Source organism: Benincasa hispida, chromosome 6 (genome assembly GCF_009727055.1).
Source record: "Benincasa hispida cultivar B227 chromosome 6, ASM972705v1, whole genome shotgun sequence".
Taxonomy (NCBI): Eukaryota; Viridiplantae; Streptophyta; class Magnoliopsida; order Cucurbitales; family Cucurbitaceae; genus Benincasa; species Benincasa hispida.
This window is the reverse complement of record NC_052354.1, coordinates 46,898,697-46,970,785: the sequence shown is the minus strand read 5'-3', so window position 1 is coordinate 46,970,785 and position 72,089 is coordinate 46,898,697. Positions and strand designations below refer to the sequence as shown.

Here is a 72,089-nt window from a genome sequence, read left to right as displayed (position 1 = left end):
AACGTGATCCACATTAGAAGTTATCATGGTAGGGATTCGTCATGAATTCTCTGCTTCAATCACCCCCAACAAAACGGGGTTATAGAAAGGAAAAACTAGATACTTCAGGAGATGGCTCGAGCGATACTACATGTCAAACATTTGCCATTTCATTTTTGGACAGAGGCTCTACATACAATATGTCATATACATAAAAGAGTTGTTTTACGATCAGGTTCCTCGAGCACTATTTATGAAATATGAAGAGGGAGAAAACCAAATGTTAAATACTTTCATATCTTCAGCGGTAAAGGTTACATCCTGGTTGAGAGAAAAGGCAGGCAAAATGGGATTCAAAGTCAGATGAAGGAATATTTCGTGGATATTCCACAAAAAGTCAAGAATATCATATCTACAATAAACGAACTCGTTCTTTGATAAATCAATCAATGTTGTGATTGATGATGTTGTTGATATATCAGTATCTACCAATAAAGAACAAGAAGATACCAATGTGCTTCCATTTATCAATACAGATGTTCCTATCATCACCCTTGACATATCATCTAACATGAATTCTGAAACACTTGTTGTGATTAACCATCAGTTTCAGAGCAGGCTGGAACTAGTAACAAGCACCCATCCAACCGAGTTTGTAAGAATCGTCGCTCTAGTAACGTCATTAGTAATCTTGAAGAATGGGTGACTACTAGAAAGAAAGATAAATTTGATTACTTGGAGATGATAAGTAAGATTTGTTTTACACTCTCCTGTTGAGCCAAGAAACATCAAAGAAGCTCTTGAGGATGAATGTTGGGCCGACGATATGCAAGAAAAGCTTAGACAATTTGTGAGGAATAATGTCTAGACTCTTGTTCCTAGGCCAGACTCAGTTAATGTGATCAACACAAAATGAGTATTCAAGAATAAGTTTGATGAAAACAGAAATGTCACCATAAATAAAGCCATATTAGTGGCTCGAGGTATACTTAAATAGAAGGTGTGAGTTTTATAGATCCATCACATCCTGACTATGTGTACAAACTTAACAAAGCCCTCGATGGAATGAAATAGGCCTCTAGAGCTTGGTATGAATGTCTGACTCAATTTCTAATAAATAATGGTCACAATATAGGAGGTGTTGATAAGACATTATTTGTGAAAAAAATCTCAAGAGAAGTTCGTGATTGTTCAAATTTATGTTGATGACATATTGTTTGGGGGAACGTCACAAGAGATGGTTGAGCTCTTTGTGAAATAAATGCAGAAAGAATTCGAGATGAGCATGGTAAGAGAACTGTCCTATTTTCTAGGATTTTAGATTATACAACTGAATGGGAGAATTTTTATCTCTCACAGCAAATATGTCAAGAACATTGTGGAGAAGTTTGGCTTTGAGAAGGCCAATGTTAAAAAAAACCCCTGCTCCCACTCATGCAAAAATGTCAAAACACTCAGGTGGAACTCAAGATGATAAGAATCTGTACAAAAGTATCATTGAAAGTTTACGTTATTTAATAGCCATGAGACCTGACATCGCATTTGTTGTTGGTGCTTGTGCCAGATATCAATCTTGTCCCAAGATCAATCACTTGCTTAGTACTAAATGAATAATCAAATCTGTCAATGGCACGAGTGGTTATTGTTTATTGTACACTTTTGATACTAGTAGCTCTCTAGTAGGCTACTATGATGTTGATTAGGCTGGAAGTTATGAAGACAGGAAAAGTAAATTTGGAGGTTGTTTCTTTCTTGGGAACAACATGATTTCATGGTTTAGCAAAAAAAAGAATTGTGTTTCTTTATCGATAGCTGAAGCTGAATATATTGCTGCAGGGAGTAGCTGCACCCAGTTGATAAGGATGAAATAAATGTTACAAGAGTATGATGTCACACAATATGTTATTAACTCTTTATTGTGACAACATGAGTGCAATTAATATACCTAAAAATTTTGTTCAGCACAGTTTTACTAAACACATTCACATTAGACATCAGTTTATTTGTGACCTTGTGGAGAGTAAACATATCATATTGGAGCATATCAACAAAAAAATCAAACAGAAGACATTTGTACGAAGGCTTTAGATGCAGCTGTTTTGAGGTCCTGAGGGTAGTGTTGGGCCTATGTGTTCTGAAGGCATATCAATTAATTCGTAGGCCAGTCTGAGATGTCACTTGGCCCATCAAGATTGAAAGCCCAAACAGTTAAATAATGTTAAAATCGTATTAATTATGGTTGGTGAATGAGTGGGGATATTTTATTGGTGTTTAATTTTAAATTTTCTTTTGAATGTAATTATTTTCAATTGAAGTGTGAGAGGTTTTTGCTCAAAATCGTCGGTGCCCTTTGTTGTCAATTTTTTCGAAGTGGTTCATTGCTTATGATTTCTATGATTTTTCCCTAAAGCACTAAATGAGGAATACACACTTCTGATAGCAAAATGGTGAGGTACAAAGAAAAGGCTAAAAGGAAGAAGCGTGTTGAAGAGAATGTTCCTTCGACAATAACAAACAAATATGGAGTTCGTTTGCATAGGTTCCTTACCGCAAAGAAAGAAATTGAAGTTCCCCATTCTTCGAGAAAAAAAAAAAAAAAAAAAAAGGAAAGCGATTGGGAGCCAGTCAGTTTGTTCAAATGAAAGGAAAACAAAATGAGTACTTCATCTCTCACAATGACTGATTTTATAGGATCAAGAGTCGAAATTTGTCCGAACAAGGAGAAATCCACCTCTAATGATTCATCTAGCCACATGAATGAGTTTATTGCCTTGCTTAGGAACTCTAGAGTTACTATTGATTCGTCTGCTGATGTTTAAGAAGTTGTTAGGGTTCTTGAGTGTAGAATTGTTGTTAATGATAATCATGACTTGGTTTGTAAATCTAATTTGTCTTAATTCGTTGTATCTGTGAATGAAAATGTTTTTGTTCCTGGTTCTACTTAGATGGGAAAAGAAAAGGTGCTCGTGCCTGATGAGAATGTTGTGCATGAATTTATTGATAAAGTAATTGCTAAAACAATTGCCTCTATATCTGCGATCTTTGTAAGTAGTGCTTCTGAGAATCTAGCTAAGAATGTTGAAATTAATGTTTCTTCTAAATCAATACAACTTGCTGAAAAGGGTGTTAATGCTCCTTTTGAGACAGATGTCTTGACAGATGAAGGAAATATGAAGGATGGTACGGTAGATGAGCTAATAACTATTGAAAATGTCGAGTTTTTTAAGGATGCTATGTTGTATGATGTTTTCCCTAAATCTAATTAACCGAATGCTTAGAAAGCCCCAATTATGTCTAAGAGTATGATTCTGATGAGGATATTCTTTTGTCTAAATTGGTTCCAAGAAAATCGTGAATGTTAAAAGTGTTAAAGGTGAATCTTCTGAGACATCAAAGTCTAAGTTTGATCAATATGACTCTGAGGATAACTCTGCTTCTCCAGAAGATTGGGAATTGAAAAGTTCTTATGATTATGGCAATTATGTTCCAGTTCGAGTTACTCAAGCTTCAGTTCAGTCAAGACGGAAGAAACATGGTTCTTCTAGATCTGCTACGCATCGAATGTGTCATATATTCCATTAGATGGTGTTTCTTTTCATACTGAGGTTGGGGCTAGTTCATGAAAATTTTTTATTAAAAGAAAAATTGTGGATGAGAAAAAAAAATTGTTTGATAGAACTCAAGACTTCTTCGATCTTGTGAATCTTATTCACAAGCTCAATTTGACAGAACTGTGTTAAACTTAGGATCATTCTATCCTCAAATTGTGAGAAATTTCATTGTCAGTCTGTCTTTAGAGTTTAACAATTCGAATAATTCTGACTTTCAAAAAGTTCATGTGGGAAAACATCCAGTTATTTTCTCTACTAATCTCATTAATAAATATCTCAACTGAGCGGTTGTTGTTGATGTATCTGAATAGTGTCCTTCGATGAGGGAGTTGGTGTTTGAATTGACAAGTGGAAGGAGGTCATCTTGGCATAAGAAGGGTCAGTTGTTAATTGTTATTCCAAGTACCAAAAATGTTGTCTTACATAAAATTGGGATCTTCAATTGGTGTCCTTCCTCACAACAACTAGCCTAATTTTTTTAAGTCGGAAATGGGGAGACTTGGAGTTGGAGATCATTGGATCGATCTTTGGATCTTTGTCTGTTCTTGGTTCTTGGTTTTGATGCCTTTGGTATTGGTGTTTGTTTTTGTTGCACTAGATAAATGACTTTGTTTGATTACTTTCTGTTGTAAAGACTTTTGATTTTTTTGTTGTTACTAATGATGTTTCGACTCTATTTCTGACATCCTTTATTTTGTTGGTTGGTTGCTAAATATTCTGCTTTTAAAAAAATATCTACCAGAGGGGGAGATTGTTGGATATTTTTTTATTGTCTTTATATTTTTCTAAGGTAGCTTCTGGCAATTTTGCAGTTATCATAAATGAAGTCTTAATATCTACCTCAGACATTACTATTTTCTACATAATATTTTTCTTTCTTAATTTGGAATTTTTAGGTAGAATAATTTTTATTTCCTAATCTGGAAAATCTCAACAGAAGTATTTTGATCATATTATCTTTATTTACGGTGCATCTTATTTTGACAAAAAGAAAATTATTTTTTAGCGGATTATTTTCTTATTTGGCCTCGGCTTTTGAAAAGGGAATTTTGTTCTTCTTTTAGGGTTGTCGCATTTGTTCATCTCAAGAAGAGTGTTTTTATTCTTTGAGGCCGAATTGTGATTTATCCTTGGCAGCCAATTTTTTCTTGATGACCAACTGATACATCTTAGGGGTTTTTAATCTCTGCCCGTTTTGTTCCGCTATGCATATCCTTGGTTAATTCGTTAACAAAAATTAAAGATAACTTTTGTCATGGGGGAAGCCTAAGGCATCACTAAAGAGAAGAGATTCCTGATCTTAAGGGGAGCCTAAGACTTCATTCATTGAGAAGGATTTCTCAAGCCTTAGGGGGAGCCTAAGGTATTATTCATCGAGAAGGGAGTTCTCAAGACTTAGGGGATCTAAGTTCTCTTGTGAAGGGAGTTAATTGAGTTACAAGGAATATAATCAAGCTAAGGGGAGTCTCACACACTATCAGAAGCCAAAGTGTTCAACACTAATATTATCACACTTAGGGGGAGCCTAAGTACAACTGAGAGGGAGTCTCACATGTGACTTGTAAGTTGGGTTTTACGTAAATCATTGTAACTATTGGTGTATTACAGATAAGTATTGCTTTGTAACCCAAACCAACTCATCCCCTAAAATTTTCATTTATTTGAACCTAACCCAACCCAACTCAAATGAGTTTATAACCCAACCCAAACCGCACGAGTTGGATTGGGTTGATCGGTTTTTTCGGGCCATCGGATTTTTTGAACACCCCTAACAACATGTAAACTAAAGTGCCATACGTGAGGGGTACGTGTCCCTCTTGTCCATTAATAGATCTATCATTGCTCCTTTCTATAAAATTAAAGGATTGATCCTCCATCTTTATCATTATTGTATACAATTTTTTTTTAATTGTGGAGCATTTTTATGGAAAAAAAAAATTGACCGCTAAATATAAGGTCATTCCTAAACTATGTTTGGAAAATCAATTTCATATTTAAGGAATTTACCAAAATTAGACAATTCATGACAAATTTCAAAAGTAAAAAAAAAAAAAAAATCAACGAATAGAAACTCGACTTTTAGCTTTAAAAAGTGTTACATACATCAATTGATCTTTTTTTTTGTGGAAAAAAGGCAATTTCATTAACGTCTCAAGGGTCAAAATGAAACATTAAAGTATGTGGACATTGATTTTTCACCATTGTATTTAATATATAGGATAGATGAGAGTACTATATTCAACAAAAAAAAAAAAAAAAATGAAAAATTCACAAACTAATTATTACTATTAAAATTTGTTCAAACTTAAAAAAAGAAGACCATTGACTATTAGATATAATTTTAGAAATGGAAAATGAAGAAACTTGGGAGGGAGAGAGTATAGAGGGGACAAAGTCATGACATAGATAGACGAAAATGAGTACGTATAGTACTTGAAGTTGATGGCAAAAAATCATGCAGTGATTCCCTCTGTTTTCCTGCCTCTCTATTTGTAAGTGGGACCAACCCTTTTATTAATACAATATCCATTTTTCCATTTTTCAACATTTTTCTTCCTTCATCAATTTCTTATATACTTAAGGTCACGTTTACTCGACCGTGATCAAAATTAGTGTAATTGAAATAGAATTTCATTGATAAATCAATTGTAATAAGCTTAAATCACAAATATAATTAGATTACTTTTGATCTCATTTACTTATAATTATCAATGTTGTCACATTTACTGTTACCATTATAATTATTGTTATTATTACCGTTTTTGTTATCATTACTGTTACATTGATTAGAAGCGAGTAAGAATTATTGTTTTTACAATAAAACCAACATCTTTATTGATGAATCATATAGTTTCAAAATAGACAACATCATATCATTACGAAGATCAATCGTAAAGAAATGATTGTCCAAGTCCAACAACCTATTATTCATACTTTGTATATTGTGTAAACAAAAGTCACTTGACCTGAATTTTACGTATCAATAATTCAGTAATTTTTTCATGAATCAAACAGTTTTATCGATATCTTTTGAGTTCAATATGAGTGAATATTAGAACCTATAAAATTTTGATAATCGATCATTGAATGATTATTATATATATATATATAAATAAAGCTGAAGCATTAGTCTACCGAAAAAGATTTTTGGCCCGTTGGCATTGCCCTCTGTCCAAGGCTCGTCTTTCCTTCTATGTTCCTCGTTGGAATCCAATTGCTTTCAATTTTTTTTTCCTTTTATTTTTTTATATACCATACTTGAAGGTTAAATTTGATAATAAAAACTTAAATTTTGTGATAGAAAGATTTAAATTTAAATAATAAAAATACTTTTTGAAATTAAAAAGAAAAAAGAGTAATTTAGACCTTAATGAGATATTAGCATAAATTATATGTTAACGAACCATTTTACTGAATCCCTCATTCTTCTTATATAATAATATATTTATAAATGATTTACACTCCTTATAGTAAAAACTAGATTCTTATATTTATGCTTAAACTTTTTAATCCCATCGTCTTACTTAATAAATAAGATTTATATTCATTTAATAAATTTAAGTTTATCAATGAAATAAAAACTAAACAAAATATTATTTTGATTTTTGTATTATCAGGACTATTCTATTTTAATTTATATACTTTCAAAAATTCCAATTTAAATAATTTTTTAACTACTTTCTCATTATAATTTGAAGATAACCTTTTTTAAAAGAACTAGATAGACGATAATAATCCTTTTTATCTTTATTAAAGAAAATCGTCCCATTAATTTGAAAATATGTAGACTAATATAGAATAAGTCAAAAAAAATATAAATGAAAAAAAGAATGAAAAGTATGAAACAAGTTTTTAGTACGAAATAAAAATAGTTATATACAATACAAAATAAAAAAATTAGGATGGTGAAATCCTTTTTCTTTTGGAAAGGAAATGTTACGGGAAAGAAGAAAATCATTTACGTAAAGATTGAGAGTTTTTCTTCTCTAAAGATTGTATATTAATTGTATCTTATTCAATTAGTCCATGTTTCTCTCGTATAATTTGAACAATTCAAATTATTCCAAATTGTTGATTCTTGTTTTAACTTATTAATAAGTTAATAGGGGACATAATGAACCTATAGATTAAAGTTATTTTTTAGCACAATATTACTAACTTGAGTTTTTTAAAAAAAATTTAGTATTATAGTTTAATCTATACTATATTAAAAAGCAAGGATTTAAAAATAAACATTTTTAGACTAATATACCCTTCTGATTTTCTATTTATTACATTTATACCATTTCTTTTGGAAAAAGTGATTTTAATACATTCAAAAAGACATGGGTGCAGTTGGACACTTGTAGTGCGATCATAAAAAGATTTACTGCAATGAGTGTTTCAATTGGTTCATACGATACAGAAGCAACTCAAGATTACATCCATTCCTATAATAATAGGCTAAATTATAACATTTACCCATAAACTTTTGTTTTTAATTCAAAAATATCCTATACTTTCAAAAGTTGCAATATTACGACAATCAGCTTGAGATCGACGATGTCTATCTTGTGGGACACGTTAATTTTTTTGTTATTATTTTTAAATGAATGCAAAACATTAAATTATTGGATTGATATAGACATTTTAATTTACATTTTATTATTTTTCCATTATGAATAATAGTTTAAATTTGGAAGAAAAGATATTGAGAATTTGTTATTTTCTACCATGTCTCTAAGTTAGAACGGTTAATAATGAAAAAACCAATAACCAAATCAATAAAAACAAAAAATAAAAATAAAAATCAATCCATTGATTTTGTTATTTATTGGACATTGGTTTTAATCCCTCTTTTACAAAATCATTGGTTTGGTTCGATTTTAGGTTGACATCAAACCAATAAATCGACGGAATATCTCTCTTATTTTATTATTAATAAAATACATTTTTTTTATTATTAAAAAATGAAACGGTAAATTTTAATAAACTCTGCTATATATTTAGTCTGCTTTATGGAAAGAGAAAAAAAATAAAAACAAACTATTAAACTCAATTAAATTTTGCCTATTGACTACATACAGAAACTCTGCTATATATTTAGTCTGCTTTCTTTATGAAAGTATATCAAAACAAATTATTAACAAAAAAAAGTCTAAACAAAATTGAGAAGTCCATCAATACACTCGACAACATTAAAATAATAAAAAAAAATAAAAATGGAAAAAATAAACTTAAACACTGAACCATTATAAAAAAAATAAAAAACCAAACGGGTCGAGTGAATATATATATATATATTAAAAAAAAAAAAACAAATTCGAATGTTACTATAATATTTTTATAAATGCTTTCAAAATTACAATAGTTGGATAAATATTTTTAAACCTACTATATACCAATCCAATTTTTCCGAGAAAAAAGTTTATTTTTCTCACTCTACATCTTGTCTGGTGAAGTAAGGTATGGCTGTAACGCACCCCACAGTACAGGCAGCACCCAGCCAAGCAGGCAACTTGCCCAAGTGGACCCCCCTTGTCTTTCATTCTTCCTCTTCCAATTTTCTCCTCCATTCATAATTATAACATTTACCTCTTTCATTTTCCACGTAAATTGAGATTTTTTTTATATATATATTTAAATCACATTTTGATAACCATCTTATTTATTATTTATAATTAAATTCTTAATATTTATTTTTATTTATTAAAAAAAGTAATAAATTTTATGGGTGTTCATGCATGTGTGTGCATGTATGAGATTTTTTAAAAAAAATTATAAAAACCCACTTGAATGCAAAAGAAACAACAAGTCACCAATAATTACATCCAAACTTCAATTCCAACAAACCGAAAGATTAACAACGTTATTTAATATCTTCCAAATTGGAAGAATAAAAAGCCAACAAAATTTTCGAACCCAACAACATGTCGAGCATTTATTTAATTAATTTTGTATTCTACAAGTTTTATTCATTATAGTTCTTTACTTTCAAGACATTCTCGATTTCTAACTTTAACATTATAGTTATTTTTCCTTGTTTTATAGATCTTCTCTTATCACGTTACAAATTTAATACTACTACCACATGAAAGGTTTATATGCACTTTTTTTCCTCAATTTTTGCATTAACAATTTTGGTCCATTTTTATTTTCTTCTCCATTTTCATATGTCCAAAACATTAATGTGTTGTCCAACACAATCTTAGTAAATATATATATATATAATGAGATTTTTTATATATTCAAGTTCTAATGAATACACATTTTATCTTGTTATTTGGTTCTATTAATAATTACACAAATTAGACACGTAGAGTCTATATCGTACGAAGATAAACTAAACCATATTATTATTGTTGTTATTATATTTTAAATATAAATTTATAGTATTAAAAAAGTTAATAAAATAATTTGGAAATGATAATGTGTAATCTTTGAAATAATTATAATAAAACAAATTAATTTAAAAAAGTAAAAAGAAATGACAAAAGATTGACGGTGGATTATTGGACCACGTGATGTTGTTGTAGGCTGGCTGGCAGTGGCTTTGCCTCTGGCCTTCTCTTTGTCGTCCCCATAAAGATTTCGGTATCTCTCCAAAAAAGAAGAAGGAAAAAAAAACTATTCTCTCTCCAATCAAATAATGCAATACAAGATTCTCAACAATAATATTAATTTCTTCGTTTTTTTTCCCCTTGACCAACCCAGTCCCTGCCCTACGAACAAACTAAATCCCCTATGTTTTAGTTAAATTATGGAGCTAAACATATATTTTAGTTTTGAAAATTATTTTAATTTAATTTTTTGGTTAGTACACTTAATTAATATTATGTCATATCAATCATTTTTAATATAGTTACAAAATAGCCGAGGACTAAATTGTTAATCTAAGTTTACGTTGGTTCCTTTGTTTTTTTTTTTTTTTTTTTTTTCCTTCTCTTGGTGGTTGAAAATATCCCCATTCATATTTAATAATTTCTTAAAGAAGGTGTAGTATTTAGTTGTGTGTTCTTCATCAGTTAGGGTTGTTACTTTCGAATATACCTTTTGGTTTAGTGTCATTTCTCTTGGGAACTAAGTAAAGAGTGAAGATTGTTGTCTATGAACTAATAGAAGCGGTGTGGATATCTCATTCTATGAGATTTTGCTATGATCATTGAGACTAAGTTGTAATCTAAATATATTGTAGAATCGTTTGAGTCTTTGAGAGGCTTTTTGTCCATTAGTCTTGAGATGTTCTCTAGACTATTTTGGTGTGAAATAAAGTATTTAATGAAAGCGATTTTCACATTTTTGGGGACCTAATCTATTCATTTGAAGGGTTATTCTTACAAAATAAGGAAACATTATGACTACAGTTGAGAGAGAGTTTCACACTTAGGAGAAATCTAAATTATTGTTCACGAAAAGCTATATTGTTTGTTAGACTATGTATAGATTCTTTTCAACATATAAGTAATACGTTGTATTGTTTAACTTCATATCAATAGGTTTTTTTTCTTAGGGTACACTACCTCCAGATATAGGTAATACTACATAATTATCTCAATACAATATAGTCTGTGACTTGTGACGGTATGTAATAGATATACGTAAATTTCAAAACTGAACACCAATTTGTTTCTATATTATAAAAAGTTTTATTATTGTCCGTATGGTTAGGTTGAAAGTTTTTAAAATTTTTAATATTACCTATTAATAATTTGAAAAGTCTAGTTCGATATTTACAGTCTAGAGTGAATTAATGTTCTAATTTGATTCCTACCTTTTTTAAAAATATAGATATATATATTATAATCTATACGATTTAATCTAAAATGTCACGTCATTTGAGTATAATGTAGGTGCCAATGAGTTGATACTTTCTAATTTATTTGAATATAATGAAGGGATAAGTAAAATATAGGAGAAGAAATGGATGTGTAGAAAATGATCTATAAATTATTTTTAGGATCAAACCAAACCTTTTAAAATCATAAAATCAAACTAAAATTAAGCTTAGACTAATGTAGGTTAATCTATCAATCATATTATTTCCAATAATGTTGTTTTCAAATATAAAAAAATAGCAATTTATTTATAAATATAACAAAATTTCATTGTCTCCCATTGATAATCAGTGAAATTTTGTTTTATTTATAAATGTTTTAAGTAATTTTGTCATTTTAAGATAATAATAATTATTTTTCCTTTATGATAAATTGTAGTATTTTAAAAAATTGGTAAATACGATACAAGAGAGAGTACTATTAAAGTCTAATATGCTTTAAGACTAAATTAATTCAGTCCAAGTTCTATTATGGTAGGCCAAAAGTGGAAAAGGTCAACTTCGAATTTTGCTATTGAAACAAGAAGGAATTTCTTTTAATTAAATATAATAATAATATAATTCAGCTGGAAAGCTAGTAATTGTGATAGAAAGCAAACTACACGAGGTTAGATAGAATTTTTGCCTTTTTGTTCAAAGGTAAGTAAAAGAAGTTTTTCAATAAAGAGAATATGTACCATCTTTGTAATAAACTCTCAACTCATTTTTATCGAGAACAAAACTATCCATGCTATTATAGTTTTGACATATTTTAAGGACTTTTCGTTTTTCTAAAAGGATGACTTTTTTTATTGTATTCTTCCTCTCATCTTTGATGAGTAGGTGAAGGGTACTTTTTTTATTGGTTGTTTTCCCGATTGTTTTTGTGAGTATAATTAGAGGTTTCAACATAAAAGACCTTAAAATAGGGGTTATATTACATTAATGTCTTAAACATTCTATACACACAATTGTGATTCTCTCTCCTCCATGCAAAGGCTTAGGGTCTCACGCCCATTAATGTTTCTTTTTTAAAAAGAAAAATCATTGACTCATCCACTTCCCCTTTCTTCCTCCTTCCTCCTCCCTCTCTTATCTCCTTCTGGTGATTTCACACCCCTCCGCTGCCGCGATTCGCTCGTCAGACTCGGTCGACTGCCGCCACCGCCGTTCACCAGTTCGACGTTAAGGAGAACTTTTCTTTTCTTTTCTTTTCTTTTTTTTTTAACCCTACATATATATATGTTATAAACCTCTAAGAGAATATGCATTCTTTTACTTGATATATGTGAATTATATATTGTTGTATATACCATTGTTTATTTGATATATTCTGTGATTTATTTTGAACATTAAGTTAATATGAGATTTATATATTGTTTGATAACTGATGAAGAAATTCAATTAAACAATATATACTCTTAATTTTATATATTGTAATATCTACTAATCATAATTTTGTATATGTTGCAAGGTATATTGATAATGTTTCAAGGTATATGTTAGAATATAAAAATTAAGTGAGAATACTGTAAATGAAATTTATGTTATATACTGTGATTTATGTCTAACATTAAGCCAATATTATTTATATATCGTAGTACATTTTATATATTAGTTTATACAGTGATTTATGTCAAGTATTGAATCAATCTCTAATTTATATACTCTAGTATATTTTATATATTAATTAGAATATTTTCAAATATCTAACCAAATGTTCTGAGGTATATTTTTAATAGTCATGAATTCGTAAAAAAAATACGTGAAACCAACAAAAAATAAAAATAAAACTTCATTAAATGCATTTTCTCTCTCCAATTAAATTAAATAAAGAGGAAAATCTCAAGAAATAAATGGATTTTCTCTTTCCATTTGAAAATATGAAAAAAAAATCATATTAAATACATTTTCTCTCTCCATAACAAATGCAGTTTCCCTCTCCAACACTAAGAAAGTTCCGAAAATAAGGAAATATATATAAAAATTGAGAATAAAAATAATAAAAAAGGGTAAATTTGTCAAAAAAAAAAAAACTAAAAACTAAAAACCTTTATTAAAAAAAAAAAATCAAATTTAAAGATATTTTTGAAATATGTGACGTAAAGAGGATGTTTTAAGTAAAAATCTCTTATAATTATTATACCTTTGTTTGGTTCTTTTAATAAAACCAATATTTTTAGAGCAACTAACCATCTTCTTTTATATCATTTTTAAGGTTGAAAACCAAACAAGTCACTATTTGGGCATGTGGGGAAGGCATTGCTTAGTTGTTTTCATGAAGATATTGCCAGCAATTTATATTATTTGATGGTCTTTTTTATATATTTGTGTGTGTATATATATGTATATGATTTTATGATTTTATTTTTACTTGATATGAATCAATTTATATTTTAGTGGTAATTTTGAATTTAGTTCATAGTTTTCGACCAAATAAAGGTACGTATTCATCAGTTAAAAACAATCCTTTTATGTCTAGTCTCAAAATAAAATTATGCATATTTAAAGTGGTGGCTTGGCTACACGTGTTTTTTTAAATAATAAATTTTAGCACAAATATTTTTATTATAAATATCACGATGGAAAATATTTAATAATAATAACATAATTTGGTGTTTGGTTATACACGGAGAAAATTAATTCTAAATTAGTTTTTTTAATTACTTTTAAAAAGGTGATTTTAACTTTATTGAAAATTATTGCCTCAAATTATTTTATAAAAAAAATTGTCTAAGAGTATGATATCAAATGTTCAAGTACAATGGAAATTATGAAGATAAAACGCACCGTCTTTTTATCTTTATCACATGTCTTTTTAACTAAACATAATTTTACCATTAAAATAATAAAATTATGTTATTTAAATATATAGAGATTGTTATCTCGCCCCGTACTATTAAACGAAATTATGACTGAAGGAAGACAAGTCTCCAAACTTATTGATGAGAAACTTGAAAAGTGTACAAAAAATAATCATATTTCTGATTTTTTTTTTCTTATTTATAATGGAAGACCTGAGGTTTGAACCGTGCGTTTTGTGGCGTAAATTTTATTATTATTATTATTATTATTATTTTCTTTAACTTTATAGCACAAAAAATATATATTATAGTGGTTGCTACGATACCGAACTATATAATATATTAAAAGATTTTGAAAAGACAGGACCATTATTAACATGCGTTGTGCACATGCATCTCAAAGATTACATTTTTAATATCACAAAAACAACTATTAAATAGAACTTTGAGATTTTGATATTATCAGCAGCTCAATTTCAAATTTTTTTAATCCAATCAAACCTTGAAAAAAAATATTAAAAAAAATATTAAAATTTATATTATAGGGTTTGAGGGATTGAGAGACCCAGCTAATAGTTTAAAAAATGTAGGATATAAAATATGAGAGAGAAGGAGGCGATGGCTATTTGTTTACAAAATTTTGAATAAATTGGCAACTTACTCATTATTCAACAAATAATCTTTGACCTAAAGATCTCGTTTATGCATATTATCTATCTTGCCCCAAAATTATTGAAAGAGAAAGTTCGAGCATCCATGGAGTGTCTTCCATGGCCAATTTTTTATATATGAAAACTCAATATCTCATTTTTTATAACGATTTTTTTTTTTTAATTTTTATTTGTAGAAGTTATGTTTTTTTTTTTCTCTTACCATTTAAAGATTAAAGATAAAAGAGATAGACACATAAAGTATATGACATTGAAGACGATCAACAATATTGACAATATTCAGACGATCAATATAATATGTCTATCTCTTTATCTCGATGTTTATGTGTCATAGCCATTATGAGTCCCCAACTTATCTATTTACGTATTGTTCCTTTGCCTCTTGATTTTGGCATGTTATTCTCGATATTTTTTTTATTGGTCTTTAGCCTATTCTGACAATATTTTTGACATCTTGGCTTCTCTTTTGGTGGGCCATTCTTTTTATGGTAATAAGAAAGCTGTTTGACCGGCTATTTTGCATACTTTCTTCTAGACATTATGGGGTGATCGTGATAAGCGTTTCTGTAATGATTCCCCTTCTTCTTCTGATAGTTTTATGGATTTGGTTTTGTCTATTGAGTTGTATTGGCGCAAAACTAGGGAATCATTGTAATAAAAGTTATAACTTCACCCAATCAATGTTGGGATCATGACTATAAAACATTGATACGAGGCTCGTTGGATATCTAAAAACAAGTTACGATGTGTTTATATTACAAAGTGAATAATATCATATCACATTTGCCAAAGTGAGCTTAGCTCAGTGATATTGACAGACATTCTGATAAAAAAGTCAGAAGTTCAATTATTCATCCTACAATTGCATTTTAGAAATCCAGATAGGTAAATAATAATTCAGTTTGCATCATGGTCCAATATGTTTTTTTAGTTCAACAAGTAGGGGTAGAAAAAATCAGAATCTCCACCATACAGGTAAATTACTACTAAACTATGTTTATTTTGGTCATCATCAGGTCTAATATATATAAATATGAAATGAATTAATCAATGCACAATAAAATTATTAAAAAAAGAAAAAAGAAAAACAATGGTATCTTTTCCAGATTGGTAATGTACAAAATCTTAGGTATGTGAAAAACAAGTTAGGATTTATAAGGACAACATATAGTCGTCCTAAGGTTCAAAGTTTGTCCCAATTTGAGCAGACGTGTCACATAACCAGGGGAGAAGAAATGGAAAAATAAATAATTAATAATCGATAATCGATAAATAAATTAAAAATAAAATAGGAAAAACTATTGATTGATGTGTCTGAAGCATGTCTAAAACTCGATGAATAAGTACATTGGAGTATGTCCATTCTAGTTGCTATGCAGCTTTCGTACATACCATAGTACTCGACATTACAACCTTAATTTACGTTTGCTACCCCAAACATTATATTTTCAATTATTCTCTATACTATTCAATTTATGAAACTATTTTCATTTTCCTTTTATAAAGAATTGTTCTATGCTCCCGTCGCCTCATATTTAATTTGCCGACCCATATTTAAAATGTGTGTTGTTATTATTATTTTTTCAAATTCAAAATATTACCTTATAGTAGTTGCAATTATATCCTTCAACTTTCAATTATAAAAATCGAACCCTCAAATTTAGATAAGTATTAAAATTGGAATCTCAAAGTTATATACTTGTAAAAATTGTAACAATTATATATGTTTGAGGGTTTAATTTTTCTAATTTGAAAGTTTAATTTCTATTACTATGGTAAATTTGAGAGTCAAATTTTAATATTTGTAAAAATTCAAAGGCCTAATTTTTACCCTTAAAAATATAAGGGTTTAATTATAACTATCACCCCAATTCAAAATTAGTTATTATAATTTATCTTAATTAATAAGCTAGATTTGATTCGCAAAATTTTACCGTTGAAATAGGAAGTCTTTGAAACCCAATTTTGTGTGTAATATGGCGGTGATAAAATTGAAAAATTTAAAAATGAATTGTCCTATCATCAAATAAAAATTTAAAATATATATTTAACGATACACTAAGACTCAATTAATAATCATTTGATTTTTTATTTTTACTATTTGAAATCAAGCTTATAAATACTACTTTCGTGTATTGGTTTCTAAGTTTTTGTTGTTTACATAATTATTTTTTTTATAACTATTTGATTTTTAGTTTTTGTTTTTGAAAAGTAAGTCTATATACAAATTTTCTACCTCCAAATTTCTTTTTTAGTTATCTACTTTTTACTAATGGTTTAAAAAATAAAGACAAAATTTGAAAACTAAAAAAAATTATATTCTAAAATATTGTTTTTGTTTTTGGAATTTGACTAAAATTCAACGATTGTACTTGATAAATATGCAAATCATTAAGTACAGAGGAAATAAACTTAATTTTCAAAAACCAAAATTGAAAAATAAAAATGGTTACTAAACAAGACATTGGTTCTTTATTTTTTGTTTTTGAAGTTCTTATTGGTTTTTAAGTTTTTGTTGTTTACATTTTATAATTGCTTTCAATATCAAAATGAATTTTAAATGTCAAACTATTTACAGAAATAGAAAGAAAAAATACTGATAGATATTGATAGATTTTTATCATCTTCTATCAGTGATAGACTTCTATCAGTTTTTATTACTGATAAACACTAATAGACTTTTATCAGTCTCTATAAAAAAAGATTAAAATTTTACTATTTTATGTATATAATTTTTCTTATTTTTCTAGTTTTGAACATCTACCATTTTGAAAACTAAAAAGAAATAATAAAAACTTATTTTTGGAATTTGAAATTTGACTAAAAATTTAAATATTTACTCACTAATATAAAAACCATGAATAAAAAATTGTGAAAAAACCTAGAATGGAAAAAAATGGTTATCAAAGATAATGGTTAAGTGCAAAATCGTATGGATACGATCCTCATTCTGCATCTTGATCAATTGGATCGTTTCTTTGTAGATTCCGATACGAAGCTTTTGTAGATGTGTTTCTGGGTATTCCTTTAGCATTTCGTCCGAGAGAAAGAGTTCCTCTAATTCTATAACTTTTTTTATAATACTCTTTTCTTGAATAGCATTCACAAAAATTTCGGATTGACCAGTATTCCACCAATTAGTAACCCAAGATTCTAGGCTTTTATTAAATGAAAGAGAGATCCACCTGGGCAAAAATACTATAGATGCAAGATATAGAAGGGGAATGAATGCTTTCTTTTTTGCCATTTTTTCGTCTTTGATTTTTTAACTTTTAAGAAAAAAAAAATAGAAACTTTTTTTTAATAAAAATGTTAGTTGACCTAACTTGACTGATCTTGACCGTGGAAATGGATCGAACGGTCGAAAATGATCGAATGCTTCGGTTCATTTTGGTGGGCCCCACGAAATGGAATGCCATATGTGAATCTTCACTGTGTTCCTCTTCTTCCTTAAAATAATAATAATAATAATAATAATAATAAATGTTAAATTTTTGTAGCGCGTGTATTTCATGACTCTTATTTCTAGAAAGTAAATAAATAAAAGTATCCGAACTCGAAGTCAGTCCTTCCGAGTAGCGAATCTTCGAAAAAGGAAGACAAACTCAACGCAACGACGTCGTCAAGTTCGACCTCACCAAACCAAACTTAAGATAACTCTTTTCCATTTTTATATTTCTAAAACAAACCAATTCATTCTAATCTATTCGTACCTACCCAATTTTAGATCATCTATACAAATTACAGGTTTAATATCTTAATTTTATTTTTATCTTAATACTTTTAAGAAAGTGTTTAAGTAATTAAGTCCTTGTAATTTCAATAAAATTTCTAATATATTGTAGAGAGTATAATAAAACAACTATAAGGATGAGATTGAACCTTCAACATCTAAGCTAAAAAACCATATCAATTACTGTTGAACTACTTACTATACAGTAAATAGTCTAATATCAAAAATAGCTCTCTACCTTATTATATATATTTTAGATTTTACTAATCTATATACAAAAGAAAGCCAAAGCTTCATTAAATAAAGGAGAAGAAATTAATATCAAATATCAATTTTGAAAGTGAATGAACGCATGGGTTATTGAACTTTGAGGTTTGTGACTATTTGACTACTAATCTTTTAAAATTATAAACTTAATCTTTAAATATTTTATATTATTTTAAAATTTTCATATTTATTTAGGCACGAAAGTGAAAGTTTAGAGTTTTATTTCTAACCTGAAAACTAAATATATCCAATTAATTAATAATTTTATTTTTTAGATTTTGAAATAATAGATACTTAAAATTAAAAGTTGATTGACGCTTTTAACCCAAACATTTTTAAAGGTAAAAGATCCCTTAAATACAAAATTACAAATGGCAAGATTTATTTGATCGACGACTCAAAAGACGACTTGGACAAGGAAAATTACGGCGGGGTTTTTTTTTGGGTTAAATGACTACAATATCTCTAAAATGATTAAATTAAAGTTAAAAATCACAAATTGATTAGGTGGGAAGTTGAATGAAACTTTGTAGGATTTGATTTTATATTTACATAACGTATTGAAAAGTGGGAATTCTTAGAATGTTAGTAGTTTAATAGCTTGAAATAAATAAAGAAATAAATAAAGTGTAGGGTTGAATTTAAAAAGTGTTTTTGTCGTTATGTTGACTGTAAATCCCTATAAATATTCCCTTAGCAACTCACCAATTTCTTACCAACAAACAAACACATTAAAACCCATTTTCTTTTTGTTCATCTTCATCTTCATCTTCATCTTTCGAATTTTTCTCTACAGATCCGAAAATGAATGAGAATCTTCCAATTCCAGCTTATTTCATAATCACTTTTTTCATAAGCCGTTTAAAATCAAGCATAAACAAATCCAAGGCATGGACAGCCTTAAACCACCAACCAAACACCCTCCGACACGATCCCGAAGCTTTAACCTTAGCCTCCTCGGATTACGGCAACATGGTTAAAGAAATCCCTGCTGCAGTTCTCGAACCATCCTCAATAAACGGCGTCGTTCACCTAATCTCTTATGCTTACAACAATTCCGCTCCGTTTCAAATAGCCGCAAGAGGACAAGGACATTCCGTACGAGGTCAAGCAATGGCCAAAAACGGCGTCGTTATCGACATGTCGGCGCTTCGCCGGAATCGGAAAACCCCCGGAATCGTTGTCTCCCGCCGTTGGACTACGGGGGAATTTTACGCTGATGTTGGCGGGGAACAGCTGTGGATTGACGTGTTGAATGCCACGTTGGCGTATGGGGTCACGCCAGTTTCGTGGACGGATTATTTGTATATCACGGTCGGGGGGACGTTATCAAATGGAGGGATCAGCGGGCAGAGTTTCCGGTACGGTCCGCAGGTCAGCAATGTGGTGGAGATGGATGTCGTTACTGGTACGGAAACAATTAATTTAGTAAACTTAGTATATATTATTAAAAAAAAAAAATGAAATCTATTTTTCTTTTTGTTCACATTATATTATATTATGAAAGGCGACAAGTTTGAGTACAGACATTTTTCTACCTATCATTAAATGATGTGAGAAATTGAAGATGTTCGTTACTGGGTGGTCCCTTAGTTTGAAACCTAAATTTAATTATGTAAATAAAAAAAATATTATGTGTGTGTATTCTTCAAATTAAACCAGGTGTTTCTAGTGGACTTTTTTTTTTTTTTTTTTTCTCTTAAGTTATTGGGTTGCATTGCGTGCATGCAATTGATTTTATGGGGTTTTAATTTAATTTTAATTAATTTTATTGGAATTATATTTTATTTTTATTTTTTTTGTAGGGAAAGGGAATATGGTGACTTGCTCTCCCAAAAGGAATTCTGAGCTTTTCCATGCGGTTCTTGGAGGGTTGGGTCAATTTGGAATTATTGCTCGGGCAAGAATCGCTTTGGAACCGGCTCCAACTAGGGTATTTTTTTTTCCTTTTTAATTTAATATTTTTCAAAATTTTCCAAAAACAAAACAAATGTTTGTTTATTTAATTTCATTGTGAGACCATGTAAAAAAAAAAAAATAGAAGAAAGAAATTATTCAATGAAGTCATCACAGTTGACTGCTTCATAAAATCTTTGGAGGTAGATTCAAAAGTCTGCATATCCTCTAATTAATAATCACTAAAAGATATAAATTTGAGGTGAAAATTACCAACTATAAACACACTTTTTATCGTCTTAATTTATTGTTTTATTATCTATTTTTTTTCCAATATTTTAAAAAAATAATCTAAATTTCGATAACTTAAAAAAAAAAATTCTTAAAAGGAAATTCTAAATTTAGTTGCAAATTTAACACTTTTACTTAAAAAATATGAAAATCATGGTAAGAAATTGGAAAGAGATAGACTTGATAAAAAAAAAAAAAAAAATCAAATCGTTATTAAATGAGGTGTAAAAGTAAATCATCATCAAATGAGGTATAAATTTATCATTGTAAAAAATTGAGAAGAAATAAACTTTATTTTCAAAAACTAAAAACTAAGGCCCATAACTATTTGATATTTTGTTATTTAAAAATTAAACCTACAAACATTATTTCCACCTCTAAATTTCTTGTTATATTTTCTATTTTTTTTTTACCAAAATTCAAGTTAAAAATTGAAAATTAAAAAAAGAAGTTTTTAAAACCTTGTTTTTATTTTTAGAATTTGATTAAGAATTGAGTTTAAAACATAAAGGAATATATTTAATTTTTTTAAAAAAAAAAAAACTAAAAATGAAATAGTTATGGAAGGTACGGAAATTTAAATATTTTTGGAGATAAAAGGGTGTTTCAAAGTTTGAAATAAGAAACTCATTTGTTGTTGGAATGACTATTGAAGTAGAGAATTTTAAGACCATATGACATATGGCATATGTTATATTTGGGTGTTTTCTCTTCTGTGGTTTGGAAGTTTTTGTAGTGTTTCTTATTTTGAATTTTATAATATATATAAAATTATATATAGTTTGACTTTGATTAGAAGTATGGAAGTATCTGTAGATTGTCCAATGAAAGCTTCCAAACAACCCTACATATCCTTGTCTTTGTTTGTGAGTGTTTCTGTCATTTCCAACCACCAAAAACGGTGTCGTATATGTAATACAGACAAATCCCGAATTAATTCTCGATTCGCATGTTTAACCCTTTCTTAACTGCATGCTTTGACCATTAATTTATCATTATCATTATTATTATTATTATAAATGCATACAATATTCATATTTTGTGGAATTAATTTAATTGCTTGTATAGGTTAAATGGGTACGAATGCTGTATAGTAACTTTTCCGCATTCACAAAAGACCAAGAGCGATTGATCTCATTGAATGGAAGGAAACAAACGAATGCACTTAATTATTTGGAGGGTTTGGTTCTGCTGCATCATGGCTCACCGGATAGTTGGCGCTCCTCATTCTTTCCACCGTCCGATCATCCCAGAATAATCTCCCTGGCCAATCAAAACTCTGTCATTTATTGCCTTGAAGTTGTTAAATATTATGATGATCATACTCAATCTACGATAGATAAGGTACTACTATACTATTTATATTACCATTTTGGTTCATATATTTTAAATTTTGTTCATCATGGTTCTCCGTGCTATCAATTGTCTAATTTTAGTCTTTATAGTTTCAATAAATCTTAAATTTAGTCGATCAAAGTTAACTTTACAAAAAAAAATGATTAAATGATAATAAATAATTTTTATGTAAAGAAATATAATACGTGAATATATTTCAAAATATACATAGCATATAACAAAAGATTTTAAAAAAATCAACAATAAACTAGCATTAGAGACTAAATTTAAGAATTATTGAAAGTATATGGACTGAAGGTATTCAGATTAAAATTAAACAAAACTTGAAGTATAGAGATCAAAATGGTATTATAACCTAATTAATTTTGATAATATATATATATATAATAATAATAATAATCTACATTTTCCCTATGATTTGTTAGAACAACAAATTAAAGATTCTACTTAATAATGCTTATTTTGTTTTGATGTTGTATTGTAGGAGCTTGAAGTATTACTAGAAGGCTTAGATTATGAGAGCGGGTTCAAGTTTGAGAAAGATGTGACATATGTTGAATTTCTAAATAGGGTTAGGAATGGAGAATTGAAGCTTAAATCTAAGGGGTTATGGGATGTTCCTCATCCATGGTTGAATCTATTTGTACCAAGATCTCGTATCTTGGATTTCGAATCGGGTGTTTTCAAGGACATAGTATTAAGACGAAACGTAACAAGAGGACCTATCTTGATATATCCAATGAATCGATCCAAGTAAGTTGTTCTTAAATCATCAGTTGATTTTGAAGATTAAATTGACTGATGAAGACAAATTTAATATGATATCATCTAATCGTTGTTATCAAATGTAGATGGGACGATAGAAACTCAACAGTAATACCAGATGAAGAAGTGTTCTACACGATAGGGTTTTTGCATTCAAGTGGGTTTGATGATTGGAAAAAGTTTGAAGAACAAAACCAAGAGATATTGGAATATTGCGGGAAATCAGGCATTGAAATCAAACAATATCTTCCACATTACAAAACACAGACACAATGGATCCAACATTTTGGTTCCAAATGGACAACTTTCCGAGATAACAAATTCAAGTTTGACCCTAAACATATTCTCTCTCCAGGACAAAACATTTTCAATTCCTGAATTTTATTTTTTATTTTTCATTTTTCATTTTTCCTCGCAGTGTAAGCAAATATATATATATATAGCTACGCAAAAAAGAAAAAAAATATTGTTGGGGTTAAATTATATAATATATTTTCAGCATTATTGTATCTAATTCAACCCTAAATTATAAAAGGAGTCATGGCAAATATAGCAATCTAAGACTTTTTTTTTTTTTTTTTTTTCTTTTTTGGAATTCATTTGTCTCAAAAAGTAGCTATAATTGTTTATGTCAAGTATTAACAATTATAAAATAATACAAAATAATTTACATATATAGCAAAATTTAGATTCAACTTTCAGAGTGTATCGGTGATATAGTGTATCAGTGATGACTATATCACCGATAGGAGTCCATCAGCAATGGTGTATATTATTGATAAGATTATCAGTAATAGAGTCTATCATTTATTAACTTTGCTATATTTGCAACTATTTAAAGTTGTTATACATTTAATTATTATTTCTAAATGTGCTATCCATTGCAATTATCCAATTATCTAAATATATTTAGATAAAGTTGGTATTGCATAGTATGGTGGTATAATTGAAATGTATTGAAAGTTCAAATTTACATAATAAATATATATTATTATTGCGCTAAAAAAAAAATATAATTAACTACAATTTTCCTTTATGGTTTGTAAGGATTGATTGTTGAGATACTCAGATTCAATTTTTGGAATTAGAACGAATGCAAATACAGTATTCTAAAAATTGAGAATTGTTCAAAATTTATACGTAATGTTTTGATAATTGACCTTTTGAAGTAATTTTATAGTTGAAAAACACCTTTAAAGCTAGCTCAACGCTATGCATACTTTACACCAATCTATGCTGATAAATTAGTTTAAATGTGTAAATCAAACTTTAAAGAATTCAAAATTATTATGCACAAAATTGAAATGTGTCTAATAATATAGGACATTCAACTTTTCCATTTTGTGTTCATTATAGTTTGCAAGTTTAAGAAAATATCAAAATTTAGTTAAAATTATAACTTAAATATTTTGAAAATTCAAAATTTTATTTGACATGGATTTCACCTAACATTTTTATGATCACTATTATGGTTAAATGATTTTGAAATTAGGCCAATTTACAATATTAACGTCATTCATTGATCGTGATTTAAAAAGTGAGTCTCAATTTATTATGTTTTGTTGATGTTTACCATGATTTTGTAATTGTAATAAAATGTGGGTCCTACCATGAAATCTATAATCAAATATTGTAATATGATTCAAAAGGTAATCAATAAAATTAATTTTGAAAATTATGTGGCTAAATTTTATCGGTAAGACCATGTTATTGATGTTATTATTCATAAAAAAAACATGAAACAAATCCAAGATTTTAGAATATGGTCGATATTGGTAAGACCAATTAATTTTGAAATTGTGTTGCTGCTTTTTTTTTTTTTTTCCCTTATTTCTTTTTGGGTAAAGAAAAGCAAAACAAACAAATGGAGGATTTTTTTTTTCTTTCTAATTTGTTGAATGAGAGAATCTGAGCCAAATTGGAGGAAAATTTTTTGTTAAGCAGATAATAAAAACCTTAGCTTATCGATGTCATTTGCTCAATAATAATATTGATAAATAAAATTTAAAAAATCCAAAATTTTGGTATAATATTTATCAGTATCTATAAAAAAAAAATCAAAATTTTAGGATGTTATAAAAAAAATGGGATGTTATTTGCTATTAAAAAAAATCCGGGATAAAAATACACACCAATGATAACAGTCAAATAAACAACATTAATAGTAATTAAATAACATTTATAAAATAGTTAAGTAAAATGTTAAAAAACAATCTAATTATTTTTGTCATTGAAATCAATAAAAGTCCATTACGTTTACACCATTTTTCATTCGATGCCATAAACATGGCTTTAATTTTCTTCAAAAAGCTGGTAGTTTCTTGTCATATCAGTAAAGATCTTTAAAAGATTTGAAATGGAAATAAACGTTTTGAATGTGAGAGTAAATATGTCGAATTAGCTGGGCTTTTATTATTTATTTATTTATTTATTTCTTTTCTTAAACACTTTTCACAAGAGCAATAAAAATTGGGTTATAGGTTGTAACCTGTAAGACAGACTATATTATTTATACCATTTTCAAAGCAAAAATGTGAAACAATATTAATGAACTTTTTGAATAAATGTCATAAATGATTGATCCCCAAGGGAGAGGGAAACAAAAACCACTGTAAGGGGACGTTTGACACGCAGAGTTGAATTGTGTTGAATTGGTAATTATTATAAATAAGAGAAGAATAATTGAGAGAATGCAAATAACGAGGTGAGAAATGTGAGTTAACACGAATAACGAGGTAATAAACATTTTTAATAATTGTGAATCAAATGGTGGGTGAGTTTTTTTTACTCACCCAATCCAACCCAACTTGAAGGGTCAAACACCCCTTGAAAGTATACCATTTATACCATAGAATTCCCTTAAAAAAACTTAAGATTCAGGTTAGCCATGAGCATAGTACCCAAATGTGGCAAGGTTAAAATAACACAAGACGATAAAAACACCCTAGGTCGATTCCTCTTAAAAGAAAAGGGAGGGTACCATACTCAAACTATGTCACACAAATCTAGTTGCCATCAAACATATTTGTAGGACATTTGAGGAGTACTAAATTGGTGAATTGTCTTTCAGGACACGATCACACGACTTCTCTGTAATCAGATCATGCAAATTAGAATAACAATAAATGGCATGACATTCATTTCTCAAATTGGAGCATTAATAGTTTTATTAGCTCGATTTGATGTAAAGTATTTTATAAATTTTAATTGGAGAAATTACATTGTAGGACAAATACATTTTAAGATACCAAAGTTATGACTTCAACTTTTTTGTAATTATAGGCGTGACAATCACATACAAATCAAATAACAATTACGTAACAATCATATAAAAAATCAAATAGCAATTAAATTTTTAAGAAAAGATTTTTTGCCATGTTTTTTCTATAAAAAAAGTAAAACTTAAAGACACGCGTCCAATTTTTAATGTATTTTTTTTTATTAAAATTGCAATGACTCCTTTTTAATTATTACACAATATAAGTAAATAAAACTAAACTTTGCCGACACATCCAAGACTCGATCGGGAACCCCCTAGCTGAGTAAGACAAAACGTGCGATCAGATGTTGAGAGAAGAAAAGTTTGAAAAATAAAACTTTTGTCCCTAAAATTTTGTAGTCTTATTAACTTTCTCTCTCAAATTTAAATTTTTATACATGAAATCTTTTTTAGTTCAATCTTCAAATTAAAAGTATTTTTATTAATTTTGAAAGTTCTTAAAATATTTTTTTAAAATAAATAAATATATATATATAAATATAAATGTTTAAAATATAAGAGTGCTTTTAAGCAATATTAGTTAAAGATACGTGCAATGCACGTGGTTTAAAATGTTTATAATGTTTATGACATAAAATATTTGTAATTTTTTTTTTTTTACATAATTTTTATGATAAAATTTAAATTTTGATTGAGAATTTATTTTTCTTTGAGTTCAATAAATAACTTATCATCAATGTAAAAAAGAAAATACCTAAAACTATATATTTATTGTAAATGTAAAACTATCTATTTATTGTTTACTGTACGATATATTTATTAAAAATTATATCATGTAATTATGAATTTTAAAGAATTTTATTTCTTACTTAGAAAAAAACAAATTTGAATCAATGGTTCAATTGAAAAGTGAAAACAACCGAAACAATCTAATTTGTATAACCATGATTTGATAATGGTTTTACATTTAAAAAAAAAATTAAAATTGTGAAAATTAAATATATATATTTCTTCTTCATTCAAATCAAAATATAAGTAACAAGATTGTATTAAAAAAAAATTGAGACATAATTGTTAATGCAGAAATATGATTTTTGAATGGATACACTTGTAATTGAGTTTAAATTTTAAAATTTTGACATGAATAAAAGTAAAAAAAGAGAAAAAGATTATAAATTAGATGAGATGACTAAAATTTAAATACATGTGATGTAATTAAAGTGAAATTGTAAAATAAAATTGGTAAGAAAAATAGACAAAATAAGATAACTTTTTATTTGATCTTATTTGTTTACATTAGTCACATTTATTTCTATGTTCTCTATATTTTGTCCTCATAGAGTGATTTCTAAGGATAGAAAAAAAGAATATATTTTACAAAAGTGATTAAAAAAATATGCATGAATTAACAATTAAATTTATTAATCTGGAAGAAAAAATATAAAAGTTTACTATATTTACCGAAAAGGTCTGAAATTGAAAAAAGAAAAAAGAGAAACAAACAAACAACTACAATAAATAATAAAATGAAAAGATATACACTCTTCAACAAAACAAAAAAAAGTTTGTATACAAACTCGCTATTTTAAGTTTTCATAAGCCATAAAAATTTAAATGTACTTTTATAAATAATGTCTTTTTAAGCATTTAGAATTTATCATGGTCATATTAGATACAAATTTACGAATTTAAATAGTTCAAATACTTTTAAGAGTATTGGGATCCGAGGAGTTGCCTCTTCCCATAATTTGTTTTATTTGGAAGAGTACGAACCTAAGCCCAAGCCCATATAGACAAGGACTAAATAATGCGTTCGGGCCCAAGCCCACTTTCTTGAATAGAAGCCTGGTCATTGTCCAGCCTCTCAACCAAATGGGCTTTAGTATCAGCGCCATGGCCCATTCATATCCAATAGAAATCCTTTCCTACGTGTCGCTATGTAATAATTTCAGAACCGTTTGGAAATATAATTATTAAAAAAATGAGAAAACATTAATTTCGTTCTCCCAAGACAACTGCAGGATAGGAGATTGAATTTTCGATTTCTTGGATTGAAGCGTCAAATTCATTTTGATCGTTCTCATCATAGTAATGATAATGAAAAAGAGACGTGTACCTCTAGAAAAATGTAGCCTATTAACTTTATAATAGAATTATATACTTAATATAAACATGTGATGAAAGAGTCAAGTTGGAAAATTATTCGATGCAACTTTTAGATCCATATGAAACTATAAATTATTTTTCTCTTTCTTCGTTATAAAAAAGTAGAAATATTTTGCGGTTGGGTTCAACTTGAGATGAGAGATAAAATCAAAATGAAACTTAATCGAAGCAACGTACAAATTGCAAGCAGTTATGTAATTCTGTAATATTAATTACATGTAAATCATATGATTATATTGTATATTAATAATAAAAGTAAGACATACAATATCAACAGACGTTGCAATATTACCACTATCACTGAATCGTGATGGTGACGATATCTATTCACACTGTAAAGTTGCAAATTGAAATTTTAATTTTGTTTAGATCAGTTTTGTTTGTTTCTATGTGCAACACTCATTTGAATTTGAGGAGTACAACGAAAATACGAATATGGAAAAAATAGTAATATATAATAAAATAAATAAATATTAAAATAAATTAAATATAATATATAAATTAACAAAATATAAATAAGAAATTTCTCTAAATTCTCCGTTTTTCCAATTTTCATGGACTTTATCCAATGTATATCTTCTAAGACCCACAAAATGTCATTATTTATAGATATTTTGGCAAGTAGAAGGTGGATTACATGAATAGTGTGTAATCTTGAGATACATGGACAACACATGAGGTAATAGATAAGTGACACGTGACTAATGAACACAAATAATGGGCATCTATATTACACATAATTTAACATATTTATATTACCCCTTAAATACCCATTATACATGAAATATGCCTCGTTAAAACTTTACTAGGAAAAAATCCACTAGGAAAAAAATCATAGTGAAGGAAAAAGAGTACATATTTCATATAGTCTGATACTCTTAAAAAGAATACAATACATTTACTCCCCCTCATAGAAACATCACATCACTTGAGGTCTATGAGTCGCTGCATTTCAATGTTGTGCACCAATTTTTCAAAGGTTGCGATTAATAATGATTTTGTAAATAAGTCTGCCAGGTTATCCTTCGAACAAATTTGTTGTACAGTGATGTCACTGTTTTCTTTAAGATCATAAGTATAGGAAAGTTTTGGTGAAACACATTTTGTTCTATCTTCTATCATCCTGTGATTTGGGATATGCATGTTGTGTTGTCTTCGTATAATATCGTTAGAAGATTTTTACTAAAAGACAAACCACATGTTCCAAGAATTTGCCGAGTCATTAATCTTACTCATACAAATTCTCAACTAGTCTCGTGAATTGTAGGAATTTCAGCATGATTTGAGGAAGTGGTTGTTATAGTCTATTTCACCGATCACCATGATATAGTAGTTCTTCCATATGTTAATAGATAACCTGTTTGAGATCTAACTTTGTGTGGATTAGATAACTATCCAGAATATGCATAGTCAACTAGATTAAAATTTGATTTATTTGAATAAAATAAATCCATGTTGATCGTTCATCAGAGATAACGGAGTATATACTTAATTTTGTTCCAATGTCTTTTTGTTGGAGAAAAACTATATCTTGCTAATAAATTTACTGAAAATGCATGATCTGTCTTGTATTATTAACAAGATACATAAGTGCACCAATTATACTAAGATATGGTATTTCAGGACCAAGAAGTTCTTCATTATCATCTCGAGGTCGAAAAATATCTTTCTTCACATCTAGTGGACGAACTTTCATTGAAATATTCAATGGATATGTTTTGTCCACATAAGATCTTTTCAAAAATTTTCCTGTATAAGTTGACTAATGAACAAATATCTTATCTGTTAAATGCTCAATTTGCAAGCTAAGGCAAAATTTTGTTTTTCCGAGATCTTTCATCTCAAATTCTTTTTTAAGATATTCTATTGCCTTTGAAAACTCTTCAGAAGTTCTAATTATATTTAAATCATCAACATATACAATTATAATAGCAAATCTTGACTGTCATTTCTTTATAAAAACGCATGGACATATTGGATTATTTTGATATATTTCTTTCAAAAAATATCCACTCAGGCAATTGTACCATATTCGTCCTGATTGTTTTAATCCATATAATGATCTCTGTAACTTTATTGAATACAATTTTCGGGAATTTGATTGATATGTTTTAGGTACCTTAAATCTTTCTGAGATTCTCATATAAATTTCATTATCAAGAGAACCATAGAAATATGCTTTGACTACATCAATAAGATGCATGTCCAGACATTCATATGCAGTCAGACCAATTACATAGATTAGAGTAATTGCATCCACCATAGGAAAATATTGAAGGAAATCGGATCTAAGATTTCCATGAGCAACGAAAATAAGATTATTCCAAATCACAATCATGAATGAACATAACATTTACGGTCGACTTCAAACAAATGGTTATACAATTCATACAGAAATTACAGTATGAAAAACTCAAATGAACAAAGAGACAAACTCTACGAACATTTGAAGATGTGTCTCCACGCTCCGTTGCACACGACCGCTCGAACAACAGCAACCTTGAATGCTCGATCTAACGCAACACAACACGAACTCTTCGCACTTGTCCTAAACGATCGCCTTGGCCACGAACTCCTCAGCAACACGAACGGCCTCAAGAAAACCTCGACGGTGTTGAGTTAAGTCTGACACCACCAACAAGGTGACCTTGGTATTCTCGGTGTGAGAATCCAGAGGGTGGGCTCCGTTCGGACTTGGTATGGGGTAGACAAAGGAGGAAACACCGATCGTATACACGACTGGACAAGTAGGAGATGGCGGAGACCTATCATATAGGTCGATGCCCAATCGTTTAGATAAAGCTAAGCGACCATCTAGCAAAAGCTATGCGATCGTTTAGCTCATCGTTTAGCTCGGTCTGTCACCTATAGACACTACACGATCGTTTACTTTGGGCAAGGCGACGTCTAGCAAAACCTTATGTGATCGTTTAGTAAATACGTGCACGATCGTTTAGCTCACCACTGCACAATCGTTTAGCTCGCCCAGCCGTTGTTTTAGTAAAATCCGTATTTACTTGACGACTACTATGAGTTTTCTTTTGCGCGAGCAGAGAAAACTCAAAAAAAACTTTTCAAAACTTCAAACGTCTTGTAAATCATTCTAAAATAGGGAAAAACAATTTCCTTTAAACTCACGGATTACCATGAATTCAATAACCACCCACTCACTTGGTTATTAAAGAAAAAGAATTAATTACCAATAATTAATATTATTATAAATATAAAATGATAACCAACTTATCATACTATATTTGTAACCTATACTTTTAAAAGTTCCAATCTCATGAAACATATAAACTATAGTTCTTTTCTATATTCCATGGTACTTAATGTTAAATCTCATTTAGCATTCAATCTCCACTAGGTGTACCTCATACATCAAACTGATTATATCATATATAATCAAAAATCCTCTTGTCAATTTGAATATTTTCAAATCACAGCAAGAATTGATCCTCAACTGAATCCATTGGAGCTACCAAGCGGACGCTTATGGACCTGTTAGCTCGAAGCTCCAACGGTACGTGAATAACTGATTAAACTCTTTAGTCATAGGATCCACCATGCCCGTAACTATACCAGGCAACTCCATTAAATACGCGACAGAAAGCTTAACTCTTCTTACCACAGATATAATTATGTGTCCATTTTAAAAACCATCTCGTGTCCAGACTTCTATGCACGACGTATATACAAAATCTAGTCATCATTGTGGGTCCAATCTTATACAAAAACTCTTGTAAGGACACCCCCGCTCGCAGTCTCCACAATTGAATGTCAGGATCTACCATCTGTAGTTAGTTTACAAAACTATGCAAACCTCTACAAAACGGGTCGTATCCGTAGTGTCACCAGGATCAGGTATCCCACCTTAATCCTTATACTACAGACCTATTTAGGTTATCATTTAAGGCATGATCCACTTGTATATTACATATACATGCTTAAGTTCACATAAGATAACCAAGGAGCTTTGTTTATTGGATATGAGTAAATACCAAAATTAAATAACACTTATTTTATTCATTAAACAATGTGTATCTTTACAAAACAACGAGACTCCAGGAGAATTAGGACACCAATCCCAACAAATATGTCTCCTCATAATCAATACCAAGTATTTTTGAAAAACCTTGTGCGACTAATCTTGCTTTATATCTTATGACGTCATTATTTCTTTTCCTCACAAATACTCATTTGTATCCCATAGGTTTAACACTTCGAACTATAGGTCCAAAAACCTAACATTTTGAAAGTGAGTTTAATTATACCTCGATTGCTTTTTTTCACTAAAGTTAATCTTTTCTATGTCGATATTCTTTAACAGATTTTGGTTCAGGATCCTCATTTTCAGATATAATATCAAGCCTGCTGTAAGCAAGGTATCCTATTCACGTAGGACACAAGCCAGGTTCTAGAGTAAGGAAGAGACTAAGGTAGTATAGTCGTTGATGTGGTAACTGTTGCTAGCCCCGCTGGGTAAATGGAGACTTACTTACTTCATTGCTTTTATGATTCCCTATAGGAAAATAAAATGAAGTTGAAGATATAGATAAGGTATTTCATTCTGTCACTTACTAGTGGGTCTTTTTTATATACGTCGTGGGTTGACACCGACCTAAGAAATAGATCTTGTTTACGTTTAGCTGCTCGACAGTTCCTCCCATGCAATGTGGCATGGCTCGCTCCTGACTCATTGAGGAAGAGGCACGGTAAGAGATTATGTGAAGGACCCTAAAGCAAGCGGATATGTTTTCATATTGGGTTTCGGACCTTATTCACTCGCCTTATAAGAGCTCCCTCGGTCTTATGCTCACCATGTCCCTTGTAGTAGGTGCCTTTTCTTTTTGGGCACTGGTACCCCAAGCCATTCTCGAAGTGGACCCGACCGCTGTCCAACATCCCAACAAAGCAACAATGCGGAAAGAAACCCAACTCGATAGCCCTAATATGCTTCGTTGCCTGGAGGATATATATCACTCTGACCAAGAACATACTGAAAGAATATCATGAGTTGATAGGGATCAACATGTCGAGGATCCTCGGACTAAGAATCCTGAAAGTATGGATTTCCCTAGGATGAGGAATAAAGAAAGTAACATTAACCAGAATATACGTTGCTTACGGCACGGTAGAGCCAGCTCAAGAGCTAACTCGGATAAGCTACCTTTTAAAAAAAACACTAGTGAAAGGCAACTCACTAGCTTCGCTACTCCTTTAGAGGATTTCTATATAACAAGTAGCATCTATACACCCCTCAGTAGACTAGGTGACAAAGGCTTTTTATTCCACACCAACGGTGCATCCTCAAGTAGGGTCTATATGGAGCGGATTGATGAAAATAAAGTACTTTTCCATCTAATGTGGGAGTGCTTATACTTTGTACGGACTCTCGGTTTGGATTACAGACCTGGCATTTGAATGTCTGTAGGTGAACCCCTTCTTTTAGGTGGTTATCTGTGTGGAGGTAGTGATGGTACTGATTACTTGGACTCTGCTTGGGGTCTGGAACAACCCTGTGCAGGGAGTGCGGTGGTTTCTTTTAATGACCCTTCACATAAGACTTTAGAAGTCTCTGAGCATTCTTCTGGGTTCTACTGTCTCCGCTAGGGAAGTTTTGTTGTAGAACGAATATGCCAATCATTTCCCTACCAAATTCATCGAGTTGTTTCAAAGAATCAAAACGGCCAGTTATTAATGGAATTCCTTGTCGGCTCTCTTCGATGCTAGCAACCGCGTTTGACCCTTTTCCGCGCTTCTTTCAATTTCCTTACATTCTAGCTGAAAGAGAGACTTGACCTTTACTCATAAGCTAAAAAAGCGATAAGCAAAGTACCAAAGTGGTTGTGGGAACGATACGCTTTGGTTACTGGCGAACGCTTCCAAAGGCGACCATCTTTCAATACGTTTTGTTACATTATGATAAACTGACGGATCTCATCTGGTTGACACCCCTTTTGAGATATACAACAATAAGAAGAAGGAAAAGGATTGAATAGAAGAACTCCCGAACATTTGGCGATCTCAGATGTGTCGTATCGGACTTGTGAGTATTCTGACTATAACAATTCCGATGAACAGTCACTCACTTTTGACAGTTATAGGATTCCAGAAGATGATCTAGAATTGGGTCAATCACGTTTATTAGAAGTGGACAATAGAGTGGTTCTACCAGCCAAAACTCATCTACGTATTATTATAACACCTGTTGATGTACCTCATAGTTGGGCTATACCTTCCTTAGGTGTCAAATGTGATGTTGTACCTGGTCGTTTAAATCAGATCTCCATTTTGGAGAAGCGCCCTCGATCAAACAAACTGTGAATTTCATAAGAGAAGAAAGATCGTAGCGTAGAAAAGAAAGGTAGCTTGCTTACTTAGTGCTTGTGCTAAGGAGAAAGAGTTTTGATTCGAGGCGGCAGATCCCTTTTTTGTTTGCCTTTACGAGTTGAGTAAACAAATCAAAAAGCTTGATCGTTAGTTTATTTTGGGGACTTCTTACTCCAACTGTTCCAAGAGTCTTCGCTAGTTGAACCCCGTCCAGTAGACTCCCTGTTTGGCTCATCCCCTTCGTCAGCTCTTTGATCGGGATACTATTACCTAGGTTCCTAAAGTTTGAATGGATGGCGGAGCGTAGGTGGNTGGTTGATCTGATTAATGCACTTCAAAGAGAGGGAAGCTAGGTTTCCCATGTTGGTATGGTCGGGCATGAAGTTGTTTGAAACATCGAAAAGATCCTTTTTGTCATTTATATGAATAAATTAGTTTAATTCTAATTAGTAAGTTTTATCAATAGGCCCGAAAAGGTGTGCATTTTGTATTTGAATATGAATTCGTTTTTAACATCACAGAAACCAGTGATACGACGTCATTAGAATGTTGAGGCAATTCTGACTTGTTTATCGGGAACTGATCTTGCTCCTGAAATATATGACATTCTTGATCCTTCCTTTTACTAGTCTTCTCGGTTGGAATCATAAATGAGTTGTCTCTTCTCTGATGATCTTTTCTATAGGTCGAACTAGTGTAAGGAGCAACGAGACTGATCTCATTCGATCCGGAACTCAGACTCTTTCTCTTCTCCTGAACCCTTGAATTTGACAGATAGGTTGTTCAATTAGTCATTCCCTGCAACTTATCGTACTGATTCTCATTTCTTCTTTCACAAGGAATTCCCTGCCAAAACTGGCACCTTTCATTGGTTTTACGGTTGCTAGCACTAATAATAGATTCAATCAAAGATTGAATTCACCATTCTATGAGTCTCTTCCTTTTTACGTATGGCATCGCCACTCCCTTTGGCAACATCCACTAATTTGGAATAGAATTTGAAAGCCACATGTGGCGGATTCAGCATTCCTTTGAAGGCAATGAGAAGATCTAGGTAGAAAGTAGCTCCCCAGTAGCTCAAAGAAAGTCTCGTCCCGACCTAGGTTTGGCTTGAGAAGGAGAGTTTGAATTTCTTCTTCAATTTCTCAAGCCGCAAGAGTGAAGGATCGAAAGAGTCTCGCATTTTACCGGGGAAAACGATAGGAACTTAGTTTTAGGGCAGAATGATCAAGTAAACCTAAATGGGGTTCTTTCAATGTAGATTGTTCTATCTTACTAAACAGCGATGTGTATAAGAGACAGGGGTTCTTTCAATGTAGATTGTTCTATCTTACTAAACAGCCGATTCAACAATAAAACCGTCTCGCTTTGTCCGCAGTCAGTTGTGAATGATCTCATATTATAAGTGGACACAGTAATGGATCTTTTGACCATTATTATGAAATTTCAGTATTCTCATTCTGAAATTATACGCAAAAATGTTATCAATAACTACATGAGTTCGGTTTCATCTTTTTCCTATCACGACATAGTTTATTGAAATCTCATTATTATCTTTATGTATTCCACCTTCCTCGTTAATCATGTCATGAATTTCTTCATGGGTATTTACATCCTCAACCAAATCTTCTTGACTATTAATTATTTTTCGTTTTCGAGGATTTTTATCTTTGGAACCCACTATTCTACCATGCTTCTGACGTGTTCCATACTCATTAGTGACAACTTGCTGTGTTGGAATATCAATTTTCGATGGAACATTTGCAGCTGGTATGTATGACTTAATTACTTTCTTTGCATCTATAAATGCATCTGGTAACTGATTGCTATATTTTACAAATGAATTATCTTATGAACTTTAAGTTTAAATAAAACAATAACGGTGCATACCATATAATTTCTTTTTCCAACTTCTTAATTCCTCCCCCTAATGTTGGAAAATGTGTCTCATTAAAATGATAATCAGCAAATCGTGCAGTGAATACATCACCCGTCAGAGGTTCAAGATATTTAATAATTGATGGGAAACCATATTCAACATATATTTCTGACCTTAGACTCCTTTTAGTACGTTATGGTAGAGCAATTGGAACATATACTGCACATCTAAAAATTCTCAGATGGAAAATATTTGGCTCATGGCCATAAGCTAATTGTAATGGTAAGTACTTATGATAAGTTACTGGCCTAATGTGTACAAGTAACATTGCATCAAAGTAGCATGTCCCTATATAGATGTAGAAAACTTAGCTCTTATAAACAATGGTCTAGCAATTAACTGAAAACGTTTTATGAATGATTCTGCTAAACCATTTTGTGTATGAACATGAGCTATAAGATGTTCAACACTTATCCTAATTGACATACAATAATTATCAAAAGTTTAAGATGTAAATTTACCAAAATTATCAAAACGAATTGTCCTAGTTGTATAATTAGAAAATTGTGCTCTTAACTTAATTATTTGAGCAAGTAATCTTGCATATGCAAGATTTCGACTTAATAATAAGTACAAGTGTGACCATTTACTGGATGCGTGTATTAATACCATAAAATATCTAAATAGTCCACGTGGTGGGTTAATAAGTCTACATATATCACGATGCTCTAGGAGATTTAGTCTCCACTTTGATTGATGATGGTCTAATGATTAATTTGCCTTAGAGCAAACATCACATAATAATTCTTCTGGCTCTTCAATGGATGTTCATTTGAATTCTCAATAATTCTTCTCATCATTATAGACCCTAGATGACCCAATCTATCATGCCAAATAACAAATATAGATGGATTCATGAACTTCAGGTTCATTGTTGGATATGTTTCAATTACTCGTATATGAGTATAATATAATCCAAATGATAAAGCAGATAACTCTTTCAGTATACATTTTTCATATGAGATAGTAGATATGGTATAAAGCTACTCTACATTATTCTTTCTATCAGTCTCAATATGATAACCATTGCAACATATATCTTTAAAATTAAGTAGATTTTTCTTTGCTTGACTAGAGAACAATGCATTGTCAATTGTAAATTTTGTTCATCGAGGCAAAATAATATTTGCTTTTCTAAATCCTTCAATTAGGTTCGCAAAACCTGATATTGTATTGACTTTTGCTTCTAGCATTGTCAGCTTGGAAAAATATTTTCTACTTTTAAGTATTATATGTGCAGTTGCACTGTCTGCTAAATATAGATCTTCTTTATTCATTTTTTAGTCACGCAACATATGAAAATGATGCAGATTTCTTCATTAAAAGAAAATAAGAAAAACAACATTTGGAATATACAAAGGTTAATTAAGAGGAAAAAAACATGGAGATGAAAAAAAAATATTAAATCTAGATATTTTCAAAGTCAAAGAAAACACTTAATGTTCTATCAATTTTGTCGATTTTCTCTTTAGAAGATTTAAAGAGATCTGCCAAATTTGTCATATGGGATGGGTCAAATATATCATTATCCTAGTACGAAAAATTTGCTTCCATATTTTTCTCTTTTTCCTTAAAAAATGCTCGATAGAGATCAACTAAGTGTTTTGACGTATGATAGGTACGTGACCAATATTCAGTCATTTCGCATCGAAAGCATTTATTTTCAACATTTTTTGAACTCTTATCTTGTAGAACTTTTCTTTTGCAATCATCATTTTGTGTGGTTCTTTGGAAATTTGAATGATTAGAACCACTACCATGAAAAAAATAATTATTTCTTCATCTGCCACAGTCACGACCTTGATAACGACCACGACCTCGACCACGATTATTATTAAAATTCAGAGTATTCACTTCAGGGAATTGTATCATTCCGATCGGTCGAGATTCATGATATGTCATTAATGACTTGTTATTTTGTTCGGCCACAAGAAGACATGAAATTAGTTCAGAATATTGTTTAAAACATTTCTCTCGATATTGCTGCTGCAGGAGCATATTTGAGACATGATATATCAGTATTTTTCTCTCCGCATAACAACAGTTTCAAACAGATTTTAAATAATACAGAGTTATAGTCACTTACTGATTTAAAATCTCGTAGTCTCAAGTGTATCCACTCATGACGAGCTTTAAGAAGAATAACTGTTTTTTTATGACCATGCCTCTCTTTCAAATTTTTTGACAATGTACGAGGATTTTTTATTATAAGATACTCAATTTTCATTCCTTCATGGAGATGATAACGAAGGAAAATCATAGTTTTTACTTTATCCTGTCTGGATGTCGTATTTTCTTCTTTAATAGTCTCTCCAAGATTCATAGCGTCCAAGTGTATTTCAACATCAAGTACCCATGACAAATAATTACTGTCGTTAATATTACAAGCGACAAATTCTGATTTTATGAGATTTTTTGGCAATACTATCATAAAATGTTGTATTGATATTAGAAATTTAATAGATATTAAATATGCAAAATAACATTACATTTATTAATTATAACCAAGAGGAAAAAATCGATATACCTTTAGGTCCTACCTTTTGCGAGAAAAACGATAGGAGTTCGTGTTGATAACGTGTTGTAAATTTAAGGAGTACAACAGCGCACAACGAGAACACAGATATGGAAAAAAATAATAATATATAATAAAATAAACAAATATTAAAATAAATTAAATATTATATCTAAATAAACAAAATAAAATAAATTAGCAAAATATAAAATAAGAAATTTCTCTAATTCCACACTTTCTCCAATTTTGGACTTTGCCAAATGTGTGTCTTCCAAAATCCACCAAATGCTAGCAATTTGACATGTAGGAGGTGTATTACATGGACACTAATAGTGTGTAATCTTAAGACACATAGATAATATATGGGTTAATGGATAAGTGAAGCATGACCAATGGACACTAACAATGGACGTCTATATTACACCTAATTTAACATATTTATAATACACATCCCTTCTTAGATGTATAAAATTATTAGTCATATTGAATACAAGCCTCCTTATTTAGTATGTTTAAAAATTTTAAATAGCTCCCATTGACCCCTATATATACTTTTAATAAAATTTTAAAATAGCTCCCTCCGTTTTGGATTAACTTTCTATTAGTACTATTGGCTTATTTGGTAGTGAATCTGAAAACAAAGATTTGAAAAATTAGATAAAAACATAGTTGTATTTCATATTTTTAGATATGTTTGGCCAGAATTTAGAAATTGAATTATAATTTAAACAATTGCAAACTAGTTGTAATTACCCACTAAATATTAATTGACAATAAATTATGATCAATTTATTTATGAACATGGTTTTATGTTAAAAAAAATTGTGTAATTCTTGTTTTGTAATATCATATAATTTATAGGATAAATTAAAAATTTTGTCCTAATACTTTGGAAGAAGTTAAAATTTAGGTCTCATAGTTTATAATTAGAATTTACTACCTATAGTTTGATAAAAACTTTAGGGACTATTTAAGAGGATTTAACAAACTATAAAAACTAGATGTGAAGTTATTATCAAACAATAGAAACTAAATTCTAAATTTTAAAACCATATGGACTAACTTTTAATTTTATCGAAACCATTAAGACCAAATTTAAACTTTAACCTAATTAATTAGATAATACTTATTTTAATTTCTAAAAGATTGAATTGAGTTTATACATGACATGCTATATTTCTAAATATTTTTATCTTTATTTAATATAATTCTGCATTTTAAATTTTAAAATTTAAATTCTGGATACAATGAAAACATAAAAATATTATTTTCAAAATTTACGTTGTTTGGTTCATAGAATCCAATAACAGTTTTCAAAAACATAATTTAGATTGTCTGCAAACACCTATTCGTTGAACTCAATAAATCTGAAAACATAAAATAAAATCAAAATTACGAACCAAATATGCACTCATTTTTTCTTTTATGGTATCCTAAATTTTAATTTAAAATTTATTAAGACACCATTAAAATTTTAGAAACTTGTTAAATACACAAAATTGAAGGTCTATAAATTTATTAAGGAATGCATACACTACAAGAATTTTGGCCTTTAATGTCGATTGGAAAAAGTGAAACTGGAGATACAATGTCGGTTTTTGAAAAAGAAAACACGAATCTTTAATGTCGGTTTTTAAATCGACATTGAAGACAGGCTTTAATGTCGGTTTAAAACCGACATTAAAGGTCTGATTTATTATTTATTTTTCTTACTTTAATGAAAAAGCCCTAATTTTTCTATTTTCATTCTCGCGCCGCCAAACCATTTCATTTCTCTCTTACCCCAAGCCTTGGTCATGCGAAAGGCCGTCCGTTGTCCAAGTTTGGTTGTGCAAATTAGGTTGTCTGTCATCCATCTGTGGTTGTTCGCCGTTCGTCCGTGGTCGTTCGTTCATGGTGCCATCCATTCGTGGTCGTCCAGCTGTGGTGTCGTCCATCCGTGGTCTGTTTTTAGCAGAAGCACGTTATTTTTTATATTCATAAACCATCTGAAGATCATCCACTGCAGGTGGTGTTCATCCGCTACTATTGTCGCTCGATCGTGTCGTCCACCACCGCTGCCATTGAGGTCGTCAACTACTGCCGGTTGAAACGTAAGTTTAGTCTTAGATTTCTTTTTTTTTTTTTTTCCTTTTTTAATTTAAAAGACTGGGTTACAAATCTTTTTCATGTCATTCGTTGAACAAGCTACAACCATCGGTACACCTTATTGTCGTCGATCATTGTAAGTTACAGAACTTTATTTATTTATTTTGACATTGTTGCATTTGTTATTTTTTTATAGGTGTTCCTTTGTCAAATAGTAAACTATCGGTCGTGTCGTCCGCCACCGCTACCACTGAGGTCGTCAACTGCTGCCGGTTGAAACATAAGTTTAGTCTTAGATTTTTTTTTATTTTTTTTATTTTTTGCTTTTTTAATTTAAAAAACTGGGTTACAGATCTTTTTCATGTTATTCGTCGAACAAGCTGCAGCCATCGAGTACACCTAACTATCGTCGATCATTGTAAGTTACAGATCTTTATTTATTTTATTTTGACATTGTTGCATTTGTTATCTTTTTATAGGTGTTCCTTTGTCAAATAGTAAACTATTGGTGGGATAGGATTTCAAAGAAACTCTACATTAGAGCTTATATTTTATAATAGTCTATTTTGTCCATAATCAAGATTAATTTTATATATAAACTCTTTTTTTTATTATTGAAATTATTCTATTTCTAAGTTTGTTACATTGGCATTTGTTAAAAGTTAATAACTAAATTAGTATAAATTCAATTGAATGTAAAGGATAAAAATTAGGGTTCTTATATTAAATCTTTATTTTATTTTGTATAATTTACTAAGTTCTAGAAAACAATGTCTTCATCACCTTCTACAAATAAAGATTCTCCAAGTACAATTAAGCACGACATTGCTTATTAACATCTGAAGATCATAATTAAGCATATCAATTTTTGTTGAAGTACGAATCAGTACATGCATCATATACTTCCTATTGTTGAAAAAATCATTCTTTCACAATGGATGTGTTGCTTTAGGAATCTGGTGGAAATGGTAGTTCTTTGCAGCTTTATGAGAAGCTTAGTTTTTCTTATCCGTCCCTCCTTCAACATCTCATTCATGAACGAGATACTGTAAGTACAATCCTACAATGCATTTTCAGTTCTTACTTCTGCATTTATTTGTAATCACCATTTTTTCATTTTGACATTCACAATTACAAAGTTCTTAATATAGTTTCATTTGCAGTACCTTGCATGGTCTCTGAAGCGTAGCAAGGTAGTAAACAAGAGCAAGGGCACATGAAGGTGGAAAGGTTCAAGAAGAATATTTTGAAGAGGGGTTGTGCATGAGACTGCTACAAAGAAGGGAAAGGACTACCCTGTTGGCCCTATTCTTATTGGATTCTTCATTGCAACAGCAAGGGATTCACGTAAAAAATTTAATGGTGTTGTTTGTGTGTTTTTTAGGTGTTTGGAAGGGGTGGGGAGGAGATGGGTTTATTGCAACAGTAAGGGATTCACGTAAAAGTTGTTCTTGGTAAGTGCATTTTTGAATGCTTGCAGTTTTAAGAACAGTTTCTAAGTGTTTTCAAGTGACTCTAATGATATGGAAATTCTTGTTTGAGAAGTTATAGTGTGCTTATTTCTCTTTGGACCATATTGGATTAGAATGTAACACCGTTTATGACTCATGGGTACTATTTATTTGTAGTTTAGATTTGATTCAAGGTGCTTGGGTTTGTGGATTGCACTATGGTAGTTTGTGGTTATTCATCGCACTATGGTAGTTTTTGTGACAACTTTTGAGATTTGAAGTACATTGTGAGCTAAATTTGCTTATTGATATATGTGTTCTTGATATTTATTTTTTGGAAATTTTGATAGTTATGAATTTGCTAAATTTCCTTATGCTGCCGAAAATTTTCCATCGTCTTCGTATCTCATATCTAGGTAACCAAGCTTCTCTTCTTCAAGATCTTGAAAAAGAAGATTCTCTAATTTATTCAACTATTGAGTTTTCTTGTTTTGCAGGAGCAACAAAGGAATAAAGATTTAGTATCACAACCTCTTTATGCTTTTTCTTGGGGAACTCTAGACCCAACACATTCACTACAAGAATTTTTCCTTGAACGAATTTTGCCTTGAATGTACCATTTATGCACATTCCCAATAAATACGATTAGTTGAATATGAATTTTGATCACATTTTCACTTTCAATCCTTTGTCTTAAACCTTTATTGTTTGTGATCCTTTGAACAGCAGTGGTCAGACAAAAATGCCTATAACCAAACACTGCTGAAGCTAGGGGGTCTATTCAAGAAGAATTATAAAGGGATTCATACTTACCAAGTGGAGAAGGACAGTAAACTCATAATGTTTGTAAAATCATAATGTTTGTATTACTTGTAATTTGTGTTTTCAATGCCTGAATTATTGTACCCTTTTTAAATTATAATTTTATACCAGAATTTGCGGATTAAATGCAATAGATTTATAATCCATACATGAATAATATGTCATAGCCACAATGTTCGATGATGATATGTCATGTTATACTTTTTGACCGAAAAAATGGATCTGGCAACGAAATTAAAAAAAAAAACGGACAATAATTGATAAAACGGACTTTAAAGGGCTTTAATATCGGTTGTCAGTTGCAACCGACATTAAAGGGCTTTAATCACTAAAGACCTTTAATGTCGGTTGGGCTGTGTTATTGGTGTTATTAAAGCCTTTTAATGTCGGTTTAAAACCGACATTAAAGGCAACTGACATTAAAGGCAACCGACATTAAAGGACTTTAATAACACTATCTTTAATGTCAGTTGCCAACCGACATTAAAGCCCGGATTTCTTCTAGGGATATAAATTTAATAGTGGTGTAAACTTATAATCTATATTATTTAAAAGGGATTATGGAGAAAAACATTTGATTTTTTCTTTTGCCCCTTTTAGTTGAGGGTGGAGATGTCCATTTGGCTCGCGGAGCCGAAGCACCATAAGGATCTACCTCGGATGGGGCAGAAAATCCCCAATTGGACGGAGAATGGGAGGGAGCGGGGATAATTTTTTCCCCGTTGACTAAACGGTGATGGGGACGGAGATTATATTCCTCGTCCCTGTCTCTGCCCCGGCCCTGCATGAATAATATTAAATAGATAAATAATAATAATAATAATAGAATAATAATATTATTATTATTATTATTATTATTATTATTATTATTATATCTATATACATTTTACAAAAATTGTGGCATAAAAAATTAGTTATTTTTAAATTTTCATTTCAACCTTTTCATTCTTTAATACACCTCTAAATTCTTATAACATTTAGGACTTTCTATCTTAAACTATAAATGTTGTAATATTTAATTTAAATTTTAACTTTTAGAAATTATAGGATTAAATTATATCTTTACACATATAATAGTATTATTTTTATTAGGAATGTAGTATTTTCTTTGAATGAAAATGTATTGGAAATAACTCATGTAATATATATAATTTTATTTGGTTGAAAATAAATAAAATTGCTAAACATGAATATATTAAAGAAAAAAAAATGGGAAATTCCCCACGAATTCCTGCGGGGAATCCCTGCCCCGATGCTCGTGAGAAATTCTACGGAAATGAGGAATGAAATAGGGATCGGGGATGAGGACGGGGAAGCCTTCTCCATCCCCGTTCCGCTCCGTGGACATCTCTAGTTGAAGGTCATTGGGATATCTCACATAATTTCACTCATTAAAAAAAATATCATTTTATCACTAATATCTACGGCATATTAAATAAAAAGAAAAGAAATTTAAAACAACCATATCTTATCCTCTAGTCTCTTATTCACGAATATCTTTTTTTAATTACATTTTATCTCTAATATCTACAGTTAAATCAAGATGTAAAAAAAAAAAAAATTACAAGTTATCCTCTAATCTATTATTTCTGATTTTTTAAAGACAAAATCACATTTTATGGCTAAAAATCTCTGCTTCATATTAAATAAATGAACTTTGAAAAGATAAAATAAAATAAAATAATGATTTTAGATCTAAATTTTCTCTATAAATAACTCATTTCAACATTCCATTCTATCTCCTCTCCATTTTTTTCCTTTTTTTAAAAAAATTTTTTTTGAACCGACTCTCTCTACCATCTTTGCTTTCTTTTTTTTCTTTTTTCTTTTTTTCTTTTTAGAAATTTTGTTGTAGGTATTTTTTAAATTTCATTAATAGCAACACCTTTTTCAATGTTTCTTTTCCTTTTGTTAAAAATATAATTTCTTTATTAATATATGAATTTCTCTTGTAAGGCATCACCTCTCTCTTAAAAATGCATGTCCTCTTTCTCAATTTTTCACTTTTCAATTTTGTAAAACACAGAGAATGGTTTAATGTAACTTTTTTTATTCACTTCTATAGGTTTTTTTTCCTATAAACACAGTAAATTCCCGATCCTCAGATATTGAAGAAGGTGAATAAAAAACCTTACTTTTAAGGTTCAAGAAAATTTTCAACTTTGAAGCCATTTAGAGACCAACAAAGTGATAGAGAAGAGAGTGATTGTTTTGATGCCTTTGTAATTTTTTTTTCACGATTTGAGTTTTGTAAATATACATCAATGAATTTATTAGTGATTTATAATATTTTTACTATTTTTACATGTTTTTGTTCTCTTTTTTTTTCCGCTTTTCAAACTCGTCGTAAGTACACACCAATTCATAAAAATTTGGAATAAAATTTAAAATCAAGAAGAAATCGCTGCAAATCAAAAGAGATTAAATTTTTTAGTTTTTGTTTGCATGAAAAGTTTTATATTTGTATTGAAACTAAAATTTGAAAAAAAAAACTAAATTAAGAGGATAATCAAATATATTTTTTTTTAACTAGAAAGGATTCATTATGAAATTTTATAAAAAAAATCCAATAATTTATTTTAATTAAAGTTTGAAATTAAAACGATAATCACACCATCCATATCAATTAAAAAAATTAATATAGATAAGATTATAACGAAAATAATAATATATTTTACTTTAAATTAAAGTTTAAAATCAAGAGAATAAATAAGTTATCATAATAATTTTTTTAATAAAAAATATTGGTTTAAATCAAAATGTGAAATTAACAATATGATCAAATCATAAAAAAATAAAAAAAAGTAAAAACTAAGAGATTATTAGCACGAAATTTTGAAAAAAGAAATAATTATTTTAATTTAATTTGAATTTAAAAGTAGGAGGGATAATCAAATCATCAAAATGAAATTAGAATAAAAAACCCATTTGATCTCTAACTAATATCTATTTCATGTTAAATAAATCATTTTTTTTCCAAAAAATACATTTTATCTCTAACTAATATCTTAAATAAAGAGAAAATATTTTTAAAAAAATTACATTTTATCTCTAGTTAATATAATATCTACTTCGCCTTAAATAAAAGGAGTTAAAAAAATAATATCACATTTTATTTCTAACTAATATTGACTTTCTTTAAAGAAAAAAATACCTTTTAAAAAGATCACAACTTATCTCTAGCTAATATCTACTCCATGTTAACTGAAAGACGTTTTTATAATAAAAAATCACATTTTATCTCTAACTAATATTTACTTTACCTCAAATTAAAGAACCATTTTAAAAAACAAATCATATATATATATATATTTTAAGGGGTCTTTTTAAAAATAAAAAAAAATATTTAAAAATATTTACATTTTATAGTAAAAAATTAAAAAAATACATATTTATACCATAAAGTATAAATATTTTTTAGATTTTTCTATTGATAAGAATTTCCCTTTTTTAAAGTATGTTATGTTTGTTTATTTTTTTTTCTTATCATTTAATATAAATTGTGTTTTTAATATTTGCTTGAGATTGAGATTGAGATTTAGATTTAAATATATATATATTTAAATTTATTCATGTACATTTTTTAAAAATACGTGCAACGCATGTATTTCCGACTAGTAAATTAGCACCCTCAAAAAAGAAGCAAGTGGGAGAAAAGGAAGAATGGTTATTTGAATGGATCCCACATTTCAAAACCTCGCGAATGTGGACTTTTACCACCACCACTACACTACTACTTTTCTTTCCATCACCTTCATTACCCTTTTTATATTACTTATCTAATCAATAATTTTTTTAAAAAAAATAATAATATTATTTTAATATTTATGGACAGAAATAGAATCGATTTGAAAGTAATGACAAAAATAGTGTTGGTTTTAATATTTATGAATTTTAAAAGAAAATCCTTTCATTTTCTTTTTGAAAAAATATATATACCTTTTATTAAAATTTCATTTAATATAGAAATTAATATAATAGTGACATGTAATTAATTCAATTTTTTCTCGATTTTTTTATATGGTAACTTATTAATATGAAAAATTGTGAAAAAAAAATTAAAAATATAAAAATATGGAAATCTTGGATCCCGTCCACGAGTTTGGTCTCAAATTTTTTTATATGAAAACTTATTAATATGGAAAATTGTGAAAACAATTAAAAAAACAAAAAATGAAAATCGTGGACCCCGTCTACCAATTTTGTCTTCATCGACCAAATCATATGTTGACATGAAAGCCACAACAATAATAGTGTACTGGGTACATATTTTGTTACATTTTTTGTCTTCAAGTTCAGTTTTGTAATTTCTTTCCTATATATACTATTTTTGCCATTATTTTAAAAAATTACATTATTCTTTAACTTAATCCTCTAATCAATAAGAAAAATATTCAAATTTTATATTAACAAGAAACCAAGAGAGATTTCTAATTTTTCGTTGTATAAATGTTTTATAATTCATTGAACTATAAGAGAAAATCTCCTTGAACAACCATATTTGAAGAATTTATTCAACATTTTTTAAAGTATGAAATTAAAATTATAACACGCATTTAAATTTATGGTATAATTTGATGAAATCGATAGCTTAGATATTAAAATTGATGCAACTTAACAGCTTTAATCGTTAAAATTGCTTTTTTTTTTTTTTGGTCTAAAAACAAATAACAAAAGAATTGCCCACACAATTTATTTAATGAGGTTGTTAGAACAATGTGACTATATTTTGACATAATTGCACGATTCACGTGTAAAAATGAGGAAGATCGCATATTTAATTATGGTTATATTACCAAGTTTACTTCTAGAACTCTTTCCTATGTATTTATTTGGTTTCTTTTAATTAAGACTCTAACTTTCCATTTTATGTTTAATAAAATAGTTAATAGTTTAGAGTCTAATTTGAATATAAAATTCAACTTTATTTTTAATATTTTTAAATTTTTGAATATGGATGGAGTACACTTATAATTGAATTCAATTATAATTATTAGGGCAAATATCAATTCGTACCTCTCAAATTTGAAAGTTGTATCAATTTAAATCATAAACTATTAAGTGTATCAATTTAAATCCTGAATTTTTATAAGTATATTAATTTAAACCCTAAATTTATATAAATGTATTAATTAAAACCCTCAATTATGTTTTATTTGAATACACTTATCAAAATTAATGGTTTAAATTGATATATTTACGAAGTTTTTAAATTTAAATAGTTGAAGGTTTAATTATACAATTATTAATTTGGAGTGTAAATTGATATAACAGAAAGTTGGGTTTAATTTTTTCTGGCTGCTGCTTCGTCTCTTTCCAGCTTTTTACTTTTTGTTTTCTCTTTCTCTTTTTCTCTGTCTGATTGCTTATTGTCAACTTCACATTTCATCCTTAAATTTCTCCTATTACTTCTCCCTCTTAATTTGTTAATAAAATAAATAAATAAATATCTGTGTATATGGAAATTGTATTTTCTCTCCCTCAGGCTGCTAGAGCCAACTTTTTGCAATCCATTATGCAATCTTTTCACTCCACTTACATTTCCCTTTGGTCTTATTTACCCCATCCTTCCAAGTATTATTTACATATATTTTTTCATTTTTCATTTTTTCTAATTATTTCTTGGAATAATATTAATTTATATTTTGTGTTTTTAGTTGTTTATTGAATCTTGATGGGTTTTATGGAGAGGATGATGATCGGAAGAAGCAACCCAGCAGTTCTTTGGGGAGTTTCGAACGAAGGCTTTTCAATGAGTATACCCAATTGATATTTAATCTCGAAAATAGGTAAAAAAAAAATTCTTGAAAATGGAAATGAAAATCATTATTGTTTGGTAAATTAATCAAAAATTTAAATTCTGAACAGCCTTGTTCCTGGTTATGCGTTCAAGAACAACATTTCTTTTTTAGAGGTTCAGGAATCTGTACTTCAAACCCACTCTTCCTCTCAAATCCAAAGGCAATTTTATGCTGTAAGTGTGTAAGTTAATTAGTTCTATATGCTAGAGATCATAATTAATTTATCTATTTTCCTTTTTTTCCCACTATTTTATTTTTTATATCTTTTTTTAAATTGCAGGCAGCTGGGATTAAGGTAAGTTGTTATTATTAACTAATTTCTTGTATAAATTATATCTTATGCCAAAATATGAAATTCTCATTTAAATCTCTCTAACTAGTATTTATATGATTCATTTCCTCTTAAAATGTCTAAAATCAGTTTAAAACTAAAAAAGTGAGATATTATCTAAACGTAGCTTAAAGATTATAGAGAAATCTGGCCTTCAACTAACAATTCTTTATTGGATAGTTGACTGAGTTCTAACTTCCATTATTAATCTCAGAGTGTTGTTTTCATGGGGAGCAGCAATGGAGAAGTTGAACTTGGCTTCTCGGAGGTAAAAAACTGAAGTTTCTGTGCTAATTGGGGTTAAAGGAAAATTTTTTAAAAAATAATTGAAATTAAGTTTTTCAGGTAAATATGGTAGAGAAGATGAAAAAAACAAATCCATTAATTCCCGGTTGGGAAGAAGTTTCATCAATGATTGTTCTTCAAAACTCTGCATCCATAGAAGAAATTAGCCCGGAGAGTCCTTCATTGTTTTTGTACGATGATCTTTCTAAGATATTACTTCCGCAACCGCCAGCGCCACCGTCTGGAAAACCGCCGTGCTCATCGTTGTTGGGAGGTTTGAGAGGGAGTGCTTTTGAGGATTATAATGTGAAGAAGAAGGCGGCGGCGGTGGCGGAAGATCATCGGAAAAGGGAAAGTTTGATGAAAAAATGTATAGTGTTTTATAGAAAGTTGAAAATAATGAGGGGTGGAGAGAGAATAGTGGCAAGGCTTCCAGCATCGGCTCAATTGCTTCACATGATAGCGGAGAGGAGAAGGAGAGAAAAACTCAATCAAAGCTTTCTTGCCTTGAGATCCATTCTTCCTCCCCAAACTAAGGTTAGTACATTAATTAATTACTTAAGTTCATAATTACCTAGTCCATATTTTTATCACTATTTATTTTTTACTTTTTAACTTTCTCTTTCATGTTTTAATGTAAATACATTTCAATTCTGAGTTAAATTCTAATAATAAAAACAATGTTCTTACCAATGAAGAGAGTAATTGGTGGAAGTAGTGTTCGAGCCTACTAACTTTTGGTCTTGTACAGATAGTGTTTATAAACACATCTTTTTGCCTTGTTCTTAAATTTATCCTTCATTGATGGTTTTGAAAAATAAAGTCAAATTTTTAAAAACAAACAAAAATCATTTTTATTTCTGAATTAGGGTAAGAATTCAAATTTAGTTTTATTTTATTTTATTTTATGAAATTCAAGTATTTAGTTAGAAAAATAGATTGAAAGCATAGTAAAGAAGTGGTAGAAAAACAAGCTTAATTTATTCAAAACCCAAATGGTAATTTTCTGCTTTATGTCTAATCGGCCCTGAAGCTAACTTAAAAGTATATCAAATAGACCAAACATTTAATTATGTGTCTAATGAGACCTAAGTAATCATACTCAACATTAATAAATAAGAAAACTATTAAGCATAAAATTAAATTTTGTGTCTAATAAGATATCAAACTTTCAATTGTCTACTAGATAGATTTGTAGATTTTAACAAAATGTCAAATTTGTCAACGGTATGTTAGTTGACATAAAATTGAAAAGTCATGAACTTATTAAACAAAAATTCGAGAGTTCAGATATTTATTACGAACATTTTAATGGTTAAGAATAACCTATTAGACATAAAATTTTGAAAATTTGGAAAGCTCTAAATAAAACTCTATTGGGAAAGGGATGTGACGAGGGCCCTAAGTTCATACGGATTTAGTTGGGACTAGCCTTGTTTATCTCAATATTTATTAAAATAAATAAATAAATAATTTTTTTAAAAAAATTAAATGATCCATTAAAAAAATTTGAAAATTCAAAAACTAATAAACCTGTAATTGGTATAATAATTTTGGAAACTTTAATAGAATAAGATTGATGGTTTTGGATCATTGCCTCAATGCGTCTAATATAAAACTAACCTAAAAACTATATAACTACGTTTGAGTACCTATAATATAGGTATCTTAACCGATGGCAAGTAATTATTTATACAAATACAATATACTTGTATTTTGTTACGTATTTATAATCAATACTATTTTGCATGCATATTTATTATTATTATTATTATTTGGTTAATGAATATACGTACGTAGAAAGATAAAGCATCGGTATTGGCAACAACAAGAGAATACTTAACCAAATTGAAAGCACAAGTTTCAGAACTTAGCCATAAAAACCAGATGCTTCTAGAAGCTCAGGCTCTCCATAACAGAAAACACGACCAATCAACAACTGCCACCTCATCCCTTAACGAACGGTTCACCGTTAATGTTTCTTACGCGCCGCCGGGGTCAACGGAGGAAATCATAGATTTGGAAATTACCGTTAGAGGCGATGGTCCGTTAATGGCGGATATTGCAATTTGCGTGCTTCAATTCTTGAAGAATATCGTCAATGTGAGGGTAGTTTTGTCATTTCATGCTAACCATCAGACCCATCCTTCTTCTCTCACCCGCCTCGGCTTCAGATTTAGCCTTCAGGTTTGCTTCATTTTCAGGGTTTTTTTTTTTCTATTAATTTGTTTTTATAATTTGTTTCAAATATTTTTAAATTGTTCCCTTCTTTTTCCATTATACAGTTTTGGAAACAGTAATTTTTTTGTATTTATTTTATTAAAATAAAAAAAAATTACTTATTATAGTTTCCATTAAAATTATGGGATTAAAAAAACATTATTATTGGATTTAAATAAATAGTTAGTGAAACATAATATAAAATTATTCTTCAAAATATATACAAATATAAATTATATCCTAAGGGAAAGATACTAGGTAATATGTGTGTCATCATATTACGAATATATGTACCATATGGGTTTAGTCAATTATTTAAGGGTTTTTTAAATATAAAAAGTGTTGGTACTTTTGAAATTTTTTGCTAAATATTTTTGGAATTTGTCTATTTATAAGAATTTTCCATCATTTTAATTATTAATGGTAATATAGAATGTTTTTTTTAAAGGCAAATATCAGTTCATATCCTTAAACTTTAGCGTTGTATCTTTTAAAATTTTAAACTAATAATTGTATGAATTTAACTTTAAACTTTCATAGTTGTATCAACTTACACCCTCCTCTAAATTTCATTTGACCAATATTATATAAAAATTATATTTAAAGTCTATTAAACTCTTAAATTTTCATAAGTAAATCAATATAGATCATTCATTATGATTACTTTTAAAAATCATTCATGCATTAATTTTCAAATGTATGTAGATTTTTTCAAATATTGATTTTATAAAATGCACGAAAGTTTAAGAGTTTAATTTTTCCAAATGAAAAACAATAGAGGGTGTAAATTAATACAATTACAAAATTTCAATGTTTAAATTGATACAATTATTAGTTTGGAGTTTAAATTGATATAACTCCTAAAGTTTATGGGTATAAGTTTATATTTTGTTTTTTGAACCAGTGATTTGTATGTGGTTCTCACTCTCTTTTCCCGTGTGTTTTTCTTGTATGATACATAGTGTTATATAATTTAGGGAAAACATCAATTTATACTTCTAAACTTTAGGGTTGTATCATATCAATTTAAACCTCAAACTAATATTTGTATCAATTTAGACCTTGAACTTTCCAAACCTAAGTGTATCAATTTAAACCCTGAACTTTCATAAATATATCAATTTAAACTCTGAACTTTCATAAATGTGTCCAAATAATACATAATGAATGGTTTCAATTGATACCATAATTATAAAAGTTCAAGGTTTAAATTGATACAATTATTAGTTTCGGGTTTAAAGTGACAATCTCCAAAGTTCAAGGTTTAAATTGATTTAGTTATGATACAATCCCAAAGTTCAGGGATACAAATTGATATTTGCCCTATATTTTATTTGATATTGGTTGCATGCTATATATTTTTGTTGAAATCAAGAAAGAAAAGAAAGTTGATTTTCTTTTTATCTATATGTTTTAGTTCTAAATATATAAAATGTGGAGTTGAGGAATTTTAAATATCGAACTTTTAATGTAGATTTATGCTCAAGTTAGTAATGTAAAGTTATTTGTTATAAATTTATAACTAACAAGAATATAATTCTTAAAATTTGTAATAATTTTTAAAAATATGTGACAAATTGGAATGTGAATAATTTAAAGTTAAATAACATATTATAAAACTGGCTTTCACTGAATTGTCGTCAGTTTGATGGATTCCAAGTCGATCGAAGCAAGTAACGTTATTAAACTAAAGCCCTTTAAAACTACTTCCTGGAACCCTAAAAAAAGGTAAGAAATACAATACTTTTAGAAATATATAAATTAAAATAATAATAATATTAAAAAGATGGATTATTATTGTTTTTCTTTGTCCAATTTTTAGGGTGGCGATTGGGACGAGTCAGCCTTCCTAGAAGCAGTGAGGAGAATTGTCTCCAACTTCCTATCCCCGTAAAAGGAAAATAAACCATAACAGACGAATGGTATTTGTACACGTGTAAACGCCTATATCATATTATGTGTCGGCATTTCATCATGTTCGATGCTGCTTCATCCTTTTTCAGCCTTTAATATTGTTCATCTTTAAATAAATGAAAAATCGAGTTGTTTGCATATTGCCGTCCTCGCATGACAAGGCGAGTGTGTATGTAAACAATAATTTTATCCACTCTTTTCTGCTTACTTCCCTCTATTCTTTTCTCTAATTTTATGTTTTTTGAGTAATTTACATCTTGAAGAGTTTGAGTATTCCAATAGATTCCAATATGGTTCTGATCGAAACATATTTGATTTTCAAAGAGAGCAAACTCCGCGATTCAGCTTGTGATTTTTTATATTTATATTTTTCAGACAAATTATTCCTTTTTAACATATATATAATTACCGAAGTAGATTTGACTCATGAATCTCCAATGCCCAATTAAAATATTGTGACTACCTATCTAGTAATATAAGAAATATATTGATGTATATTGTGTATGCAAATATAAAATGCTTCTTAATTAAAAATTATTTTAAATGATAAAATTATTGAAAATATTTTTAAATATAACAAAGTATCATTATCTATTAAAATGTCACAATCTATCCGTTATAAACAATAACATTTTATTATATTTATAAATATTTTAATTTATTTTTCTCTATGGAAATCAATCTGTTACTTGTGCTTTGTATTTATATTATTGTTAGTGATGTATTGTATACGTTTTTAGCCGATATAAATGTTCGTTTTGATCTGATAAAAAATAATAATAATAAATTCTTTTGATGGTATGACATAATTGAGGTCAACGTTATTATGTTTTTTCCCCTAAAAATAATTCAGGGATATAATTTTTTTTAAAAAAAAAAATCCATCAATCAGTTAGGGTCATGATTACTTAAACAAGAAATATTATATAAAATTATTCTTGAAAATTTGCAAATAAATAAATATAAATATAATTAAAATCACCCATTAAGCTGTAAAAATTATAATCACATCACCCTCAAACTGAAACTTTCAGTTTGATCAACTGCCTTTCCAGTTGTTGAAATTTTTGCAACTTGCAATATTGAAGTCTAAAATATTATAAAATAGACAAATCACACCTGAACTATGCTATAAGTATTATTTCAATTAATCCCACAAATTATAAGGAGGGTTAAAATAAAAAAAAATAAAAAAAAATAAAAAACAATTTTATAGTTTAAATTTGCCAAAAAAAAAAAGTCGTATCTAAAAGGTAATAAATTTGTAATTTTAGTACAGTGATTGATCAAATTGAAAGTTAGAGAATACACCATCTTTTTGAAAGATTGTATTTATTATCCATTTAAAGAACGATAATGTGAATTATTTTTCAATGTTCGTTTAATTCAAACACAATATGTAACACCCCGAATTTCAAAAAAATTTAAGTTGATTATCTAAAATTATTGAGTTTAAATTCCCCTTTCATTTAGAAAATTGGGGTTAAATTGAAATAATTGAAAAACTTTTATTGATTAAATTGAATTTAATTGGTTAGATATTCAAATTGATTATCTTGAAAATATTGAATTTTGTTTCACTTTGATTTTGGATTTTAGGGCCAACTTAAAAAAAATTTAAGAGATAATTAATTTCATGTGGTTTAATGTATTTAAATATTTGGAAAGATTTAATTTGTATCAAATTGATGGATTTTGATAAAATATTTTATTTATCTTTTCAAAATTTGAAAAAAAATAAAATAATTGAGTTTTTTTTCGAAATTAAATGAGAGTGAAAAGAGGCCAAAAATTGGGAGAAAGCAATTCGGTTTTTCAGCGATAGCTTCTTGCCGGATTTTGAACTGTTGGATCATGCTCAAGTTTGGTCAGTCTATTCGAGACATTTAGAATTTCATTTTGAACGGCTGGATCGTTGTTTGAAGCTCTGGTTTGTTCGTAATCGCTGCTGAATAAAATCTGTAAAACTAGAAATTCCCCTTCTTTCACTCTCGTAAACCCTCCTCATGCAAGACCCTCACTACTAGTCGCGAGCCTAAACAATTTATGCCGTCCGACAGCAACACCCGCTGCCTATCTATGGTAGCCACGAGCCGACGCGCCATCACCCGCCACTGCCCGATTTTTGTCGGAATCTTGATAAAAATCTTGGATTCAAGATTTGGAAGTTTTGAGACATTGACCATCAAGCTAGAGACCATTTTTCGTTTTGCAAAAAATTGGTAAAGATCGGTAAGTTTTAGGTAAGTTGTTGGTTGGTTATTCTTTTGGATTGAGAGTAATAGTGGGAAAATTAAGTTATTGATTTTGGATTTAATTCTTGATCAGATTGGCTAATTGAATGAAGTTTTGAAATTTGTCTTGGACCAAGCCACAACTTTAGGTTGATTCAAGTGTGCTAAAGAAGTTCTAATAAGATTTTGTTTTGCATTATTTTACCAAGTTGAGGTAAGTGGTACTATTACTGGTGCCTTCGTGCTAGCGGCTTAGACTAGACCTATAAAGTTACTTAATGGACTCTTGAAGCATGATTTTGTCATTATGTTTTACTTGTTGCATGACAGTTATAAGTATTATGAGCATGTTCGAATTTCTAAATTATGTATATGATGCATGAATAGACCAATAGAGCGGTTTACTGTCTCGCCTTGACACATGTTTTATTTCAGAAGACCTACGGGTCTAGTTTCATGTTTGACGGTGTGCCTACGGGCCCCTAGATATGCGTGAACCAACAAGTTTACGTTCATGTTATTATCATGTATGTCGGTGTGCCTACGGGCCGCTAGACATGCGTGACCCGACCGGTTTACGTTCATGTTATTATCATGTTTGACGGTGTGCCTACGGGCCGCTAGACATGCGTGAGTCGAAGGGTTCACGTTCATGTTATTATCATGTTTGACGATGTGCCTACGGGCCGCTAGACATGCATATCAAGGCAAGATAGTACGTCTTTTGGTTTTTCTTTCATCATAAAAAATCGATGTAGCTGTATGAGCCACGAGCTATTTTTTCTTTGCTCGTGGATGCATAGCCTGATCTCGGTGATCACTTACTGAGTATTTTATACTCAACCTTTCTTAATTTATGTTTTTCAGGTAATGATAGGAACTGACCGACGAGTGACAAGAGGAACCTGTGATCGTGCCATATGGGACATGTAAATCGCTTCCGCCCAGTTTACGTTTTCAAGCTATTTAAGAGTTTTGATTTGAAACTCGATGTTGGTCAAAATTTTATTTGTTTAAGTTATTTTTTTTTCATTATTTTAGGGGTCTCAAACAAAGATTTTACTTATTTGTTATTTATTTTGGAAAACTGTCTTTATTATTTTAATGAAATTTATTTTCTTCAATGGTCAAAATGTTTTGAATGTAAATGTAAAATTATGAGTAACGACCGTTATCAGAGTACTCAAAAGATCGGGTTATTGTAGAATATATAGGGGTTATGGAAATATGAGAGAATAAATAATTAGTCCCAAAACAATGGTTCTCTAAATTAAATTATTTTCCAATGTTTGTTTAATTCAAATAGAATATGTATTGGTGGGTCCCACCCAACTCCTCTAGAAACAACCAGGAAGGAGGCAATTAAGATCTTCCACAAGCTTTTGTATTCGAATTCATAATTGATTTTTATAAACACTTTTGAACTATGTACACAGAAAGTGGGTCAGATACCATTTTTGTCAACTCTAAAGAAAAGAATGAAGATTCAAAGAGATCCATAAAAATAGTACTAATTTTAAAACAAATAATTTAAAATGTTGACTAACATACATCTAAGAGAAGCATACATTTGATTATTTTCACCTTCTACCATCAAACCTTGAATCTTTATATTTAATATAGGTGTGGAAAAAATAATACAATCCTATAAAGAAAAAAAAATAATATATGAACCATAATAGAACATTAGAAACCTAGAAATTTTGCGTTATTAATGTCCTAAAAGGACGTATGGGTCAAGAGGACAAAACAAATGAAACTATATTATATTAGGAACTTAAGAAATTAAATTATTCTAATTGTATGACACAAATTTCCAAGTTCACACATTCATAAACATCAATATATTAGTGGAAGAAAACTCGATAAAGCTTCCAAAGAAGTACAAGCAAACGCCAACTAAAACCTAGCTCAATTTATTAAAATATATATTATTTTCTACTGTTTGAACTCATAATAATAATTGTGGTAAAAACTCCAACTAACTTGTTGTATGTCATGTTCGAAATATCGATATCTCGATCTTACAGAAATATCGATATCGATGAAAATTTCGAAAAACTTTATGAAAATTGATGAAAATTGTTATAATTTGTCCATGAAACTTTGATTGTAGCTAAACTAACCTATAATTGACCATTTTTAATAATAATTTCTAGAAAAGACAATATTTAGATATATATTAAAAATATTTTTGTAAATATTTGATGCAACAGTAGAAATTTTTTAAAAAAATTACAAAATTAAAGGAAACGTAGTATTTGCATATAAAATAGTTGTAAGTTGTTTATTATAAAATGAAGTTGATACAAAAATGAAAAAATCATATCATTAAACTAACATAACATAATAAAATAGAAAAACCATAACATTAAACATAATACAACGGAATGGAAAAGAAAGAAGAGAAAGAAAGCTCTACAAGTAGATAGAGCTTGAGAAAAAATGAGAGGAATATTAAAGAACTCACATTAATTTAAGTTTGAAGTGAAATGATGTGAAAATTTAATATAAAATATTTGAATAAAAATATGTGGTTTCTTGAAAATCTAAAGATTTTGTATGGTAAAACAGAAAAAACTTCCCTTACACCTCCCTTGAGTAGCATAGCTAATTGCTATATATATATATGAAGCGAGGGGAAATCAAAATTTTTCCCATCGGAATCTCAAAATTTAGAGATTTCGACTGAAATCTAAAACTATAGTGGGTACGTAATATTATCAAAGAGACAATTTAGAGCAGAATGACTCTCCACAACCCAGAATTTCTTCAAAATTAATATGCATATACTGTAAAATTGCCCAACAATTTAATAAGGTGTGATTTAGGATAGTTAATAACACATGTTGATGGACTTACAAATAGTCATGTTGCAATACAAAATCTTGATGTAGTTGCAATGATTGACGGCAACAAATTATTTTTTGTACATAGTTGAACTTTAATTTCAATTTTGTAGTCCATAATTACATTATTTTTTAAAAAATAAAATGTATGATACTACAAATTAGACACTAATCAAGACATAAACAATCTAATATATATTTTTAGGAGTTTAAGAACTACATATGACACAAATTTTGACGTTAATGGACTAAAATTTTGTCCCTAACATGAAATTCTAGATTTGCCACTATCCATATGTCAGCTAGTTATGATCGTTTTTGTGATATTATACGATTTGAGGATTATATTTATGCATCTAAAATTATATTTATATCATCTTGTACCCTACATAAAATCCTGGATCTGCCACGGAGCACCAACTAAAAGATATAAAAATGTGGTAAGAGACTCAAAACTTTGTGCCTGGTGAAGCTCCGATAGCATCAGCAAGTAGAAAGGAAGAATGGATCCAGGTTAACAAGGATGGAAATGCTTGAATTCACAATTAGAAGGCATCCATATTCCACAAGTTTATACTTCTACAGCAGTAACTGCATCTTCGTCGGTAGAATCAGGTGAAGTGGTAACATCTTCTTGGAGACTTCCTTCTGTTTCATCTCCGTTTCGTGGCTTACCCATTTCCACATCGAGTAGTTGGTCCCGAAGTTTTGTGATTAGTTCTTCCCTAGCATCATCATTCTCAGAGAGAAAAGTTTTCAAGGCATCTTTGCCACGGAAACTTCGACCATTAAAGTTATAGATTGCACCTGCCTTGGACATGAATTTGTATTTCAGCCCCAGATTTATAATCTCTGATAACTTACATATACCTTTTCCAAACTCGAGCTCAAATTGAGCAATCCGAAAGGGAGGAGCAAGCTTATTCTTCACCACTTTTACTTGAACTTGGCTTCCCAACGTCTGTAATTGAAAGATACAACAATACATGAATTAACAAACGCACAAAAACAATGCATGTACACAGTAAGCATCCAGATTTACTAGCAATTTAATGTCTATACCTCTTCCCCCTTCTTGACAAGGCCTATCCTTTTAATGTTAAGTCGCACCGAGGCATAAAATTTTAAGGCATTGCCACCACAGGTAACTTCAGTTGGGCCACCAAATCCTCCAAAAGTGGACAGCTTTGATCTTACCTAGAGATGCATATGTATAATGAGTGCAATACTACTAAACTAAAACTGATAACTATATAATTGATGCCATCAAAAAGTGAGATATTACATTATATTGCTGAGACAAATGAGAAATCAAACAAGACCTGATTAATAAATATCAGTACAGTTTGTGATAGGGATAAAGAATGACTCAATTTGCGAAGTGCTTGGCTCATGAGTCTAGCCTGCATAGCCATGTGGGCATCACCCATCTCACCATCGAGTTCACCTTTAGGCACAAGAGCAGCTACCTGTCATAGAGCCAATCACGGTTTTTACTATGTACCAAAAAGAGAACATTAAACTCATTTCATCATATCAAGGAAATTGTTACTGTTTCCGATACCAAAATTAAAAGGAACATTATTAAGAATATAAAAAGAACAAATTTCCAACTGTGTTCTTTAAACAGTTCGCATCATACTGACACTGTCAACAACAACAACATCAACTGAACCACTTCGGATTAAGGTATCCACGAGACTAAGAGCTTGTTCACCACAATCTGGTTGAGAAAGGAGCAGATTCTCAGTGTTCACTCCAATAGCCTGAGCAAGGGCTGGATCAAGAGCATGCTCGGCATCAACAAAAACACAGTAACCTGCATTAAAAAGACAATAGCAAATTACTCCAGCATTATATTTATGTCCGATACAGTTGTACTTAGAAATTTCACCTCCAAACCTATCGTTTATTGTTGAACAAAAAGCATAAACTAATTTGAATTGTTCTCTTCCCCAAAGGATGATATACTATAAATATAAACAGTTCTAGCGTGGGTGATCTGAAATGGTCTATGAACTAACCTGTTGGAAAAAAAATATATATTCAAAACAAACGGGCAAGAATACTGTAAACATAACAATAACCAATATAAAAAATATTAATTACTAAAAGTCTGTTATTTGGGTTGAGGTGTGTACCAGAATGTTGTCCTTAAAGAAGGCATGCCCCAAGATAAACCTTTCCAAAAAAGCTTGTATACAACTAAACTCTCTTATGGATCCTCGTTGACATATATGCTCAACAGAAAGAGAATGCTTTGTGGAAATAGATTTTAATGGAAGAGATATCAGCACTTTTCTCTTTCCTTTCAGCATATAAGTCAAATGGAGATATGTAAGAGAGCTTAGATGCACACAAGCTTTCTTGGAGGGCGTTATATTGCGAGAGTGGAGTGTCAAATAACTTAGTGCAAAGGCATATCTTGTCTATGAACAAAATTCTGCTATCAAAGTAACAGGCTTTCTGACCCCTATTTCACTGATTAATATTTTTATATTTGTTGGTTGTTTTTTTATTATTATTTTATACTATTCTTGCCCATTTGTTTTGCATTTTTTTCCTACATAAACATAACCAACAAAATTACCAAAACAAACTACAAATGCACAACGGAAGCCTGTAATCAGGTTATAACTTTTTGCGGGAGTCAATGTGCTCATTCATTTTACTTACATATTGAATGAATGAGCATATCACTTATCATTTAAGCATTACCTCCTTGCTTCTGGGATTCGGCGATTACATGCAGTGCAAGAGTTGTCTTTCCAGATGCCTCTGGACCATAAATCTCGATTACACGACCCTATAAAGATCTAATGAAGTTATATCACAAACATGAAACACAGGCATGATGTATCAGTATTTTTTTTCTTCAAGAATCATTGACATATACATTTTTTTGGAAAAGAGGCTTCATAAAGACTTCTAAAACAAAAGTAATAGCGATTCAAAACTGTGTGATCAAGAAAATGCTTCCATCTCACAAGGCCATTCTAAAGAAGTGTAAAATACCTTAGGAAGGCCACCAATTCCTAGAGCTATATCCAAAGCAAACGAGCCTGTGGAGACCACAGGGACATGTCTAGATGATCCAGAACGGCCAAGCCACATGATAGACCCTTTTCCAAATGAAGAAGTTATCTGATCCAAAGCTTGTTGTAAGGCAAGCTCTTTCTTAGACGCATTTTCTTCACAAGAGTCACTCCCATCTGATGACTTGGACTTCCTTTTACCTTTAGATTGATAAAATATTGATATTGAGACACATTTCAATGAACAAAAAACATTGTCTCTACTTTCTCTAAGAGGTCGTGAATGAATGAATACACGTTTTTTTCATACAAATTAGTCTACAAAATTTCAACATTCTTTTTCACAAGAAGTTCGTATAAACCATGAGAAACATACATCATGGTTTCACATATAACGCAATCAAAGCCAACGTTTCGCACCTTTGGTAGAAAAATTACATATTTGAGTAGACGCTCCCAATATGCCTCTCCTGTACCCCTGCAAAGAAAGCAACCAGAAACCCAATCGTCAAGTCAAAATCCAAACAACGTAAAAGCGAAATCAGCTAAAAATATTTCATCTCTAATCCTTCTTTAAATAAGAGGGCTCGCTCTATATTACAGAGTTAAAATAATCAGTCGCCACAACAAAAACACACACCAAGAGTTCTACAGGGAAACAAAGAAGATTAACAGTTTAAGTGAATGAAACCTCGTGATGGAAAATAGAGCGCCCAAGAAAAGACGCATTTCGAATAAGCCTCGCCATTAAACCTCTTCAAAACCTCCCCTGCAGAACAGAAAGAGCAACTCCAAAAACTAAAAGAAATGGAGAGCTAACTTGAACAAACAGCAACTGATAAAGAAGAAGAAGAAGAAGAAGAAGAAGAAGAGCTGGTAGAAGCCATATGCACGGGCAAGAATGAAATGGAAACCGAAAGACGAAGAAGAAGACAGGGTGACCATTTAAGAACATGCACTGAACTCTGCCATTTTTAGGGTTCAAATTTATTTTTCCTTTTCTTTTCTTTTTTTTTTTTTTTGGGTTCTCTCTCTCGCTCGGATTTTCCCTCCCTTGCGCTCGCGCATTTGTCTTGCGCCTTGAGAATCCCAGAAGAAGGATAATTGGGCCTCAGACCTATAATGGGCTTGGATCTCATTATTTAGGCCTATTATTACATATAAGAGAAGACTGGGCCGGCCCTGTTTGAACATTCCTGAAAATATAATTGAGTTTAATAGCTATATTAGATGATAATATTTGAAAAATGACAAAAAAAACATGTTTTTCTTTTTGTTAGAAATTACTAAATATATATTCTAGTGAGATTAATTAAAATAGACTTTTAAAAGTGTAAAAATTGAATTATTAATATTTGAACGGTAGAAATTAAACCCCAAACTATAATAAAGGTCACAATTAAACTCTCAAACTATCTAAAAATTAAATCCATATTATTCAATATGTCTCTCATATTTATTATTTGTCCCTCTAATTTTTCTCTCTACCTTCCATGTCTCCTTCTCTTAGTTATTTGCTTCTTTCCATCCTGAATTTCTAGACTTTCTTTTTTTCTCTTCATTCTCTTTCTTTCTCTTCTTCCATGAAAATTGTTTATTCAAGTAAAATCTTGAATAAGAAGGTTCTATCTCACCATTCAAAATTTTCTCGACTAAAATCTGGAATAAAATCATCTCTCACCATTATTCCCTTTCAATAAGAAAATTCTTCAAATTTTGAATGTTGGAGACTGCTTCTATTTAACATACTATAGCTAGCGAAGGATTTTAGTTTTCAAGTTTGGTTCTATTTCAGGATTTATTGACAACAAATCGAAAGATTTGGATGTGAGGAAAAGATATTTTGCATTCCCTTTAATTTACCCGTCTATTACCATGTGCATTACACATTAATTTTAAATTTTTTAAACGATTTAATTTGGGTCAGAGTGAATGTTAACTATTATTGATTCAACTTCACCTTAACAACATTCACACAATGTTATTAAACATTGTTATTTAAAGTTGAATTAAAATTGATTTTAACATATTCCTATATCTCATGAGTTTTTTTGGGTACTTTATTTTCAGCAAATAAATCTAGGGAGATATATGATTGAAAGGATATTGTATTTTTAGTGAATAAATAAATAAATTTTAGTTTCAATATCAAAATTGTTTTGAGATCTTAAAAAAAAAACACTATATTTTAGTTTTGCATATTTGTTTGAAAGATCATATTTCATGTTTTCAAACACTATAACATAATAGGTCTACTGCATTAGTTTTTTTAAGCTTTTGTAGCAGTTTAAAACTGCTGACATATATATTGCAACGGGTACCAAATTGCTGGCAGAACCTATATTGAAGAGTCTATTGCAGTAATTTTGATGACCAATGGAATAAGCTTCTACAACCGTTGTAATGGATACCCAAATTGCAATAGCTCGTTAGATTGTAATTCGACAATTTTGTTTCCATGTGCAACGATTTAGTATTTAATAAATTCTTATGACAACCATCACAATTGTGATTTCAATAGCAACAGTTGTGCAAATAATATAGCAACAATTTTTAATTGTTGCAATAGTTGCCAAATGCCGATAATTCATATGAACAAATGCCAATTTTGTAGCTATATCATATGAATTATCGGCATATGAATTATCGGTTGTCCAAGTTTGTTATGCAACAGTTGTCCAATTGGCATAGTTATCAACAACTTTGACGTTCATATGAATTGTTGAAACTATACTAGATAGTTACCATAACTCCATGATAGCTATATCACAGGTTTTTTTCTTCTAAAATAATAATGATAATAAAAATAGAATAAGAATAACTTAAATCCATACAAATCAAGCATTGTGGGTTTGAAAGTTTAAAACAATTACAAAATTTCAAAATTGATATATATAATGATATGCATTATGTAACATCCCAAATGTTCTAGAAAACTCTGTTCAATTTTCCTAAATTATATAGTGAAGTTGAGACAAGATTGAGTTAGTGTGCGTAAATAATTCAATTTTAAATTTGTACAATAAAGGAATAGAGGTTTGTTTTGAATTAATTAAAAAGATTTGAAAAGGTTGGATTTTATTTGAATTTTGGGGTCAACGAAATTGATTTGGGTTGATGTGATGGATAAAAGGTAAAGAGTATTATATGTATATATATTATTTAGATATTATATATATATTTAGGGTTTTGGAAAAGGGAAAGGAAAGGGAAATAGGAAAAGTAACTTGCATGGGGAAAATAGACACATATACACATATAGAGGAAGTGTGCGCGTGCTGGAAAGGGGAGAAAAAGAGAAGAGAAAATTAACAAAAATGGCCTATTCGAGTTTGATTTTGTATTCTTAACCTATTTTTGAAAAGCAGAGTTTTTTTTTACCCCTCGATGATAAAAATGATGTAAGTATGAAAAATATTAGTTGTACAATTACTCTTATGCCTCTTATTAAATTCTCATTTTTAATTTCAACAACCAACCTACCAAATTAATTCACTAAAAATTCTCCACCTAAAAAATTTATTCACAAAAAATCAATTTATCCAAAAAAAATTGACAAAAAAAAAAAAAAATCACATTCCAACACAAAAATTCTCCACCAAATTTGATTTGTTTACAACCCCACAAAAAGTTCTTTTCATCAAATTATATCTAGAACAAAAAGTCTTTCGTCAAGTCCAAAACTTGTATTTCACAAAGTTGTAATTTTGCACACTCTGTAAGAAGGTATGCATTTTGTATGTATTCAATAATTCGATTGTAATGTCCCGGAATCTAGGTATAAATTAATTCATGAAATTATTCGTTTTCTTTTAATCTAAGGCCAAAGTTTAGGCAATTAAATAATTTGTTAGGTTTAGTTTAATTGGATGTTGTTTGTAGAAGATTTATTAAAATGGGGTTTGGTGGTTTGAGTTTTATTTTTATAGGAAGAAGGAAAGTGGGGTTGTTATATTTATTTTTGTTTTGTCATATAAAAGAATTAGGGTTTAAGGGTTTGGTTATTTAAAAAGAGGACCTCGGGATGCATGATGTAAAGAAAAAGAAGGGAAAACCCTTTCTTCCTCCCAGCCGCATGCGAGATCCCTTTTCTCCAAGCCTTCTTCCAGCCGCGCAAGGAGCACCACTGCCTAGCTGTAGTCGTCGTTGATCGCGCACCAGAAGGCATCGCCGGTCATTCGAGTCGCGTCCCAGGCAACGACGTCACCTTCCTTTTTTCGTTTTTGTTCCACCGTAGGGCCCAATCGCGCGCCTAGCCGCCGTTCGTTGCTCGACTTCCGCCTTCAGCCAGCCGTGTCTCGCACCGACGCCTTCGCCAGTCGAGCCCTTTTTCCATTCCCGTTCGCTACTGCCGCCTAAACCCAAGCGCCATCTGCCAGTTTTGACGCGGACAGTTCCGGTTGTTGCCAAATCGTGGTTGGTTTCGCCCAATCTTTCTATTTGGGGGTAAGTTTCGGGTTCTTTTGGTAACTCATCGTCATTGGTTATTCTTGGGCCAAAGCTAATTTACCCATCGAATTTTGTGGTTAGATTCAAGAACTTGTGGTGGTGAAGGAAGTTTCCAAGCAGAGCGAAGGTTCATTTTAGGGAAGTTTCATACCCTCAGGTAAGTGGATACAGTTCCAATGCATTTGTATGATGGGTTATGCTACTGTGATTTGTGTCAAACCATTGTTATTGTTGTGTGGCCAGGTTGGACTGCTCATTTGAAGTGTTGAGAGTTCGTTCGAGTGCGTGAGTTTCGTTGCTTTCGTGCTTGCATTGAATTTTCCTCATTGTGTCAAACTTAGGTAAGTGATTTACTAACGGTTCGCCCTCGAACCTAAGCATGCGTACCACTGGTTCTAAATTGGAATGAAATATCTCGATGTGCCTGTTAGTTAGTTGAAATTTATGGAAGTCTACGCTTATGTCTTAGAACGTTGTCGCTATATGTTCTAGTAATGTGTGGTGGAAAAATTGTGAATGGTTATGTGGTCTTAGCATGATTTTTGACTTTGGTTGAATGCATATGTCTGTATGAGGTTGCAGTGATTGTTAGCGTTTCCATTGGGCTATGCACATCGCATGTTGTGAGCCTTCGGGCCCACACCCTATGCTTATGTATGGTGTCCCCTTAGGACCACCACTTATGTTTATGTTAGTACTCACCGAGGTCACTACTTATGAAAGTGTGCCTTCGGGTTCGCCCCTTATACCTATGCCTATGCCTATGCCTATAATGCTGCTGTGCACCTATGTCTCGATGGGAAGGCTAATAGATCACTGGGTGGGCCCAGTAATGGGTCGCTTACTGAGTATACTTATATACTCACCCCTTTTTTCTCATGTTTCAGGTAAAGGTAGAGATAAACCAACGCATGACAAGAGAGATCTGTGACCTGGCCACTTGAACGAGTCCTTACTTCCCCGTTTAGGTTTCATTTTGCTAGGGTCTTGTCAAGGAGTTAGGCCTTTTAATAAACTTTTACAGTTGGTATCAGAGTCTAAGTTTTAGGTTCTGTAGACTGACTTACATCGTGAGTCCAAATTGTTCCTTATGGCCACAAATGGGTCTCTCGTCATCTCTAGGTATGTTGTTTAAAGTTCTTTAGGAAATTATGTATGAAATCTTACATGTTGTGCAGTCGTTTGATGGGTTTCCCTACCAGCTTTTGTTAAAGCGTTACGTGTTGTTATCAGGTATAACACCACGAACTAGAGGAAGGGGCAGTCGAGGTAAGAAGGTAGTTGAGGAGCAGGACCCTGACGTACAAGACTCTGAGATGCAGAGCCAAGAAGTAAGGAACCCGTCACCCCATGACCCTTCTGGGTCAACTTGGCAAAAGGTTAGACTAAGAAGCGGGCCTTGAACTTCGACTGTGCCCCCGCCAGGACCGTCATCCTTAGAAATTCCAGTAGAGTATATGGTCATGGCTGCAGCTATTGGGAATGTCNGCCAGGACCGTCATCCTTAGAAATTCCAGTAGAGTATATGGTCATGGCTGCAGCTATTGGGAATGTCGTCACACAGGTTGTGGTAGGGCAGCTAAGGGATATTGCGGCCAAACAGATAGCTCAGCACGCACAGTCGCAACAGGTGCCATCATCGTTGGTCCCGTTACCACAAGTTCAGAACCAAGGCAAGGCCCCCAATCAAATGGTGGCAGGCCCTTCTTTGGAGGCCGGATATCTACGAGACTTCAAGAAGTATGACCCCCCACGTTTAACAGGTCCCTAAAAGATCCCACGAACGCAGAGTTGTGGCTGTCCATCGTGGAAGGGATTTTTCAATACATGAGATGTCAAGAGGAGCAGAAGTTACAGCGTGCCACCTTTGTTCTCGTCGATAATGCCAAGTGCTGGTGGTGCTTAGTTGAAAGGATGATAGAAGCTAGTGGGGGCCAAGCATCCAAGGACCAGTTCAAAAAGCAGTTTTACGAGAAGTACTTCTATGCTCACGTAAGGTACAATAAACAGGTTGAGTTTATAAATCTGAAGCAGGGGACCATGATAGTAGAGGAGTACGAGGAGTTGTTTGACAGACTGTCCTGTTTCGCCCCTAATTTAGTGTCTACCAAAGCAAAGAAGGCTGAAAGGTTTGTGTAGGGACTTTGGGATGGGGTACGAGGTATTATGCAAGCCCTGGAGCCTCCCACCTATGCAGTAGCATTTTGAGCGACGACACGTGTTGGTTGTCCTTCAGGGATAAAGTTCTTGAAGTCCTTGACGAAAAAACCCACCCCAGGTTAGAAGAGGAAAGCAGAGCAAAAAGCACTATAACCTCCGCAGAAGGTTCAAAGTATAGACAAATCGTTAGGGCACATCCATCAGCAAGGTACTACTTCAGGGGGAGTCTGGAGGGATAGACCAGTGTGCAAGTCGTGTGGGAAGCATCATTGGGGACGCTGTCTGATTGACATGGGGACTTGTTTCAAATGTAAACAGACAGGGCATACGACGAACCAATGCCCTAGTAGTGGTTCTGGAAATGTAGGGGGTCAGCCTCCAAGTTCGCATAAGGGTAGTTCAAACCGACAGTAGCAACAAGGTCGGGTCTATACCACCAATCATCGAGAAGCTAAGCATTCTAGAACAATAGTGATAGGTACGCTCCCAATCTTGGGGCACTATGCCTTGCCATTATTTGACTCAGGTTCATCTCACTCTTTCATTTCATCGTTGTTCGTAAAACATGCTATGCTAGTTTTAGAGCCATTGGGTTATGTTTTATCAGTATCTACACCGTCAGGAGAAATTATGATAGCAAATGAAAAGATAAAAGCATGTCAGCTAGAAATAGTGAACCGCACCCTTGATGAGACTCTAATAGTGTTAGACATGCGTGACTTTGATGTGATTTTGGGCATGGATTGGTTGGCTGCCAATCATGCCAACATAGACTATTCTCGTAAGAAGATGATTTTTAACCCCTCCCCCCCAGGGAAGCCAGTTTTAAGTTGAAGGGGGCTGGGACTGTAGTATTGCCTAAGGTGATTTTAGCTATAAAGGCCAAAAGGTTGATTAACCAAGGTACCTAGAGTATCTTGGCTAGCGTAGTTGACATTAGGGGAACCAAAATTGCTTTAACTCAGAACCAGTTGTGAGGGATTATCCCGATGTGTTTCTAGAAGAACTTTTAGGTTTGCCTCCACCCAGAGAGATTGGTTTTGCGATCGAGTTGGAGCTAGACACTATTCTCATATCCAAAGCTCCGTACGTAATGGCTCCGGTCGAGTTGAAAGAACTGAAAGTTCAGCTGCAGGAACTGCTGGCTAAAGGGTTCATACGACCCAGTGTTTCTCTGAGGGGTGCACCAGTGTTATTCGTAAAGAAAAAGGATGGATCGTTACACTTATGCATAGACTACAGGGAGTTGAATAAGGTAACCATCAAGAACAAGTACCCGCTTCATAGGATTGATGACCTGTTTGACCAGTTATAGAGAGCTACTGTATTTTTCAAGATTGACCTACGGTCAAGTTACCACCAACTAAGGATAAGAGATAGCGATATCCTGAAGACAGCATTCTGATCCAGATACGAACATTACGAGTTCATTGTAATGTCGTTTGGTTTGACCAATGCTCCAGCGGTATTCATGGACTTGATGAATAGGGTGTTTAGGGATTTCCTGGACACATTTGTAATTGTTTTAATTGATGACATCTTGTTCTATTCCAAGATAGAGGTGGAACACGAGGAACATCTTCGAAAAGTCCTAGGAACGCTAAGGAAAAACAAACTATATGCAAAATTTTCAAAGTGTGAGTTCTGGCTACAAAAGGTGTCCTTTCTTGTGCACGTGGTGTCGAAGGACGAGGTTTTAGTGGATCCAGCAAGATTGAGGCCATTACAAATTGGCTCCGCCCTACAATGATCAGCGAGGTGTGCAGTTTCCTAGGGTTGGTTGGGTACTATCGCAGGTTTGTAGATAATTTCTTTAGTATGGCCACACTTGACTCAGCTAACCAGGAAAGGAGCTTTGTTTGTTTGAAGTAAAGCTTGTGAGGACAGTTTTCAGAACCTCAAGCAGAAGTTGGTTTCAGCACTGGTTCTCAAGGTACTGGATGGCTCCGGGAATTTTGTGATCTACAGTGATGCTTCTAAGCAGGTTTGGGTTATGTGCTTATGCAGCACGGTAGAGTGGTTGCCTATGCCTCCCACCAATTGAAAATCCATGAGTGAAGCTATCCTACTCACGACTTAGAACTGGCAGCGGTAGTGCCCTGAAGATTTGGAGGCACTACTTGTATGGGGAAAGGATCCAGGTTTTCACCGACCACAAGAGTCTGATATACTTCTTCACCCAGAAGGAGTTAAACATGAGGCAGCGCAGGTGGCTCAAGTTAGTAAAAGATTACGACTGCGAGATCCTCTACTAACCAGGTAAGGCGAATGTAGTGGCCGATGCCCTCAATCGAAAGACCGCTCATTCGGCCGCTTTGATCACTAAGCAGGTTCAATTGTGTAAGGATCTAGAGTAAGCAGAAATTGTGGTGGCAGTAGGGGAAGTCACCTTGCAGCTAGCTCAATTGACAGTACGACCAACCTTCAGGTAGAGGATTAATGTTGCACAGTAGGGTGATCCAGACCTTGTTTAGAAATTTCATCAGATAGGGTCAGGTTAAGCCAGGGAATTTTCTTTATCGGTAAACCAAGGCCTTCTGTATCAAGGACGGTTATGCGTACCTACAGATGATGGCCTGAAGGGGGAATTGTTGACAGAAGCTTACAACTCCCCATTCTCGATGCATCCAGACAATACCAAAATGTACCAAGATTTGAAGCGGTATTACTAGTGGCTCAATATGAAAAGGGAGATAGCTGACTATGTCAGCAGATGTTTAGTCTAACGACAGGTGAAGGCCCCAAGGAAGAAGCCACCAGGCTTGCTACAGCCAATGGATCTGCCATAATGGAAGTGAGAGAGCGTGTCCATGGATTTCATTACAGGTTTGCCCAGGTCAGCGAAGGGCTTCTCTATAATTTGGGTTGTGATAGAAAGCTCACCAAGGTGGCGTATTTTATTCCAGGGAAGCCCACCTACGCGGTGAGTAAGTGGTCTTAGCTATACAGAAAGGAGATAGTAAGATTGCATAGTGTGTCGATGTCAATTGTGCCCGACAAGGACCCTCGTTTCACCTCCAGTTTTTGGAAGAGTCTCCAGGCAGCCTTGAGGATACAGTTAAACTTTAGTACAACCTTCCACCCTCAGACAGATGGCCAAACAGAACGCTAA

General features: G+C 30.9%; 4 protein-coding genes across 8 annotated transcripts; 3 read left to right on the top strand and 1 right to left on the bottom strand.

Moving 5' to 3' along the window:
- The first annotated feature begins 19,566 nt into the window (after nt 1-19,566).
- On the top strand, nt 19,567-23,726 carry LOC120080114 (cytokinin dehydrogenase 3-like). The gene is made up of 5 exons (XM_039034674.1): nt 19,567-20,265; nt 20,663-20,790; nt 22,113-22,388; nt 22,885-23,153; nt 23,252-23,726. Exons 1-5 carry the CDS (start codon nt 19,662-19,664, stop codon nt 23,541-23,543), a joined length of 1,569 nt encoding a protein of 522 aa, XP_038890602.1. The 5' UTR covers nt 19,567-19,661; the 3' UTR covers nt 23,544-23,726.
- A 10,249-nt stretch (nt 23,727-33,975) lies between these two features.
- Nucleotides 33,976-34,878, top strand: LOC120079271 (cytochrome c oxidase subunit 2-like). Its single transcript, XM_039033427.1, has 2 exons — nt 33,976-34,153; nt 34,583-34,878. Exons 1-2 carry the CDS (start codon nt 33,976-33,978, stop codon nt 34,876-34,878), a joined length of 474 nt encoding a protein of 157 aa, XP_038889355.1.
- Nucleotides 34,879-49,136: 14,258 nt separating this feature from the next.
- Nucleotides 49,137-54,464, top strand: LOC120080212 (putative transcription factor bHLH041). 5 transcript variants are annotated; one of them, XR_005482441.1, is made up of 9 exons: nt 49,137-49,273; nt 49,357-49,488; nt 49,568-49,673; nt 49,781-49,795; nt 50,046-50,099; nt 50,177-50,653; nt 51,917-52,303; nt 53,981-54,064; nt 54,159-54,463. XR_005482441.1 is itself a non-coding variant. In XM_039034792.1 (8 exons), exons 1-8 carry the CDS (start codon nt 49,158-49,160, stop codon nt 54,228-54,230), a joined length of 1,359 nt encoding a protein of 452 aa, XP_038890720.1. In that variant the 5' UTR covers nt 49,137-49,157; the 3' UTR covers nt 54,231-54,461. The 5 variants fall into 5 exon arrangements, 4 of the variants coding, with proteins under 4 accessions (XP_038890720.1, XP_038890721.1, XP_038890718.1 ...); XM_039034792.1 differs by lacking the exon at nt 53,981-54,064 and having other exon boundaries at nt 54,159-54,461; XM_039034793.1 differs by lacking the exons at nt 51,917-52,303; nt 53,981-54,064 and having other exon boundaries at nt 54,159-54,464.
- A 5,190-nt stretch (nt 54,465-59,654) lies between these two features.
- On the bottom strand, nt 59,655-63,425 carry LOC120080340 (DNA repair protein recA homolog 3, mitochondrial). Its single transcript, XM_039034982.1, has 8 exons — nt 63,060-63,425; nt 62,789-62,846; nt 62,349-62,569; nt 62,052-62,139; nt 60,980-61,152; nt 60,656-60,802; nt 60,396-60,530; nt 59,655-60,294 (listed from the first exon to the last, which is right to left on the bottom strand). Exons 1-8 carry the CDS (start codon nt 63,114-63,116, stop codon nt 59,905-59,907), a joined length of 1,269 nt encoding a protein of 422 aa, XP_038890910.1. The 5' UTR covers nt 63,117-63,425; the 3' UTR covers nt 59,655-59,904.
- Between the last annotated feature and the right edge of the window lie 8,664 nt (nt 63,426-72,089).

Excerpts from the sequence above, each read along its gene's own strand:
- LOC120080114 (XM_039034674.1), top strand. The coding sequence starts at position 19,662 with ATGAATGAGAATCTTCCAATTCCAGCTTATTTCATAATCACTTTTTTC. Across the intron at positions 20,791-22,112 it reads TGGAACCGGCTCCAACTAGG|GTTAAATGGGTACGAATGCT; the intron begins GTATTTTTTTTT and ends TTGCTTGTATAG. Across the intron at positions 23,154-23,251 it reads TATCCAATGAATCGATCCAA|ATGGGACGATAGAAACTCAA; the intron begins GTAAGTTGTTCT and ends TATCAAATGTAG.
- LOC120079271 (XM_039033427.1), top strand. The coding sequence starts at position 33,976 with ATGTCTGTAGGTGAACCCCTTCTTTTAGGTGGTTATCTGTGTGGAGGT. Across the intron at positions 34,154-34,582 it reads GCATTCTTCTGGGTTCTACT|ATGTGTCGTATCGGACTTGT; the intron begins GTCTCCGCTAGG and ends TGGCGATCTCAG.
- LOC120080212 (XM_039034790.1), top strand. The coding sequence starts at position 49,158 with ATGGAAATTGTATTTTCTCTCCCTCAGGCTGCTAGAGCCAACTTTTTG. Across the intron at positions 49,274-49,356 it reads TATTTACCCCATCCTTCCAA|TTGTTTATTGAATCTTGATG; the intron begins GTATTATTTACA and ends TTGTGTTTTTAG. Across the intron at positions 49,489-49,567 it reads ATATTTAATCTCGAAAATAG|CCTTGTTCCTGGTTATGCGT; the intron begins GTAAAAAAAAAA and ends AATTCTGAACAG.
- LOC120080340 (XM_039034982.1), bottom strand. The coding sequence starts at position 63,116 with ATGGCGAGGCTTATTCGAAATGCGTCTTTTCTTGGGCGCTCTATTTTC. Across the intron at positions 62,570-62,788 it reads ATGTAATTTTTCTACCAAAG|GTAAAAGGAAGTCCAAGTCA; the intron begins GTGCGAAACGTT and ends ATCAATCTAAAG. Across the intron at positions 62,140-62,348 it reads GAATTGGTGGCCTTCCTAAG|GGTCGTGTAATCGAGATTTA; the intron begins GTATTTTACACT and ends AGATCTTTATAG.